The sequence below is a fragment of the Lissotriton helveticus genome, chromosome 9, assembly GCF_964261635.1.
Source record: "Lissotriton helveticus chromosome 9, aLisHel1.1, whole genome shotgun sequence".
Taxonomy (NCBI): domain Eukaryota; kingdom Metazoa; phylum Chordata; class Amphibia; order Caudata; family Salamandridae; genus Lissotriton; species Lissotriton helveticus.
The window spans coordinates 1,006,860,273-1,006,932,361 of record NC_136070.1 but is presented as its reverse complement, the minus strand read 5'-3'; positions in this window follow the sequence as shown (position 1 = coordinate 1,006,932,361).

The following is a 72,089-nucleotide window of genomic DNA, read 5'->3' as shown; positions in this document are numbered from 1 at the left end:
ATTTGCCTCACTCCACACCAGTCCCACCTCACAGAACACTGGGTACCAACAAAATGGCTGACTAGCATTCCGCCTTTTATAGGCTGACCCTCTGAGGTCCAGAAGGGGCCAGAAGGTTCTGGAATGCTCATATTCTGACATATGGGTCAGGTCTAGGCAGTGGCAGTTATGGCAGTTGTTAACCACCATTTTGTGGATCTGGATAAATTCCTGTCAGGAAAGGCACCTAGGCCTGAGGTGAAAAATCATGAGGGCAAAAGAGCATCCAACCCCCAGGCCAACATATAAAAATCTGGTGAGGTCAAAAGATATAAAGGTATGAGGGGCAAAAAGGGGACAAAATAAATAAATAATTGGAAGAGCCACGCAAAAGGCCAGACAGGTCTAACACATGTGTATACATTATAACATAATTACGTAATACTATCAAAACGTGATGCAATATGCAGCATAATTTGCCTTCTCATGCTACATAATTTAATCAACCCAGCCGCATAATTTTGTGCTCCCCTGCTGCATAATACCAGTGTCCCTGCTTATAGAGCAGATACTGATATAGTGATAAAGCACAAGCAATTTCAAACGTATCACTATTAGATGCTTAGAAGGCTCAAAGGACTGGAGCAGCAAGGAAGGCAAAACAAAAAAAGCCTTTTCACTTTTCTAGGGTGCCACAATAGTGGTATGTAAGGGCAGTGCCCTTAGGCAGAAGTCCTCTGTCTCTGATTGTGGGATCAGAATCAAATGGAAATATTCTGAGTTCAGTGCTGTCCCGGAGGCAATAGGAAATGTGCAGTGCTTAATTCGTATAATAATAAGTGACAGGGTCCTGACCAGGAGGTGAGTGCAACTTGCACCACCCATTGCCCCGTCATTGCTGCCAATTACAGTACCAAAACAACTACTAACCATCTCTCTCACCTGCAAATGTGACAGTTTAGATTATTCCAGATCCCCAAAGCTAAAGGAATGGGTGGGGAGGCAGGTATTAGTCATTTTAATGTATATTTTATCAATAAGCAACTGTTGTTTTGCTCATCTATAAATTAGATGAGCAGCGCCACCTTGTGGCAGAGTGTCATAAATGTGGTGTTGCCAATTAAGTGCCGGTGCTGAGGACCGAAAACCAATAAAGAGCCGGTGCCAAACACCCAAAACCACTGGCTCAAATTAAGCATTGGAAATGTCTCAGCTGGTAGCTAGACCAAGATAAAAATTGAAATGGTACAGTTGTAGCAGTTTTTATGGTTTACATATTGTTATTGAATGTATTCATTCTACTTACAAAATATAAGATAAAATTCACATGCCTGTGTGGAGAGACAGGGTCCACATGTTGCAACTGTTAAACTGAAAGGGCGGTGGTGCAGAATCATGTATAACAGGATTAAAAACGGGATTGATTTTGAAATTGTCAAACATTTACTCTGATAGAGTATTGTTTATATTTTAACCTTATTCTCCATTTGCAGATTTGACACTTAGGAAACGCAATCTGTTTTGGTATTTGGGGCCTGCCCACCATCTTTCCTACTAGTGTGCCTGTTACTGTTCATTATTTCATGCTACGTCTTTGAATCCAAGGAAAGCCTCATCCTGGTTACTGAAAACCTGGTTACCTGTAAGAACAGTTGTCTAAAATGAGTGACTTCCTCACGATATAACAATCTTGTAAATTCCACGAATGTTACTTTTACCCAATAGCTGTTTGTCAGATATTGTTGCTTGCCATTAATATAGTGCAGAATGTGAGGTTGCAATTGCATTACAACACATTCGTATGTATGTTCAGCAGGGCCTAATTTGAGCCAGTGGTTGCAGTGGTTCCCACTGGCACTCTTATTTGGGGACTTGTGCTAATCGTTGGAAAATAAAGGAGGAGGAGAAAGATAGAAAAATGTGAGAAAGGGAGAAGGTAAGAACAAGAGTGGGATAAAAGAGTAAGGAGTGTCTGGTACTGAATTAAAGAGGCATAAGGTGAAAAAAGATTACACTCCTTTGATATTTGGCAAGCTGACATATAATTGGACCTGCCACAGGATTCTGAGGAAAACCTTCGGCCCTGTCACTTATCCTTTTACAAATTAAGCACTGATCAGGGTTCTGCATATGTATTCTGGAAGAGTTTCAAGAAATGTGACTGTCATCAATTATATCATCAGTGATAACACTGACCGTGTCATGAGTGATGTAATATGTGATATCATAAGCATTGTATTGTGGGGGCAGGATTCCTATATGATGGCAGAAACTTTCACCCTTGAACAAGGCAAGGATCCCCATATGATGGTAGAAACTTTCACCTTTGAAGACCGCAATGAAAGGGCCTCTTGTTGTGGGGGCATAAATTATAGTTAGCTAAGGTAACTATAACTGCAGAATGTCAATGATTTTGTACAAGTGAAATCTGAGCCTAACTATAATGTCCCTGTAACCTTTGGTTTTTTTTCCAGTAAATTCCAATAGTTTTAAATGTTGTATTTCCTAACTGTAACCTTTGAGAGTGGCTCTGTGAGTGGCTGTATACATTGGTGAGTGGGTGTGTGAATGGCTGCATGGGTCTCTAAGTGGGTATGTGAGTGGCTGTATGGGTCTGTGAGTGACTATATGGGTGTGTACATAGCTGTGTAAGTGGGTGTAGGAGTGCTTGTGTACATCTGTGAGTATGTGTGTATGTGTCTGAGTGGGTCTGTGAGGGGTGCATGAGTCTGTGACTGGGTCTGTGAGTAGGTGCATAAGTGTCTTTGAAGGTCTGTGAGTGAATGGATGAGTCGGTGTGTGAGTGTCTCAGTGGGTCTGTTAGTGGTTGTGTGAGTCTCTGAGTGTGTCTGTGAGTGGGTGACTGAGTGTCTGAAAGGGTCAGTCAGTGGGTGTGTGAATCTCAGAGTAGATGTGCGAGTGGGTGCATTTGTCTCTGAGTGGGTCTGTGAATGGGGACATGAGTCTGAGTGGGTCTGGGAGTGGGCAAATGAGTGTCTGAGTGGGTCTGTAAGAGTTTGCAAGAGTCTCTGAGTAGGTCTGTGAGTGGGTAAGCGAGTGTCTAAGATGATCTGTGTGTGAATGTTTAAGTGGGTCTGTGAGTGGGAGTGGGAGTCTCTGAGTGAGTCTATGTGTGGGTGAATGAGTGCTTGAATGCGTCTGTTAGTGGGTGCATGAGTGTCTGAGTGTGTCTGTCAGTGGAGGAGTTAGTCTCTCAGTGGGTCTGAGTGGGTGCGTGAGGGTATGAGTGGGTCTATTAGTGGGTGTGCAGTAAAAAAAGTAGGGGGCACACGGAAGCAGGTATTTGTACCAGCTCCCCCTGTGATGGTCCTCCTGTCCAGCTTGATTGCAGTCCACTACCCTATGCTGCCTTTGGTTTTTGTACCTCCTCTGCTCGCTTTCTGCTAACTATTCTGCCACTTCTCTGCTTGCTCCTGCCATCTATCTTGCCTCTTTCTGCTTGCTTTCTGCTTGTTCTGCCCATTAATTCGCCTCTTTCTGATAGCTTCTGACCTTTATTTTGCTTCTTACTGCTCATTTCTGACCTTTATTCTCCCTCTTGCAGCTGGCTTCTGACCTCTATTTTGCCTCTTTCTGATTGTTTCTGAACTGTATTCTGCCTCTTTCTGCTCATTTCTCACATTTATACGGCCTCTTTCTGCTCATTTCTCACCTTTATCCTGTCTCTTTCCCCTCGTTGCTGACCTTTATTCTGCTTCTTTCTGGTTATGTCTCAACTTTAGTTTGCCTCTCTGGTCCTAACTATAACTACTTACTGGTGACCGCCAGTAGGTATTTTATATACATATATATATATATATATATATATATATATATATTCTTCAAAAAAGCTCCACCAATAATGGAAAGATGCAGGACACTCGTAGTTCAGTGGTATAAGATTTATTCCGCAGATGAAAAGTTACGACGCGTTTCGCCAATACGGCTTGATCACGCTCGTCTGCATGTAAACACAGCCATTTTTTATATACATCCAACACCCTAGTGCATGGTTACCAACTTGGAAAATAAGCAGCCATCTTAGAATGGTAAAATGTTAATGGAAAACATTTGATAACCCGTCCGGGTCGCAATTCCTGACATTGATATATTTCAAAAGCATGTAACATGAATTATGTACATATTAAATCCAAAAATATATTAGTTGCTGTCAGAAGAATTACGTTTGATCAAATCACATAATTTGAACTCCCAAAATGTTTTCAACATGTCAGAATCTACGTAAATGCATAATTATATCATCATTACACATGTACTTCCAAGTATCTTCCTCGGGAGAAAATAAATTACCAGCGTGAATGATAGTATTTCATTCGCTGCTCAATTATCGACCATGTGAGAAAAAATACATCACATTTGATGTGTATGTATTTTTTCTCACATGGTCGATCATTACGACTGTTGACAGCGCGTAGCTATGACAACGTGCAACCAATGGCACGGAAGATAATTGAGCAGCGAATGAAATACTATCATTCACGCTGGTAATTTATTTTCTCCCGAGGAAGATACTTGGAAGTACATGTGTAATGATGATATAATTATGCATTTACGTAGATTCTGACATGTTGAAAACATTTTGGGAGTTCAAATTATGTGATTTGATCAAACGTAATTCTTCTGACAGCAACTAATATATTTTTGGATTTAATATGTACATAATTCATGTTACATGCTTTTGAAATATATCAATGTCAGGAATTGCGACCCGGACGGGTTATCAAATGTTTTCCATTAACATTTTACCATTCTAAGATGGCTGCTTATTTTCCAAGTTGGTAACCATGCACTAGGGTGTTGGATGTATATAAAAAATGGCTGTGTTTACATGCAGACGAGCGTGATCAAGCCGTATTGGCGAAACGCGTCGTAACTTTTCATCTGCGGAATAAATCTTATACCACTGAACTACGAGTGTCCTGCATCTTTCCATTATTGGTGGAGCTTTTTTGAAGAATTTAATGTGGCTGGCTGGTAGCTTCATGCAGGACCGCCCGTGACAGCTGACCCCTTCTACCAGCAATAGTGGAGTTCATATATATATATATATATATATATATATATATATATTCAAAAAAGTTCGAAAAACCCAGGCAAGCCAAGGAAAAACGAAAGTTGAATAGAACCACCAACTCCGTGCTGATCTTTTCAGTGCCTTTATTCGTGCATAATCATAAGCCCACAAGTTGCCATGACGCGTTTCGCCTCAGCCGAGGCTTGATCACATGTCATGTCAAGGAGTTAGAAAACTGCATTTATAGTGCAGGTAACCAATAGCAAACTGGCATAATTAAAAATACGAAATCTAACAGACAGTCGTTTAGTAATATAGGACATAGTGTCCTTTATATACTGGGAAAAACATAGTGTGTCTAAAAATATAATAACACGAAGGGGAAAAGGAATATAAAAACTCCATATGGCTCCAATATTCAGGTACCATCATCATAAAGTGCAAAGTGTCATTTCTGTTATTTAAAAACAACAATTAATATATTTACACATAAAAAATATTTCCCAACTACATGCAAATTCCTGACAATCCTATTGTAGCCTATGTGATTCCCAAAAGTGCCTGTTGGATATCCGGTTTCCAATGATACCCCAATGGGTTATTCAAAAGTTGTGTACCAGCCTACCAATCTCATTGTCGTTACTCTCTACAGAAATGCCTCTCTATAAGGAAATATATAGTACAAAGCTTAAAGTGCAAGTGATAAAAAATTACATAATGTAAAAAAAATGTTTTATTAAAACCTATTGTCACAAGCTGCCAAATCTGTTTCATCAGGCCTCTAAGGCATAATTTTTATTTTGTATTGTTCATTTTTTTCTTTTCTTTTCTTTTATTTAATTGGTTGCTTCTATCATTCATGATCATTTCAGATGGTTAGAGGCAAGTATAAAGGTCCTCACTGATGTTAAGTCCCCCAGGCTGCTTACTGTTGAGCTCTAGAATATAGCGCGTTTCCAGAAGACGGAGTTTTCCGTCTCTGTCTCCTCCCCTTCTCAGGGGTAAGATAGAGTCTATCAGATAATACTGAAGCAAGCTTGGGTCACTTTTGTGGCAGCTTGCGAAATGTCTCGCGACTGGGTACGTCTGATCCTTTCCTGTGATAGCCCGTAAATGCTGCAGGATGCGTTTATGGGCGGGAAGTCGAGTACTTCCCACATACTGCAGTCCACAAGGGCACTGCAGTACGTATACCACAAATTCAGTTTTGCACCCTAGTTGCTTACTGATCACAATGGGTCTATCCTGGAATGGGCTACTATAGTGGGTTTTGTTGATGCCATGTTTACATGCCTTGCATGTTTGGCATTTCTTAAAACCCGTAATGCGATCCCACCATTTTTTGGGGGTGTCCATGTTGTTGCTGACTAACGCATTAGCCATTGAGGGAGATTTTCGGAAAGTTAAATCTGGCCTACCCTTAACCAGGCTGCCAATAATTGGATCCCCCTGCACTAAGTTCCAGTTTTTAGTGAAAATCTTACGGATATCTGCATGTTGTTGGCTGTAGGTAACTATTGCCCTGCATTGCACTTGTTCCTCTACCTTATCAGTCATCATAGATTTTTGGGAAGACTCTAGTGCTTGATCTCGTGTTAGTTTGGCAGTTTTTGTTATAGCATCCTCAATTATTTTGTTACTGTAACCCCTCGCCAAGAATCTCTTCTTACATAGATCTTGGGCATGTGCACACTCAGCCTCAGTACTGCAAATGCGCTTTAACCGCAACATCTCCCCATAGGGGATGCTGCGGATGAGGTGGCGGGGGTGATGACTGGATGCATGTAATAGCGTGTTACCTGCAGTACTTTTTCTGTGTAATCTGGTCTCTATACAGTTTTCATTAATATACACTTCTACATCCAGAAAGTTGACAGTACTCTTGCTGATATTCGAAGTGAGCTGCAGATTCATATCATTAACATTCAGTTGTTCAATAAAGTTCATGGCGTTCTCTTCAGAGCCTCTCCAAACAAAAAGAGATCGTCTATATATCGTAGATACATTATTAAATGTTGTTCCACAATCTCCCTGTGTTGACCCATGAGGACCCGCTCCTTCCACAGCCCCATGTGTAAACACGCGAAGCTGGGGGAGAAGCAGGACCCCATAGCAACACCCCTTAGTTGTTGGTATGCTAGACCATTGAATGTAAAGAAATTCTGTTCTAAACAAATTCGTAACATCCCCATAATCATTTTGTTGTGATGTACATTATGTTGGGGGCGTTTGTTCAGATAGAATTCTGCAGCTTTTAGTCCATCAATATGTCTAATGGATGTGTATAGAGAACAAATGTCCAGAGTAATGAGTAAGAAATCCTCACTCCAACTTAATTTAGACAATTTGCATAAAAAATCCGTAGTGTCCCTCACATATGAGTCTAGTTCTATATATATATATAACCTACTGGCGTTTGCCAGTAGGTAGTTATAGTTAGGACCTAGTTTCCATAGGAAATCCACAACATTCTTTTTGAATAACTTTGGCGCCGGTGGACAAATCTTTGCGAAATTCTCCAAGAAGATGGCCTGCTCCACTCCGCTCCTTCCCCGAAAGGTTGGGGTTGATCCGTCAAGTGGGGGCCGAGAAAAAAGGGGGGTCCCAAAACATGTTTTCCCCATGCAATTTTCCATAGGACCTTTAGCCAGGGCTACATGTAGCCCGAACGGCTGAATGGAATTACACCAAATTTGGCAAAAAGGTAGAGTTTGGTTCGCATAGCACCCTTTTTGTTAAATGGTGTAAATCCGTTCAGTAGTTCCTGAGAAAATCAAAAGTAAAATCATAGATATATCTTGAGGAGCTTACCGTAAGCTTACAGTACGCGTACCTTCCCGAGCACGAGCTGAATGCTAATTGGCTGTCAACACTTCAAAGCAGGAAGTGTTGGCAGTCATCTTGTGCCTCGATAGAACTGAGGCACAAGAAAGCAGAAAAACAAACATGCAGAACGCAGAAAGGGGGCAGGGTAGAAACACCCTGACCCCCTACGCCTGCTCAGGGGGTCCCACAAGGACCCCCAAGGCCCCCCCCAATTTATTTTATTTTTTAAATCGCGGGGTACGCGTAGGTACGCGTACCCCGTGAAAAAACAAACCTGTCTGCTTTTTTCAAATTAGCCCCCGGGGGAACAAATCCCGGGGGCAAAATGCAAAAATGTGTGTGGGGGGGCCCAATCCCCCCCACACTGCCCCGGGGACTGCCGGCAAAGTAATTATGATAGCGGTGATGTCATGAGTGATGTCACTGACCATGTCATGAGTGATGTAATATGTGACGTCATCAGCAGTGCATTGCGGGCGCGCGAGTTATAGTTAGCTGAACTAACTATAACGGGGGAATTTCAATGGTTTTGTATGAGTGAAATGTCCAGCTAACTATAACATGTATGAAACCTATGGTTTTTTCAGTGATTTTATATACATATATATATATATATATATATATATATATATATATATATTACAACAAGGCGGCTCCCTTTTCCTCCGTTAGGCGCTCCTTGATTCTGGTCGCGTTACTCCTGCGGTCGAGCCTGACCGCTATAAATTCAACAGGTTTCCCCAGCAAAGGGAAGGATGGAGTCGCAGAAAAAAACAGGCTGTGGGCGTTCTAGAGTGTATATTTTCTTTTAATCCTTTAATCCATCGGGGGTTGTAAAACAATATAGAAACCAACGCGTTTCGACAGCGTCCGCTGTCTTGCTCACGGTCAGTGTACTGTGCATCGCTAAGCAGTTTTAAGGAACCAACAAACAACATGATTACACCCGCCCCCTTGTCACATGGTACATGACCCACATGTTAAGGATTCTGGGACTTGTAGTTTGGTCCAATGATTTGGTGTAATACTTGTATGAGTAATTACATTTGAGGGATTGGAGTAAATTAGATGTTACTAATCCTCCCTTAGCCACTGTTGGTTCTGTAACCGCTATTTACTTGGGGAGTACTGCCCTCCAATGGGCAAAATTTACCATCAGACATGTTAATACATCACTAAACAAACTGAGTATAGCCCTCCAGTGGGCATTTCCACCTGTACATATAATTCTTGATTCAACATTTAGTTAATTAACTATTTGAGTATGGCCCTCTAGTGGGCATTTTGACATGTCATAATTTATGGCTAGTTTATAGGTACTTGCCCAAGTGAGCTTCAAACAAAGGTGAAAAACTGGTGGGGGAGTGAAAAATTAAAATTTGGGACAAATCTAAGTTAATTATTTAGTTCATGGCAGGCGGAAGTCTTTACGGAAGTCAATTATGTTCATTTAAAGGTGTATGTAAAGTTCCTCCGATTGATTTAACCCTAGTGGGGTCATGGTTCTGAAACCAAGGATATGTTTAGATTCCTTGCGGCGTAGTAATTTTTCATTATGTCCTCCTCTGGGTGATGGGTTCAGTGTCTCAATACCCCAGAAACGCAATTGCTTCCAGTCCCCATTATGCGCTGACTCCATATGTTTTGCAACCGCGTTGCTTCTGTCTTTATGCACAGTTGCACGTACGTGTTCTAGGATCCGTTTTTTTAGTTCGCAAATTGTGCTGCCAATATATCTTAATTTGCACGGGCATTCAATCATGTACACCGTGTATCTACTGTTGCAAGTTATACATTCATTGATTTTCCAGTTTTTTTTATCCGGCATGGTTATTTCTTGAGTTGGTTTAGCAATTTCACAGGCTTTGCAGTGGTAGCACTTCACGAATCCTTTTGTTTGTAGCCAATTTTTTCTTTTTGCTGGTGGCTGGAAATGGCTGTGAACCAATTGGTCCTGGAGGTTTTTAGCCCTTTTGTAAGTCACTGTCGGGTGTTTGCCCATCCTTTTTCCTATGATCGGGTCCAACTGTAGAATCTTCCAATTCTTCTTTAAGATTTGATTTAGTTGTTTTGTTTCTCTACTATATGTCGTGATCAACCTAATCGGCTCATCCTCCGTTTGAGTGGGGATTTCTTTAGGTTTCAGGCTGTCCGGTCTTGTGGTCTTATTTGCTCTTTCCCAGCAGTGTTTTATTGTATGTTGGTTATATTGTCTCTTTTGGAAACGCATCGCCGAATTTTGGCTCTGTTTTTGCCATTCATCTTCTTCGCTACAAATTCTCCTAAGTCGTAGGAATTCCCCGTAGGGGATGCTTGATATCAGGGACCGTTGGTGGAAACTAGTGGCTTCAAGCGTGGCATTCGTGGCTGTACTTTTCCGATGTAAAGTGGTCTCCATTTTGTTGTTTTTAATGTATACTTCGGTGTCCAGGAAGATGGCTTTATTAGAGCTGATGTTGTGAGTAAATCTTATGCCTGGCGTACTGGAATTCAGTATTTCAAAGTACTCAAGGAATTTTTCTTTTCCACCGTTCCATATCAAGAACAGATCATCAATAAATCTCTTCCAGATTATGATGTGTTGTGTAAATGGTTGTAATGTGGTATTCCAGGCCACTGTTTCCTCCCACCAACCCATGGCGGTGCAAGCGTAATTTGGGCTAAAGGAGAAGCCCATGGCTGCTCCATTCTTTTGCCTGTATATGGAGTCCCCAAACAAGAAAATGTTGTTGTTTAGTAAGTATTGTGTCATATCCATCAGCATGTTGTTATGATTTGCATAGTGTATATTGCGTTCCTGAAAGACATGTTTACAGGCGTTCAGACCCATCTCATTGTCGATATTTGTGTATAATGAAATCACATCCATTGTGATCATTATAAATTCCGGTTGCCAGGTGATGAGCTTCAAGTTGCATAGGAAATCAGTTGTATCCCTGATATATGATTTAAGTTGTTTCACATGAGGATTTAGAAAAAAGTCTATGAAGTTAGAGAGCGGTTCCAGCAAGGAACCGTTTGACGACACTATAGGTCTCCCTGGTGGCTTCGTGGCAAAACATGTTTTCCCCATGCAATTTTCCATAGGACCTTTAGCCAGGGCTACATGTAGCCCGAACGGCTGAATGGAATTACACCAAATTTGGCAAAAAGGTAGAGTTTGGTTCGCATAGCACCCTTTTTGTTAAATGGTGTAAATCCGTTCAGTAGTTCCTGAGAAAATCAAAAGTAAAATCATAGATATATCTTGAGGAGCTTACCGTAAGCTTACAGTACGCGTACCTTCCCGAGCACGAGCTGAATGCTAATTGGCTGTCAACACTTCAAAGCAGGAAGTGTTGGCAGTCATCTTGTGCCTCGATAGAACTGAGGCACAAGAAAGCAGAAAAACAAACATGCAGAACGCAGAAAGGGGGCAGGGTAGAAACACCCTGACCCCCTACGCCTGCTCAGGGGGTCCCACAAGGACCCCCAAGGCCCCCCCCAATTTATTTTATTTTTTAAATCGCGGGGTACGCGTAGGTACGCGTACCCCGTGAAAAAACAAACCTGTCTGCTTTTTTCAAATTAGCCCCCGGGGGAACAAATCCCGGGGGCAAAATGCAAAAATGTGTGTGGGGGGGCCCAATCCCCCCCACACTGCCCCGGGGACTGCCGGCAAAGTAATTATGATAGCGGTGATGTCATGAGTGATGTCACTGACCATGTCATGAGTGATGTAATATGTGACGTCATCAGCAGTGCATTGCGGGCGCGCGAGTTATAGTTAGCTGAACTAACTATAACGGGGGAATTTCAATGGTTTTGTATGAGTGAAATGTCCAGCTAACTATAACATGTATGAAACCTATGGTTTTTTCAGTGATTTTATATACATATATATATATATATATATATATATATATATATATATATATATATATATATATATATATATATATATATATATATATTCACTTAAAAACCCATAGGTTTCAGGCCTTATATAGTTAGGAATTAGCATTTAAAAACCATTGAAATTGCTCCTATATAGTTAGTTGTACTAACTATATTTCGCACACCCGCAATCCACTGTTGATGATGTCACATATTACATCATTCATGACATGGTCAGTGACATCACTGATGACATCACTGATGACATCTCAAATGACATCACTGATGACATCTCATTTGACATCACTGATGACATCATACAGTGACTGTGTGTTTCTGTAAAGTTTAAATATGTTTTACATATTGAAGAATGAGTGGATGTATAAGTGTCTGGATGAAGGATTTAGTAGGTGCGTGACTGACTGTATGAGTGAGTGATTAAATGTGTCTTACTAAATGCATGGGTTAGTGACTAAACTGTCTGAATGTGTGCATCAGTATGTCTGTTGTTGTGTAAGCTGCTGCATGTGTTGATCAGTAGCTATATGAGTGGCTATATGGGTTATTGATTGGTTGCCCAAGTATTTGAATAGGAGACTGAGTGTGTGTGTGGGTGGCTGGGAGGTGTGTGACTCTGTGCATAGATGTGTGAGCAGTTGATTCACTAGGTGTATGAGTTCAAGAGTGCATGTGGAAACAGCTATATGGGCGGTTGACTGTGTGCATGGGTGTGTTGGTGAGTGAATGGATATCTCAGTGCTACATGTCCAAGTAAGTACATATGTAAAACACAGTGCATGTGAGAGTTGGCATATATAAATGACTATACATGAGAGCAGTGAATGTGCGAGTGGCTGTATGGATCATTGTGTACTTGTATCAGTGATTGTATAAGAGAGTAAGTATGTGTTAGTATATGTTTGAATAAGTAAGGTGTTGTGTGTATAACTGTATAGTTGATGAAATGGAAGTGTGATTGATTCTTTGCATGACTGACTAGGTGTGTGAGTAACTCCATGGATGAGTGGCTTTGTGTGAGTATCTGTATAGGTGTATGAGTGCATATGATAGTGTTGTATTGATGAGTGACTGTATGTATGAGTGATTCTATGGGTGAATGAGTGAATGTGTGTGTAGACCTAGGAATCAGTGAGTGCGTATGTAGTAACTTGTATTGGTGTGTCAATGGTTTCAAGAATGGTAGTCTGTATTTAACACTGGGTGTATCAAAGGTTATATTAGAGTGTGAGGAGATGCATCGTATTATCACATGCATGATATCATCAGTGATGTGATCAGTGATGTCAAATGAGATGTCATCAGTGATGTCATTTGAGATGTCATCAGTGATGTCACTGACCATGTCATGAATGATGTAATATGTGACATCATCAGCAGTGGATTGCGGGTGCGCGAAATATAGTTAGTACAACTAACTATATAGGAGCAATTTCAATGGTTTTTAAAATGCTAATTCCTAACTATATAAGGCCTGAAACCTATGGTTTTTTAAGTGAATTTGCAAGGTTTTTTAAATGCTAATTCCTAACTATATAAGGCCTGAAACCTATGGTTTTTTAAGTGAATTTGCAAGGTTTTTTAAATGCTAATTCCTAACTATATAAGGCTTGAAACCTATGGTTTTTTCAGTGAATTTGCAAGGTTTTTTAAATGCTAATTCCTAACTATATCAGGCGTGAAACCTATATTTTTTTCAATAAATTTCAAAGGTTTTGTAAATGCTAATTCTATTAGCGGATAACGTTTATATATGTTATTATCCTTCTGGGACCACCTGAGCAGCCATCTTGTTTCTCAGGAGAAGTGAGGCACAAGAGAGCACAAAACAAGAGTGGAAAACACGAAAAGGGGGCAGGGTTGAGACCCCCTGACCCCCTAGCCCTTCTCAGGGGGTCCTAGAAGGACCACCAAGTGCAAATCGTGGGGTACGCGCACGGTACGCGTACCATACGCGTACGGTGCGCGTACTCCGCGATTATTTTGAATTTTCTTTTTTTTGTTTGTCCTTGGGGGTCCTTTTGGGACCCCCTGAGAAGGGCTAGAGGGTTGGGGGGTCTCTACCCTGCCCCCTTTTCGTGTTTTCCACTCTTGTTTTGGGCTCTCTCGTGCCTCAGTTCTCCTGAAAAACAAGATGGTGGCCAACACTTCCTGGTTTGGACAGTTTGGAATGTTGACAGTCGACTGCCAGCCAATCAGAAACTCGCTCGCGCACGTAAGTGTACGAGTACGGTGCGCGTACGGTGAGCACATATAGATATATAATTTGCTCAAATTCAATTTTCTCAAGAACTACTGGAGGGATTTTAACCAAACATAGCAAAGGCACATCTGCATACCAGGCCCTACCATTTTGCCAAGTTTGGTGTAGTTCCATTCAGCCGTTCGGGCTGTAGCCGTGTCTAAAGGTCCCTATGGAAATTAACATGGGGAAAACACGTTTTGGGACCCCCCTTTCAGGTCCCCGCTTGACGAATCCCCCCGAAACTTTCAGGGAAGGAGCGGAGCGGAGCTGGCCAAAATTCTGTAAAATTACACACAGATTCCTCAATCGGCGCCAAAGTTATTCCCAATAGAATGTTGAGCGCATATAGATATATAATTTGCTCAAATTCAAATTCTCAACAACTACTGGAGGGATTTTCACCAAATATAGAAAAGGCACTACTGCATACCTGTCCCTACCATTTTGCCAAGTTTGGTGTAATTCCGTTCAGCCGTTCGGGCTGTAGCCGTGTCTAGGTCCCATAGAAAATGCCATTTAAAAAATTTCAAATTCAATTTTCTCAAGAACTACTGGAGGGATTTACACCAAAAATACAAAAGGCACTGCTGCATACCAGTCCCTACCATTTTGCTAAATCTGGTGTAATTCCGTTCAGCCGTTCGAGCTGTAGCCTTGTCAGAATGTCCCAATGGAAATTAACATGGGGAAAACACGTTTTGAGACCCCCTTTTTTCTCGGCCCCCGCCTGACGAATCCCCCCAAAACATTCAGGGAAGGAGCGGAGTGGAGCGAGGCAAATTTAAGGAAAATTACAGGCAGATCCCTCAATCGTGCCAAAGTTATTCCCAATAGAATGTTCAGAATTTCCTATGGTAACTAGGTCCTAACTATATATACCTACTGGCGACCGCCAGTAGGTAATATATATATATATATATATATATATATATATATATATATATATATATATATATATATATATATATATATATATATATATATATATACATATATATGAAATCACCGAATTTTGTGAAATAATAGCAAAATCAGCTGTATAGTGCAACGACAGCAAAATTCATGTTTTTGGCCACAAAAAAAGTCTCCTGTAGACAGCCCAAAAAGTGGCGGCATTTTATTGGCTGTTCGCGTATACGTCACTATGTGGCGCTGTGCAGCCGTAATAGCTGGTGGCTTCCTCCAGCTGCATTACAACAGACAGTAGTGCTGCTAGTGCAGCTGTCAATGCTGCCTGCGGAGCAGAGCCCAGCTGTTACTGGATCAAGAAGAGGGCTACGCCAGGACGAAGTGACAGGGCTCTCCGCGCAAACACAAACTGGTACCCTCACACCTCACTTCCCTCACTGTGGGTGGAGGTGCATGGCAGTTCTAGTGCCTCCTGCACCCCTGGTCCCAGACAGATGCAGCAGAATGCTGCACCCGCTTCCCTCTCTCTTTATATTGTGGCAGGGGCTGCTCGGTGTGTGGCGTGACACAGTTCTCCATTCACCGCCTGTGAACGGTGTGTGCCTGCTAGCGTCAGTGGGGAGTGACAGCAGGTTGATGTGCATGGGAGCAGGCCGGTTTCAGGCTCTGGCGGTTTATGACACCGCAGGCATCTTCTAGCCTCATCATCAGCTCTGCCCAGCTCAACTCCCTCATGGAGAAGGAGCTGCTTCTTTTGTGTGCAGAGCGTGCTTCTGCACGGGCATTCCCAGAGCATGGGCAGTGCCTTAAGCAGCTACCGGTCCCCCATCATTCAGGCTCTGTTATTTAGCTAGCACCCTCTTCTTCCAGTTTCACGCAGCGCTTACACTTGCTAACTTAACTCAATATTCACAAAGGACATTTACGAGTAGTAAAGTTAGACTTTTGTCTCAGTTTTGGTCTCAGTTGAACTTAAGACCAAAACTTAAGTTTCACTGAGACAAAAGTCTAACTTTACTACTCGTATATGCCCTTTGTGAATACTGAAAGCCGTAAAGTTAGACTTTCCTCTCAGTTTAACTTTGTGAATCAGGCCCTGTGTCTTTTGATATCAGTTTAGCTGTTACACAATGGAAGTTACTGCTTGAACCTCCCACTTTCAAGAAGGAAAGATTGATGGCCCAATCCTTTTCAGGCAACGCAGTGAGAATCTGGAACTAACTTCCGCCTCAGCTCCGGACCACCACCTTCTCCCAGGCCTTCAAAACGGACCTCAAAGCTCTCCTCCTCCAAAGACACCTCCAAATTTAATTCACGCCCTCTCTATTATCTGAAGGAAGACCCTCCATTATAGGAAATCCTATTCTCCATGACTATGGAAGTGCCTTCCCAGTGTGTTCTTGTGGTTGGAGTGTTTGCCATTTATTGCAGTATTATCCCTGTACTTGTGTTTGGTACTCTTTCGTAACATGCACACGCCACTTTTCTCTTGTAACACACAGTTTCCTACCTCTTGTTTTTTGTTTGCTTTCGATACTTGCACAAGTGCCACCATTGCCTACGTAACGTTTGTTCTTGTGCTTAAGTGTCTGCCATATATTGCAGTATTATACCTCTAATTGTACTTTGTTTTCTCTTGTAACCTGCACACATGTCACTTTTTCCTCCTGTATTGAACCGTTTGCTACCTCGTGTATTTTGTTTGCTCACAATTGTCACTTTTGCTCATGTAACTTAACGTTTGCTTTTGTAATGTGCTCACTTGTAATTTTCCCCTCATGTATCATTATTGTTCCTATTGTGAAGCGCTCTGACGCCTTCGGGTAAAGTCCGCGCTATATAAAAACGCATAAAAAAAAAAATATATGCTGTTTCGTGGAAATCAAGTGTTCTCCAGAAGAAGTGTATCTACCAGCCGAACGTACTGCTCTTGGCCTCTGGAGGGCATCATAGGATCTTCGAATGTCCCAAGCCAAACCAGCTTGGCAGCACGAGAACTCGTGTAGCTTGAGAGGCTATGGGGGAGCTCAGAAGCCAGAGTCGTTATCAGCGCCAGACGACGGACTTTGCCACTAGCCGAAGCCCTCAGCATGAGAATGTTTGATAACACTCCTTGTTTACCATCATGCAGCGGAAAACGCGTAATTCTCTCTTTAACTGCACACTTCAGTGGAATGTTTTTTTTCTCTATTTTTACTCGCGGTAACATTATCTTGTTTACCGCCGAAAGATGTGCTTCAGGCTTGGAAAATCGGTCAGTCCACGTGCTCTCGTATCGCGCCCTCCATTCTCTCCCAGGAAGAGCTCACGTGCGCACCCCTCGCGTCACCATCCGCCTGTCACCCCGCAGACTTTGGTTTGTACACGTAACTAATTCTCCCTTCACCTAAAGACTAAAGTGCCAAGACTTTAGTATTGATTATGATGCAATTGCCATATGGAATTGTACCCTGCTTCATTATGAGAGTGTTCCCGCGCCTGTTATTTCTTGTGTTGGAACACCGGACCTGTTTTGCCGGCCAGTCATTTCACCCTATAAAATCGCATGAGGGTTTTGACTGCAGCAACAGTCATACTTGGTAGGGACTTTTTTTTCTAAAAGGCAGGAGCATTCAGTACTTCCCGTACCAGACCATCTGTACCCATCCCTCCCCAACTCCTGCCTCCCTCCACCCTCACCCCCCATAGATGCCCCGACATACATGTAAAATCTGATTAGAGCAGGTGGAAATATATGCATTAAACTTGGGAATTCTGTGTGGTTTTATGATCAGTTAGGTTTCCCATGGAAAGACTTCATTTTATGGGGTTCAATTTATAAGTGCAAGGTACTGACGCGGTGTTACCGCAAGGTAGGGTAACCAGGCATCCCGAATTTGCCGGAACAGTCCTGTTTTTTCGCCTGCTTTCCTGGTAAATTTTGAGAAATTTATATTATGTCCCTGTTTTTTAGAGAAGTTCGACTGAAAACATAACAGTTTTGTATGTGCTCAAATACAGGACGAGTTTGCAGCTCTTCTCAGAGCACAATTTAAATAACATTCATGCAGTTGGGTTTAAGAGTTGCTTTTAATTTACTTCCTTAGTGCCTCATTGGCTGTGTTTTTATGTTGATGCGTGCTGTCATTTAAGTAATTTTGAGCCATATGTATCCTTCCAAATTGCAATCACAAACCCCGAAATTCGCAGAATTTCGGCGTTTGCGATCGCAATTGGGCATACATGAAATTGCATTCTCAATTTGAGATTCTCTAATTGAGAATTGCAAATTGAGAATGTCTTCCCATTCATTCCTATGGGCCTCTAGGCCCATAAGAATAAATGGGGAGGTATTCCTTAATTGCGAAACGCAATTTGCGATTTGCAATCAAGGAATATGTAGGATTCGCAAAATTATTGGCAAATCCTACTTACATGGGCTTTGCGATTCTCGAATAGCGATTCACAAAAAATCGCTATTTGAGAATCGCAAAAGAACATTGTGATGCATATGGCCCTTAGTGCCCCTCAGCTCATGTAAAAGTGTAGTCCTTCTTCTATGTGTGCTAAATGTCCCGGTTTTTAGTTTTCAACATCTGGTCACCCGACCACAAGGTGATGTAAATTTTGTATGCTGATTTACCACCCAACAGTACAGTGCCGGGCCGGCTCTAGGGCGCTGCGACCGGTGCCACCACACGAGGTACTGACTACAGGGGAGGGGAGGCGCAAGTATATTATGGTTAAACCACCCTCTAGCGTGTTGCTTGCCTTCAGCAATTTTTAGGCAACAATAAAAATGTCAAGATAACTCTGGTGAGGAATGTTCTTCCTGGAGAGAGATCAGAGTTTTGCCTAGTGGAAGTTTTGACTGATCATAAAGTTGCACAGAGGGTTGATATGATTGCTGCCAAGAACGTCTACTAAGCAGGTCACAAAATGCATATCATATAAATAGGTCAGTGGGTTACTGCTTTTGTCATAGACACCCTTTTGTTACTTGCAGTTTATAAGTTAAATAATAACAGTGACTATCAATCTTCATCAAAGAACTGCATGCAAACGGCAAGTAATCGATTTGAGCAATATGATTTTCCCCCCAGTCTGTCATTATCCTAATGCTGCACAAAGGGTTCATTTGGCTAAAAATCGATTCTTGTTATTAAAGAGAACACCCAACCATGGTGTTCCGTTTTACATTCTGAGTTTGTGTTTCTTCAAACCAACCACTCTTAAACTATACTGCTTGCCAGTATGAATGACATGCCATTCCTGCACCTTGTAGTCCTCTGGCTTATGTAACATTTCCCATACACTGATTTACACATTCATGATTGTCTCTCGGTAATGTGTGTGTGATGTAAAGTGCTCCAATGTCCCACACTAGTATGAGTGGTGCTAAAAAATTAATTAAATGCATCTGAGAGAGAATTGTTATGGAGACTTGACCAGAACTGTTAGAGGATGGTAGTGAGGGAATCTGTGGTGGAGGTGGTCATTGGGGGAACCAACAAACATTGGCGCACTGGGCACCACAAGTGCTAGTAGTGGCCCTGGTACCGTGATACTCATTATCAAACCCTGTGTGTTCAATTAAACTTCTCTCATCCATAAAAGCACACACTGTCCATGTACCCTTAATTAGGCCTGAGTGAGATTCAATTACACTAGCGAAATTTGCATGACTGTTTTTTTAACAGAGTGCACTTATGTTTAAAAGGCTTTCGAGATACCAGCAGGAGGCTAGTTTGCACCAAAAATGTTTAATCAAGAGACATTTTCTGCTTTTCTGCTTGAATCAGTTTATTGTCTGCATTATGCAAGACTTCTTAAACGAGGTCAGAAAAAAACTAAATTTGAATCAAAAATCATTAACCAACATTTTTGCTATAAAAGCGTAATTTTCTGAATTTTTCTTAGAATACAGTGATATACCTCAAGAAACAAAATCTGTAATTTCATCCAACCCTCTTTTTAAATCACCCACAGGGTTTAAACAGTATGTGGGTACTGTTCATTCACCCACCTCAATGGCTCCAAACTGTGCTCTTGCACACTTTGTTCACCCAAGACCGACTGGACTAGATTCATGTATCCTTCACCTGCCCATAAGGCTCCAAACTGTGATTGGGTGTGTCTTCACATTACTTGGAAAGCTCCAGAATGTTTATGTGTACCTCAGTGGTATCTCTTAAAGTGACTTTTAAAGGTAGCATCCAAGGAGCAACATATAAAACTGGTGGAACCACCTACAACAATCATGAAGATTGTGCACACATGTCAATGCTTTTTTTGTGGCATAATACATTATAATAATGATTCATTCCCTGGAGTGTACAACTAACTGTTTGTTTGGTAAAAGAATTGTTTGTGAGTCAGCCCTCTCGAGCACAACGCTTGTAAGGCGCAGCATTGGTTGGAACTTTGGAAAAGCATATATATATGTGTGTGTGTGTGTGTATATATATATATACACACACACACACACACACACACACACACACACACACACACACACACACACACACATATATATATATATATATATATATATATATATATATATATATATATATATCCAAAGAAAACCCACTCCGTGAAGAACAGGGAGAGTCCACTCGGGTAAGTGTTGGTAGGTAGTGGCTGAATAAATTACCCCCCATAAGTATAGGGTTTAAGTACTGGAAAGGTGCGGAGTGTTCTAATTATGAGTCTTTGCATAAAATGATCGCCGATCTTCCTCCGGTCCCCTTTAACGTTCCAACCTCGCGGTACGTGTGCCGGCTGAACCACGAGACAGAGATACAGTGAACCCGTCTCCTTGTCAATCACAAGCTGCACCACGCAGTGGTCCAGGGTAAAGGCGTGCACCTCGGGGTGGGCTGGAGTCAATTCAATCCCTTGAAGTATTTTGTAGCTGCCCGCAGCGGATGCCAGTGAAGCTCCAGTCTCTTTTCGGAACGGGGCCTCCCACGCGCCTCTGGCTGATGTGAAAATATCCAAAGAAAACCCACTCCGTGAAGAACAGGGAGAGGCCACCCGGGGGAGAATGATGGAAGATCTTTATTCAGTTACAGCTTGTGCATAATGCATTTCAGCCCTACGGCCTTATATACATATATCCACAACAAAGGTTTAGCCCTATTGAGGGAAGACGACATGTAAGTGTAGAATCCTCGGTTTATTTTGAGGCAGCTAGCTGGCAAACAAAGGGACATGAAAGTTCATCAAGTACAAGACCACACCAGACGCGTTTCAGAAACAAAAGTTCCCTTCTTCAGTGGCATCTCAGCAAAACACCCAGCAGCGTCTTTTGCAATACTTTATTCAGAGGACCAGCCCCAGTGGGCGGGCCATTACTTCGGCCTTCTGGGCCTCACAGTGCAATTTAAAAACTCATGTGAGTCCGCTCTGTGTGAAGCGAATTTTGAAAGAAGAATACCCCAGTGGATTGATGGCTTTCAGGTTTCCAGTTTTGCTGTTTTTCAAGCTGTTACGCCGAACACACCTCCCGTTGTACAGCTGAAGCCGCCTTTGACTCCAGCACGGGCCCACTTCTTTATATATATCAAAAACGCACAAAAATAAAACCAACCCCCATGGGCGCACGATCATAGGTAGTTGCTTAGAGATAAACTTAGATCACTACGTATGTAGATCACTTTCTACATGAGTTTGTTCAAAGTCTCCCATCCTGTATTCAGGACACTGGGGGACTTTCTACAAAGGGTGTACGACCTCCAATGGGAGGAAGACTATATTCTGTTAACTTTTAAAAAGTTTTAATGGAGAAGTTTTTCAACAGAAATGTGGGACTATGATGGGGGCCTTCTTCACTCCAGTTATGCCAATTTTCATATGGGCTGGTGGGAAGAGCAGGTGGTCCGTGTGGAACATCAAGTAGACTGGGAAGATCATGTTATTTATTTGTGACGTTTCATAGACAACCTATTCATTGTCTGGAAGGGCATAGAGGAAAGTGCTAAGCGGTTTGAATGGAATGAATTAAACAACTTAAATCTACATTTTACCAGTAACATGAGCAGGTTCGAGGTAAATTTCCTTGATTTAACCATATATGTAGAGGGAGACTGGCTAAAAACAAAGCTGTTCAGAAAACCAACGGCCGGAAATACCGTATTACATGCCTCTAGTATTCATCCCCGTAATTTAAAAGAATGCATTCCATATGGGAATGCCTCAGAGTGAGGCAAAATTGCAGCAACAAGCTAGAGGAAGACAAAGCGCCCCACAACTTAAAAGAAAGGTTTAAGGATAGGGAGTATCCAGAAATGTGCCTGCAAACAGTTTTCTCTCAGGAAAAATCTAAATCTAGAGAAGAGATCTTGTTCAACAGAGAAAGTAGACAGCAGAAGAAGAACTTTGATCCCCATGTCAGACTCATTACCACTTATAATGCACAGGAAGTAGGCATCAGAACCATCATCAATAAATTCTGGTACCTTATAAAAATGATCCCATCCTAAGGGAGGCAGCCCCACGTAGGCCAGGAATCACCTACAGGAGAGCGAGGTCAATGTGACAAGATCTAGTGGCCTCCAAGTCCTCTCAGCAACCCCGCAGAGGGCCTGTTGGCCCCCAAAGACCCTCACTACTGAAGGGGACTTCATTTTCCAACCACCTCTGTGCCAGGAGGCGCATTTGCAGAATGGTGATGTGGGGATGTGGCTTCTGGCAACTTGCCGGAGCTTTTTTTTTAAACTAAATATTTTTTTAGGGAAGTGGGGCTGAGTAGCCTCCTTTCCCTGGGCCTATTTTGGCCATTGGGGCACATTCCCCAGGGACAGTCTTTTATGAAATGGGGAGGGGGACGGCGCGGCCTCCCTGCCCGAGCCGATTACCCCACTCCCCGGAGCCCGACCTTTTACTTTTTTTCCACATTTTAAAATAAAGTTTGGCCCTGGGGTTCCCATCCCTTGGGGCCTGCCCTATATTTGTATTTTTTTACATGGGAATGAGGCCAATTTTGGCCCCAGGCCCCTAAACCCGGAGCCAGGCCTTCATTTATGTCATCAAAAAACATAAGGGGGCCACGCGGCCTCCCTCCCCAGGACTTTTTGGCCCCTCGGACCCTATCCTCTGGGGCCAGGCCTTCATAATTTCTTTTTAAATAGGTAGGGTGGCCCGTGCAGTCTCCGTCCATGGGCCAATATTGCTCTGGAGTCCCCATTCCCCAGGGCATGACCACCTCGCTGGGGACCACGGAGGAGCCTGAAGGCCCCCACTGTCCCTGCCGGCACCTCGCCTCCTGCGGGAGCCGGCATTGCTCTTGGACAGAGGGAGCAGCAAACATGCGCAAAGCTCCCCCGCATATAATTACTTTACTGCCCCGGTGAGGTGGCGGTCCCTGGGGCTGTGGGGGAGGCCATAATGCCTCCCCGTAATAATTATATTAACATTTGTGCCCCGGTGAGGTGCCCTGGGGAAGTACCCCTCCCTCTTTTATTTTTACCATTCTTCCAGGATTTGGCCCACCTGGGGGTTAGTCTAAAGTAAGTGCAAGAGTCTGTGTTTGCATTTTAAAAAAATTGAAATGTTGCAGCGAATTCGCGATCTTTGCGTTTTTGCGGCAAAATAGTTATTTTTAACAAAAAAATGCTTTGAGGCTCAGGCGGTATCCCAGGGGGGCCCCAACACCATGGCTTGAGGGTCAGGGTATTCCTGCCCTGCCCCCTTTTCTTTATGTTCCCCTTTTTTGGGGGAGAACTCGTTGAAGCCAAGTCTCAAGATGGCTGCCAGCACTTCCTGGTTGAAGTGTTGACAGCCAATCTGTTCATCACCACCCCCTTTTCTGAATCGTTTTTGGCCACTATAGGTGTGTCAGGGTATACTCAGACATGAGTCCCTTGCTCACTGCTCCATCAGGATTCAAGCAAGCCGGGCCGACGAGGCTGAAATGCCAGAAACCGGTCCCCGGTAGCTTGTCTCCTTTCTGGTGAAGAATTGGCTTGGTAGTTTGGTCTGCCCTGTTCCCATGATGCACTGGGCCAGGGACAGACTAATTTGCATATAGCTAGGTTCTGAGCTGGGATGGGGCAGTGAGCTAAATAACGGTGATGGATCAAGCCCTGATCTTTGGACTGGGTAAGAGTGGTCTGCTTAATTCAGACACTCTGTTCATCACCACCCCCTTTTCTGAATCGTTTTTGGCCACTATAGGTGTGGCAGGGTATACTCAGACATGAGTCCCTTGCTCACTGCTCCATCAGGATTCAAGCAAGCCGGGCCGACGAGGCTGAAATGCCAGAAACCGGTCCCCGGTAGCTTGTCTCCTTTCTGGTGAAGAATTGGCTTGGTAGTTTGGTCTGCCCTGTTCCCATGATGCACTGGGCCAGGGACAGACTAATTAGCATATAGCCAGGTTCTGAGCTGGGATGGGGCAGTGAGCTAAATAACGGTGATGGATCAAGCCCTGATCTTTGGACTGGGTAAGAGTGGTCTGCTTAATTCAGACACTCTGTTCATCACCACCCCCTTTTCTGAATCGTTTTTGGCCACTATAGGTGTGGCAGGGTATACTCAGACATGAGTCCCTTGCTCACTGCTCCATCAGGATTCAAGCAAGCCGGGCCGACGAGGCTGAAATGCCAGAAACCGGTCCCCGGTAGCTTGTCTCCTTTCTGGTGAAGAATTGGCTTGGTAGTTTGGTCTGCCCTGTTCCCATGATGCACTGGGCCAGGGACAGACTAATTTGCATATAGCCAGGTTCTGAGCTGGGATGGGGCAGTGAGCTAAATAACGGTGATGGATCAAGCCCTGATCTTTGGACTGGGTAAGAGTGGTCTGCTTAATTCAGACACTCTGTTCATCACCACCCCCTTTTCTGAATCGTTTTTGGCCACTATAGGTGTGGCAGGGTATACTCAGACATGAGTCCCTTGCTCACTGCTCCATCAGGATTCAAGCAAGCCGGGCCGACGAGGCTGAAATGCCAGAAACCGGTCCCCGGTAGCTTGTCTCCTTTCTGGTGAAGAATTGGCTTGGTAGTTTGGTCTGCCCTGTTCCCATGATGCACTGGGCCAGGGACAGACTAATTTGCATATAGCCAGGTTCTGAGCTGGGATGGGGCAGTGAGCTAAATAACGGTGATGGATCAAGCCCTGATCTTTGGACTGGGTAAGAGTGGTCTGCTTAATTCAGACACTCTGTTCATCACCACCCCCTTTTCTGAATCGACAGCCAATCAGAGCCGAGCATTTCCCTGCACAAGCTTGTCTTTTTTTCGCACAGGCTTTGCGACCAGAGCTAGTACTATCATTTTTAACTTACATTTCTGAAAAACTACTGAACGGCTTTGCACCAAACAACAAAAAGCACAATCTGCTTAACAGCATCTACCTTTCTGCCAAATTTGGTGAAATTCCGTCCAGTGGTTCGGGCTGTAGGTTTGATAATGCATTCCAATGGGAATTAACAAGACAAATGCACCTTTATTTGGAACCCCTATTCCTTGGTCCCCACTGCACGTATCACCCCCAAACTTTCCATGACACACAGAGCCTACTTTGACACTTTTGGGGGAAAACTTCATGAAGATTGGTCAAACAATGCAAAAGTTATAGGCAAGTCAAAAAAGGATTTTCCTATGAAAATTAGGTCCTAACTATAACTACCTACTTGGTTACAAGTAGGTAGTTATAGTTAGGACATAGGGGACGAAGTGGCAGAGCGTGGCGTTAGCCTCTTTGGCTTAACGCTGTGCTCTGACACTTCTGAAATGCAGGGCTGCACCATATTTACAACAGTATGGTGCAGCCCTATGTTTCCCCCAGTGCTGGCGCTAAATTCAGCAGCCTAGCACCAATTTGCACGCATCCTTGGTGTCTGCGTTGAGGGGAACATTGTTTATGTGCCGGAAGGTGTCACTTCTGCACATAAACAATCATAAATGGCATTTTGAAACTTCTATGTGTGCTGCTTAATGCAGCACACATAGAAGTTGTAAAACGTCATTTTTTTTATTGATTGTTTATGTGCAGGAAGGTTCACCTTCCTGCACATAAATAATCAATGGCCTTTTGCTGTTTCTATATGTGCTGCAAAATGCAGCACACATAAAAACAGCAAAAACAAGGAGAAATGAAACATTTCTCCTTGTTGCGCCTGTTTAAGACCAGGGTTTCCCTGAGAACAAATTGTGGAAATCTGTTTTTTTAGCACACACAAGGATCTGCAGATCCACTGCAGCGCTCAGCACAGCCCCCTTTTGAATCCATAGCCAATCTTCAGATCCAGACCCCAATTAATAAAACACACTCACTCACAGAACCACTCACCCACTCTCTCACACCACAATTACTCAGATACCCACCCACACATCCATACACCCACTCACATACCCACTCACACACCCATAAAGTCACTCACAGCCCCTCCTCACATACTCATACAGTCTCTGATACATCCACTCAGGACCCAGAGAACCACTCACACACCCATCCACAGACACACACAGGCACTGACACACCTACTCATACAGCTATGTACACACCCATACATTTACATATTCACCCACTCACAGCCCCACACAGCCACTTAGACATGCACTCACCCATCCATACAGCAAAACCACTGACATACCCACTCACACACACATACAGCGACTCTCACACCACTCAGAGACCCATACAGACATTTACACACCCACTATACATCCACACAACCACTCAGACACCCCCTCACACATCCATACACCCACTCACACACCTATATAGTTACTCACACACCCAAACCGTAACTGATTCATCTACTCAGAAATCCAGAGAACCACTCACTCAAAGACCCACACACACCACGTACTCATCCATAAAGCCGATCACACACCACTCAGAGACCCACAAAGCCCCTTACACACCCACTCATACATCGACCCATCACACATTCACACACTCACCTACATACCCACACAACCACTCAAACCCACCCATACAGCCACTCACACACCCACTTATAGACCCAGAAAACTACTCACACACCCACTCACACACCCATACGTACACTCCCACCTAGTCACACATCTATACAGCCACTCATAAACCCTCTCACACACCCATACAGTCACTGATACATCCACTCAGAGATTAGAGAACCACTCACACACCCACTCACACACCCAGTCAGATACACAAAACACAACTCACACACCAATTTATACACTCATACATCCAATCACACACCCAGTCATACATCCATATAGCCAATCACACCCCCACTCAAACACTCATGCAAATACTGGTACACCAACTCAGAGAACCACCCACACACCTACTCACTGGCCCACACAGGCGCTCACACAGTCACTCATACACTCACACACCCAATTACACACCCTCAAAACCACTCACACACCAACTCACACACCCATATAAGCACTAACACACACACCCAGAGACCTAGAAAACCACTCACACACCCACTCAGACACTCATACAGCCATTCAAATACCCAGTTAGAGACCAATAAACTACTTGCACACCTATTTACACACTCATACAGACATTCACACAACCACTTAGAGGCCCAGAGAACCCCTAATGCCAGCTCCCAGACCCCCACAGATACTCACACACCCACTCAGACACTCACACACCCACATACACACTCATACAGCTAGTGACACATCCAGCACATAACAATAACACACACACGCACACAACCACTCAGACACTCACACACCCACATACACACTCACACAGCTAGTGACACATCCACTCACCCACCCAGCACATAACAATAACACACACACTCACACAACCACTCACACACCCATACATCCAGTCACACACCCATTCAAAGACTCAGCAAACTACTCACACACTCATACAGCCACATACCTACCAACGTACAGAATGAGAGAACTAGCAAAACATCCACTCACAGACCCACACAGGCACTCACACACCCTCTCACATGCCTCTCACATGTCCACACACCCACAGACACACTTATACAGCCAGTCAAAAACCCACTCACACACCCATACAACCACTCACGCACCCACTCAGAGACCCACAAAACACTTTCACATCCATTCACACACCCACACCCACAGTCACTGACACACCCACTTATAGACCACCAAATTCACTCACAAACCCACACAGGTACTCATATGCCTACACAACCACTTAAACACCCACACAGCCACTCACGTGCCCAAACAATCACTGATACATCCATCCAGAGACCAAAAGAACATCTCACATATCCACTCACAGACCCACACAGGTACTAACATACCTACTCACACACTCACACTCTTACAACCACTCTTACACCCACTCACAAACCCATACAAACCCATACAGCTACTCACACACCCACTCAGAGAATCAGAAACCTGGTCACACACCCATACAACAGCTCACACACCCACTAATAGACATAGAGAACCACTCATACATCTACTCCTAGACGCACACAGGTACTAACACTCCAACTCAGGCACTCCCACATACATACTCATACAGCTAGTGACACATCGCACTCACTCACTCACCCACTCTCTCACACAACTACTCAGATACCCACTCACACACCCATAAAGTCACTCACACCTCCTCTCACACACCCATACAGTCACTGACACATCCACTCATAGACCCAGAGAATCACTCACATATCCACTCATAGACCCACACAGGTACTAACACACCAACTCACACACTGACACTCTCACAACCACTCACACACTCAATCACAGACCCATACAGCCCCTCACACACCCATTCAGAGACTCAGAAAACCAGTCACACGCCCATACAGCAGCTCACACACCCACTTACATACCCAGAGGGCCAGTCCTACATCTACTCACAGTCCCACAGGTACTCACACACCCTCTCAGACACTCCCACTCCCACATCCACACTCATACAGCTAATGACACACCTATTCACAGACCCACACAGCCACTTACACAGCCATTCACACACCCAGCATATACTCACACACACTCACAAACACTCACACACCCATACAACCAGTCACACCCCTACACAGAGACCAAGAACACCACTTGCACACCCATTCATACACCCATACGGCCACTCACACACATGAATTACGGCGAAGGGGTTAAAAATGTAGAAATTCACTGAAACAAATAAGGGTACAGGGACGTATGAGCGGCTGTGTGAAAATAGCAATGCATTTTCCATAGACGTCTTTAAGAAGAACTACCGCAAAAACTGCTGAACGGAATTACACCGAAGCTAGATCGTGGCACACAAATTGTGCTTTTTGTGATTTGGTGTAAATCCGTTCAGTAGTTTAAGTTTATTAAATTTGCTAGGTTACTTAAAACCCTTGCAAAGTTTGTACAAAGAATATAGCAAGGAGTACTCGTAAATGTTAAAAAAATATGGCACCTTATATCAGGTAAAAAAAAACTGTTGTATACAGATTAAAATAAAATGGCCAAACCTTTATAAGCAGCTAAAGTGCAAACAATGCTATTGATTTAAGGCTATATGCCCTGATATGTTTGTCCAGTCTTATCTGCAATATATTTTTAGAGGCAGAGAGTGCGCGTAAAGCGAATACTATACAGATCTAAAGTTATAACGCAGCCTTTTCATTAAAAGACCATAAGACGGTGTAGATGCCCATTAAAACACCATGCGCACAGAAGCTGTTGCTAACTGGCAATAATTGTAGTCCTTGCGGAGACTGTTACAGTGTGAGTGCCTCTACACATTTATTTAAAGAGGTTTAATGTTTGCCTTGAATTAAAAACCAGCTGTGGGCAAAAAAGAAATTCAATAAAACCATTGTCAACAACTAGAGTGCAAACAGTTCTTCAATGTGCAATCTGTGCATGCTGACTTATATAGCCCTCGTAGCTTCAATTAGGATCCTTAATAAGACCCTACTCAGTTCAGACGCCCTTAAAGCAGCATGCAACCAAGAGCGGTGGTTAACCAGAAGCGTTTACAGTTCTTACGAGGTCCATTTCCAGTAAGGGCTCGACTACTCATTGGCACAAGAAGTGTTTATCGCTTGTCTATCCATCATTATCATTTTGATGTCCACCTTTACGAGGAACTTTAATAGCCTGTCGTTCAACTGCAGGTCGTCTGGAACACACTTCGTTAATTGAATATAGCAATTAACAACTGTCTCAGTTCCCCCATTAGCTCTTCTCAGGAGCATATCGGATGTGGCATATCTTCTATGCCATTGCTGCATAGATGGCAGATATTCTGCCAGGGAGGTAAATGAAGTAGGGAAGAACTTCTCCTTAACTGTGTTTGCATATACTTTATTGAAATATTGTTGAGGACCCGTTGCGCTGTAAGGGGCATATTTACCATAACTAGCGCATCCCTGCAAATCACCAGGGATGCGGCAGTTATTGTGCGCCACAGCTCCGCCATCATGGATGCGCCGCATTTATTATTATTATTATTATTTATTTTTGTAGAGCGCGTTCCAGTTTGAGACACTCCGAGTGATTGAATCCTACTGACAAAGCCGCGGCTCATTTACATACCAGCCCTGAAGTGATTTTTGACATCAAACGCTACACGTCTCACAAGCTACCTATTCAGCTTGCACAACGAAACATAGTCAATATGTAAGCAGTTCCACTCATGTGTTTGTACCGCGCGGCGGACAACCGAATCTTAAAGAATCCGAACCGGCTAACCACAGAATCGACCCCTTCCCCGGCGATTTACCGACACCAAGGCACATTCTTTGCCACGTGCAGACTCATTGTTCCCAGTCCCCGTCCTGAAGAGAACCGTCAATAATCCGGTTCGAAACGCGTCGACATTCTCACCCTGTGGTCATTCAAAAGGGTGCACCTAGGAAGAGAAAGTATATACCACCTGGGACCCTAGTGGTGCAACCCAATACAAATATTGAACCACAGTGTTGTCAGGCAGGCAGGCGTACTACTCCATCTGTCCCCGCCTGTCCCTTGGTTTCACATCCCCATGGACTGGTTGTACCCTTGCTCTTTGCATGAATTTTCTCATTGTATATAAATGCAATTAATGTTTGAATATTGAATAACGTTATTGCTTTTTTGGTGTGTCATTTACAACTGTCTTTATTTAATTGTGTTTCTTTCACCTTGTAAATAATGTACATTGGTATGTGTGTATAAATGTAAATACTGTATTCATGTATTCACTGTCGTGACAGTCTTTGGTTTGCCCATGCGTTTTGAAAAATCTGAAAAAACAGATAAAAAATTTAATAAATTTGTTTTGGTACAGAAGACCTGGGTTACGTAGTACATATTGACTGCGTGACTGATACTCACGATACTAACTTTTCCTATCCAGCCATTCTGTTCTGTTTACTTTGTTGTGGAGATCCGGGCTGGGTAGATGTAGGATCCAAAACCTTTTTTGTTCTACAGTATTGCTGCATAGATGGCAGATATTCTGCCAGGGAGGTAAATGAAGTAGGGAAGAACTTCTCCTTAACTGTGTTTGCATATACTTTATTGAAATATTGTTGAGGACCCGTTGCGCTGTAAGGGGCATATTTACCATAACTAGCGCATCCCTGCAAATCACCAGGGATGCGGCAGTTATTGTGCGCCACAGCTCCGCCATCATGGATGCGCCGCATTTATTATTATTATTATTATTATTATTTATTTTTGTAGAGCGCGTAGTCACCCGGAGGTATCCCAGCGCTAAAAGATCCTATCTCCTAAGTTGGGAGGAACAAGGGAGAAGAAGAGGAAGGGGAGGGGGGGCAAAGAAGATCAGGGTTAGGGACATGCCAGATTCACTGAGGAAAAAGGTGAGTTTTGAGCCGCTTCCTGAAGCGGAGATAATGTGGTTCGAGTCGCAGGTCGCGGGGGAGTGAGTTCCAGAGTCGTGCAGTATGGACTGAGAAACGTCTTCCTCCTGACTGGGCTTTCTTGAATCTGGGGATAGTGATGAAGTTTTCCGTGTCCGATCGGAGGGTTCTTGAGGATTTGTAGGATGTGATGAGTTTCCTAAGAACAGGGGGGCCTTGATTTTGTAGTAATTTGTGAGCTAGACACAGGGCCTTGAATTTGACCCGCTCCCTTATGGGAAGCCAGTGGAGGAGTTTAAGGGCCGGTTTGGCCGAAGCTCTGGCAGGGGTCTTTGTGAGAATCCGGGCCGCAGTGTTCTGGATTCTCTGGAGCTTGTTCAGCGTCGCTTCGGGGGCGCCCAGGTAGATCACATTGCTGTAATCAAGCCTCGAAAGTATTAGGCCTTGAATTAGCAGCCTTTGGGAGTTGGTGGGCAAGAGGGGCAGAACTTTCCTTAACGATTTCAGGAGCCCGAAACAAGTCCCGGCTACTTTCTTTGCCTGCACGGTGAACGAGAGGTCTGTGTCGAGCCACACACCCAGACTTTTTACTTCTTCTTTAGGTTCAGGGGGAGGGCCCAGACAAGCTGGCCAGATATTCGAGGAGAGTGTGAGTCCTTTCGGGCCGAAGAGCAAAACCTCCGTTTTCGAACCATTTAATTTTAGGGCTGAGGTGTTCATCCAGCATTGGACCTGCGACAGACAGTTATATAAGTCTGCTGGTTGTTGTCTGGGGTGAGATAATGATACAACTAATTGTGTATCGTCAGCGTAACTGACGACGCTCACTCCGAATGGGATGATGACCTCCTCCAATGTGGACATATAGATATTAAATAATGTGGGGCTCAGGGAGGAGCCCTGGGGCACGCCACATTGGAGGGGAATTTCGGAGGAGCAGGCGTTATTCTCCCAGATCTGGTAGGTCCGTTGAGCCAGGAAAGATGAAAGCCAGGCTAGGGCAGAGCCCTCTACACCAGCTCCCTTGAGTCTTTTAATGAGGAGTTGGTGGTTGACGGTATCAAAGGCCGCACTTAGGTCGAGGAGGATCACTGCCACTGATCCTCCTCCGTCCAATAGTGCTCTGGCCTCCTCTACCGCTGCTAGGAGGGCGATGTCCGTGCCCTGCCCTGGACGAAAGCCCGTCTGGGAATTTTTTAGTATGTTGTTGGCCTCCAGGAACTGGGAGAGTTTTTTATTAACCAGTTTTTCAGCAATCTTGCTGATTCCTGGGAGTAGGGAAATGGGCCTATAGTTAGCCAAGTTTCCGGGATCGAGGGAGGGTTTCTTTAGCAGAGCTTTCACGACTGCCGCCTTCCAGCTCGGGGGTACAACTCCCTGTTGAAGTGAGGTGTTGATCAGATGAGTCAAGGGGGGAATAATCGTGGGGGCTACCTCCTTAAGGATTCGAAGCGGGGCGGAATCCCTGGGAGAGCCGCTTTTTATGGATTTTAGCGTGTTTCCCACTTCTTCGGTCGTAACTTGACCCCAGGAGGAGAGACAACTGGTTGTAGGGGGGTGCGGGAGGTCGTTTTCTTCACACAGAATCAAGGAAGGAATTGAGTCGAGAATTTTTCGAATTTTTTCATGGAAAAAGTCCGCCAGTTGTTGGCATTTTATCTGGTCAGCTTTGGGGTCTGTGTGGTGTCTCGGTCCATGTACTGGGGTTTTCAGAAGATCTTTTAAGATGGCGTAGGATTCCTTGCTGGAGCATACTGCTTTCTCTATTCTTTCCTGGAAGAAAGCGCTTTTAGTTTTTCGAATGGCAGTTTTGTAATTTGAGAGAGAGGTAGAATAAACGTCTTTGTTTATTTCTGATTTGTCTTTCCTCCAGGAGCGTTCCGTTCTCTTGCACTCTTGGCGCAGGGCTTTAAGCTCAGGAGTATACCATGGAGCCGAGGATACTCTTTTAGGATGTTTGAGGGAGGAAGTTTTGGGGATGAGTGCATCCAGAGAAGAGGTGATCCATTCGTTAAACTGCTTATCGGCTGTGGCAGGATCGGTGGAGAGCTCAGGGGAGGAGTCTGCAAGGGCGGCGGCCCATTCGCCAGATGCGAGTTTGTGCCACCGTCTATCAGTGACCTGAGTTTTAGTGGTGTGAGGGTTCATGGTGGGTATTTCCCAGGAGATAGGGACAAGAGAGTGGTCCGTCCATGGAAGGGTCACAGGTGGCCTGGTGGTGATGGTTGTCACATTAGTGAGGACCGGATCCAGTAGGTGTCCTTTCTCATGGGTGGGCTCATTATTAACTAGTCGGATATTGAGTGACGATAGGTCTTGAAGGAGGTCGGCGGCTATCCGGTCCGTGGGGTCGTTGAAGTGTAAGTTCAGGTCGCCTAGGATGAGAAAGTTGGAGGCGGAAAATGCTAATTGTGAGACTGATTCAGTAACGGCATTAAGGAATTTCCCAGGGGTACCCGGTGGGCGGTAGATCAATAGTCCTGACAGGGAATGAGCTGGGGAGGATTGAATAGAAAATTGGCAGCTTTCGCAGTCCTCGATATGGGCGTTGGAAGTTCTACAAATAAGTTGATCCTTAAAGATTATGGCTACCCCCCTCCCCTCCCTTTGGGTCTGTGTAGAGCTTGACAGAGGTACCCTGGAGGAAGGGCCGTGACAATGTCCGAGTCGGTGCTGTCTGATAGCCACGTTTCCGTGAGAAAGAGCAGATCAAAGTCATGATCTTGGATTAGCAGATTAGTTTCGAGCGCATGTTTTGGAAGGGAGCGGCAATTCAGAAGTCCAATCTTGAGTCCGGGTTTTGTTGGGCTAATGGGAGTCGGAGTGCAGCGCCTACAGTTAAAGAAGGGTTTACCTTCGGTGTGCGTGTGGTAACAGGCCAAGATAGTCTTTGGCTGGAGTGCGCGGAGCATGTCTCCAGTATACACCACGCGGTCATACGGGATATCCGACAGAGTCTCTGGTCCTGGGTCCGTCTGGGCCCGGACGGGCCCAGACGGGCTTGCCTTTGGCGTGCCTTCGGCGCGCATACGGCGCTCCCGCTGCGCTCGTCCGCTGCGCTTGCGTGGAAGGCACATTTGGGGAGAGGGATTGTGGGCGTGGCCTGTCGGGTGGGCGTGGCCTCGCTTCTGCTGCGATGGCGATCGTGAGCACAACAGTATCCCTAAACAGCGCTAGTTCCGCTGAATGAGAGTGCCTGAGTGGCGAATTAGCCCAGAAGAGAGCTCTGGTTAGGGTAGAAAGTTTTAAAAGATGCAAGACAACATAAACAACATTTTTAAAATAGCGAGTGTGTCCTCCGGCTTCCGCCTCAGAGGTGCAGTTTCTAAGTGGGCGCGCTTTTAGTCAGCGCTGGTTTTATTGGCGGGGATTGTGGGCGTGGCCTGTCGGGTGGGCGTGGCCTCGCTTCTGCTGCGATGGCGATCGTGAGCACAACAGTATCCCTAAACAGCGCTAGTTCCGCTGAATGAGAGTGCCTGAGTGGCGAATTAGCCCAGAAGAGAGCTCTGGTTAGGGTAGAAAGTTTTAAAAGATGCAAGACAACATAAACAAAATTTTTAAAATAGCGAGTGTGTCCTCCGGCTTCCGCCTCAGAGGTGCAGTTTCTAAGTGGGCGCGCTTTTAGTCAGCGCTGGTTTTATTGGCGGGGATTGTGGGCGTGGCCTGTCGGGTGGGCGTGGCCTCGCTTCTGCTGCGATGGCGATCGTGAGCACAACAGTATCCCTAAACAGCGCTAGTTCCGCTGAATGAGAGTGCCTGAGTGGCGAATTAGCCCAGAAGAGAGCTCTGGTTAGGGTAGAAAGTTTTAAAAGATGCAAGACAACATAAACACAATTTTTAAAATAGCGAGTGTGTCCTCCGGCTTCCGCCTCAGAGGTGCAGTTTCTAAGTTACAATGCGGCGCACCATGGTGCAAAAACGGCACAGATGCGTGACGCATCTGTGACTAAAAGTGACGCATTGCTGGAGTTGCGTCGCAAGCACAACACAGCTCCAGCAATACTCTGGGGGCCCTATCTAGTTAATGCTGCGTCAATCCTCACACCTGCTTCAGGCAGGGGCAGTGTTTTGACGCAGCATGGGCCTAAAAGTGACTGAGTGAAATCTTGTAGATTTCACCCAGCCACTTTTTGGAGGCGTTCCTGTGCCGGAACGCCCCCCCCCCAGCACAGGAACGCCTACACGTGGCGCAGGGCATTACAACGTGCTGCATCTCCCAGATGCATCACGTTGTAAGTACCCCCGCACCATGGAGCAGGATTTGCGCCGCCGCATCACAAAAGTGACGCAACGGCGGCGTAAATGAGGCGTAAGGGGCTTGTAAATCTGCCCCCAATTGTTTAAAGTCATCCAGGCATGGGCTGTGCTGGCTAGGGCCACCTTATCTTCAATTAATGAGAGTGATTGTATTGTTTTCCTGGCCAGTTTTTTAAAGCCCAAGTGGCTGGTGGAAGTTTCCATGAGTAGGGTTAAGCCGATAGTGGATAATCATTTGTGAAGATAAGCTCTTACAGCTGATGTGTCCCTGTTCTACAGCTCCTGCCACAGTTGATAGTTCGATGAGTTGGAATCGGCCTTTTGGATTTTGTTCCAACAGTTTAAAAAGGAACCCCAGTCTAGCCAGGGTCTGCCTTTGCAAGCCAAACTCAAGTCTGGTCTGAGCCGGAGATGTATAATTAGGAAGGTTTAGGATTATTCTACATGCTCTTGTTGTTGTACTGTCGAGTATGTTGGCAACCCTTCCTCTCAGTGGTTGACTCCCATAAGTTATTGTCGGTAGCAGCTTGTCTTGCTCTACTCGAAGAAGAGGTGACAATGTTGGTCCTGTTAGTTGTTTTTTATGGTTTTTAACCGTTATTTCCTGCACCTGGCCTTTCCGATTTCCAAAGGACGAATGATCTTCTTTTATTGATGATTATATCCAAGTATTTGTATCATCAGCGTGAGTCAAAAACGCAGCTTGGATCAGCACCAGGTCAGTTGTCTTCTCTTGGTATTGTTGATTGGCATTGTCTTAGTTTTCTCTAAGTTGATGGACAAATTATTTGCAGTTGAATACTCTTTACAACCCACCTCTGTATGGATCACCAGGACCCAATCATCCACATATAGGAAACTGGAGAGTGTTATGCCACCTCATTTTGGGCAATGGAAGTTATAGGCAAAGAGCTTTGGGGTCAGGTCAGCCAGAAAGAGGTTAAACAAGGTAGGGGTGAGGACGCACCCGTGTTTTGCCCTTAGGTTGTATTTGTCTTGAGAGGTGCGTTCCTGCACCCATCTTGACCGGAACCCATGTGTTGGTTTGGAGGCAGGATAAGCATATTCAGAAGGGCCTGAGGGATATCCCAGAGAGCCAATTTGTGCCAGAGCTTTCCCCTATCAACATGATCTAAAGCCGCCCTGTAGTCGATGAAGCAGAGGAGCGAACACGGATTCCTTTGTTGCATCGACCAAAAGAGCTAGCGCCAATATGTTTGTTGTGGTGCCCGTAGAGCTAGCGCCAATATGTTTGTTGTGGTGCCCGTCAGCTTGGAGAACCCTGTATGGTTAAGCAGAATTTTGGAGTTGTCGGAGTACCAAATGACTAATTCTTCCAGTACAGTCCTGGTGAAATATTTGACCTAACTCTTGTAAATGGGTGAAATTATAGATCCTCTCATGAAGCTTGTGGAACACCCTCAATCCTCTCATGAAGCTTGTGGAACGCCCTCAAGCCTGATTTGTGAAAAGACTGGGTCGAGCACTGCTGTCCAGTATTCTGCTTTGTGCTTGAAGAGAGTAGGAGGGATGCCAATTGGGCCCAGGGCCCCCTCTTGCTCTTTGGTGGCTGATTATTGTGCTGTGTAGGGATGTCGGGCATTTGCTCTCTTGCTATTTGGTGGCAGATTATTTTGCTGTGTAGCGATTTCGGGCATTTGATAGGGTTGCTGTTGATTCTGATGGAGCTGGTACTTGGCAGGCCGCCTTCTGGTCAGTGTTATATAAGCTTGCCTGCAGAGATCATAGGGACTGTGAGAGGCACCTCTGGCCAGCTGCTGTATGAAATGGTTGGAAATTAAATGTACCCATCTATGCTCTGATATATGTGAGGAAATGCCTCGATGGGATGGGCGCAGAAGTTTGTTAGTTGTTTTTCAACTTTTTTCCAACATTTGTTTCTTTGGAAATGCAAACTGCACTGTCTCCACGGAAATGTGCAAATCCCTGCTCATGAGAATGGACTCCACGAGGCAGCTACGGTCACGACAGAGGAGAATGGCAGGATACTGCCAGAGGTGGCACAGTCTACCACACCAGGCAGGGGTCCTCCCGCGTCACTTCAATCAAGGAGGTCATAGAGCAGGCTTCCAATCTCAGTCTACTTGAGGTAAGGACCCTCAATATCTCCGTACCTTTGGGGGGGTTGGGTCCGCTATTTTCTTCCCAAGTGGAGGTCCATTACTCAAGATGCATGGATCCTACAGACGAGTCAGGGTTTCCAGATAGAGCTCTATCAGACTCCATATTAGGAGTCCCCTCCCCATCAGCTGCATTTTTCTCAACAAGACACTTCTTTATAGACGCAGAAATAGGTGACTTGCTGCAGAAAAACACAGTAGCATGCTGCGACGACAGCTCCATGGGTTTCCACAGCAATGTCTTTCTAGCACAGAAGAGACACAAATTGGTCTTGAACCAGTTTGTCACTTACAAACATTTCAAGATGGAGGGTATCCATATGTTGGCAGATTTACAGAGGAAAGGGGACTGGATGGTTCATTTAGACCTACAAGATGCTTACCTAACCATTCCTATCTATCCTCCACACCAGCATTTTCTGCAATTCAGATTAAAGTACAGGTGGCTGGAATATTTGCTGCTTCCTTTTGGACTTCTGTCGGCTCCATGGTATTTCACCAAACTGATGAAGCCAGTGGTGGCCCATCTGAGGGAGCAGGGTGTCGTGTAGTTCCTAAAAGTACATAGGATCTGCGCGTTTAGACAACATAAACAAGGGATGGGTTAGCCTATAGACCAGCTAGCTCACAGTGCCACCATAAGCCCCCTAACTTTACCAAGGAGCGAATAGTTCTGGAAACTATTGAACATGACAACCCTTGATCCTTCAGGGATCGTGGAAAGAGTACAGTACTTTTTGTTCAGTCAATCATACTTACTTAGTCACAGAGCGGTACACAGAATAAACGATGGGTACGTTTTCAACATTTATTGAACCTGCGTCATTCTAGTATAAAACATGTTTGCTGCAACAACCATTAGACTGAAACAGTTGTATAAGATTACAAGCACCAGCGGAGTAAATAAAAGGTAGAATCCTACCAGGGTGCTAAAACCGTGAATTTATGCAGGCATATAGATACACAACAGCAATCAAGCGTACTCCTACGGAGCAAATCATACTTAAGTGTACCTAACTGTACCTATCATGTATGTGGGTGTAAAGCCAAGAATCCTCTAGGAAAAAGCCAACCCCAATACCTGATGGGAGAGAAAACGAAGGACCCCGTCTTGGTCTCGAGTTAGACACCTCGCAAGGGATGTCAGATTGCTGCGTGTTGTAGCTTCTGCAGGCCGGGACCTCAGCGTCTAGTGTCACCGTGGAAGCTTCTCCTCTGCCTATCTAGTGTTGGCATGGTTTTTTTATACCATAAAGATAGCCTTGGGGTTCCTTACACAATCGATATGCTGTGAGTACGATTATGTAAATGAGCCTAGATCAATACCTGCGATTATGCAAAGTAGTTCTTTCCCCCTAGGATGAAGATGACCATGACTTTTATACAAGTATGTTAATCCTGCTATGTGTGTCATGTGTAGGCACTTCTCTGAGAATCCTCATGCATAATAAATGAGGTTAGTTTCAAGGAAACTGATCGACAGTTATTTAGCACATAATTGGGTAAAAAGGTTAGTGCTAGAATTGTTATGCAGAGCAAGGTAGAACAAATGTAGGTAAACGGTTGTGTAGCTACCTAGGCCTAGATTGAGGTACATTGGGATACATAACAAGGGAATACGCCTGATACTTTACCTAGATGACATTCTTATCATGGCTCTGTCGTTGTCTCTAGCCTCCTGTAGTGAAGACCAATATCTGCCTGCACACATGGCTATGTTAGCATAACCGCATTAGATGTGTAAACACCATTTTGCAACTTTTCCGCTTTTGCACACAACACTACATGTATCTGTTATTGTAAGTTAACTTGCTTGATTTTCTTCACATGAGAAAGGTCTGCGTTCCACATCCCTAGATTTTCACAGCAGCCTCTGTCTGTACAGCTTGTGCTCACAGCGTCAAGGTCAAAGAACAATGTATGCTGTTGATTCAATGTGATCGGCCCACTCTCTAGACATAACATGCATCCAGCTGCAAGTAGCTGAAATGTGAGTGCCTTTAATATTACACTGCATGCAGGTTTTCAGGCACTTGGAGAAACACCTTTCCATCTACAGAGAGCTGGCTGATCCTTTGATGTAATTAACCTAAGCTGATCTTTGAGGTATGGGGTTCCCCCTTTGATACCTAGAGACCTTCTATTATTATAAAACTTAGCTTCGAGCAAGGGGACGGTGGCACGCTAGGCGCTTTATGACCTGTTTCACTATCAGTGTAATATGATTTCTCCCTTTGTGTTTTATGGAATTGTAACAATGCTGATTGTTTTATTTCTAATCATATGCCTGCCTATGTTAGCCAAAATACTGCATCATAGAGCACGTGGTTGAAATACATATTTTACACTTTACAGTGTCTCTGATTACTCACGTTCTGGACTTGTATGAGAAATACAAAAGAAAGAGTGTTCTTGACTGCCACCATTCCTGAGAGTATTCTAAGCCGCTTTTTCTAGGTTGTCTAATCATTGGTTGCTTCGCGGTAGGACGGAGAGCGAATGAGACACTGATGCTAGTCGGATAGGGATTCTGGGTACTGAGGTGAGTTTCTGGTACACTACAAGTCACTGAGGTCCTGGTTTCCTACGCACAGTTCTGTTCACACACAGAATCCCCGCAACACTCCCTTCATTTACAAGTGATGATCTCCCTCCTGAAGAAGCTGGGCTTTGTCATCAACATGTCCAAATCAGTTCTCTGCCCCTCCCAGTCAATAGAATTTCTGGGGTTCGTGATCGACTCCCAAGTGGCACAGCTGAAACTCCCAAAATCCAAGTTGCGTGACTTAAAGAAGGAATTACAGTCAACCCTCTCCAAACAAATGGTATCCTTGTGGGCTATCGCCCGCCTAATCGGCCTTCTTGGATCGTCGATCCTGGCCATATTTACGGGTCCTCTTCACTATAGGGCCCTCCATCTCCTGACGATTCATCATCTCCAGAAAGGTTTGTCCTACACAGACCAGGTTATGCTGACAGAAGAAGTGAGGGACGAACTCCGTTGGTGGTTGGGACACGTGGATGCCTGGAATGGCAGGGCGATCTTCGGATCCCTTCCGCAAATAGTGATAGAATTCTATACCAGCCGTTGGGGCTGGAGGGCTCGTTGTCTAGAGGTATCCAAAGGATGCAGATGGTGTCTTCAAGAATTCTCCCTTCACATCAATTGCCTGCAATTTTTGGTGGGCTCCTTTGCGATTTGGACTTTTTCCCCAAGTCAGTGTCTTGTTGTATCATCCTTCCGATGGACAACATCTCGGCAGTGAGATACATCAACAAGCTGGGGGGCATGAGGTCCCCGCTGTTGGTGGAGATTGCCAGAGATTTCTGGCACTATTGTCTAATTCATCACATCTCTGTGATAGCGGAGTACATTCCGGGCCAATCCAACACAGTGACGGACTGGAACTCCAGTCACCTAAAGGATTAAGCAACTGTCAGCTCCATTGCCCCTTTTTCAAACGATTTAGTCAATTTGGGGCCCATTTGCAACAGACCTTTTTGCTTCCAGATTGAATCGCCAGTTACAGTTTTCTTCAACTGGAGGCCGGATACTCTAGCGAGAGCCACGGATGCTTTCTCTCAGGACTGGTCGGTGACTTTAAATTACACGTTTTCTCCATTTATCCTTATCCCCAGGGTGGCGACTCAATTCCATCAATTGGCGGAAGTGGCTTTGGTCTCCCATGTGGAAGACTCAACCCTGATTCCCGATGATGTTGGTACTAGTGTGCGATTGCCATCTTCTTCTCCCTTGGTCTCAGACGATGCTCCATGGCCATGAGGGGGAATTGCACCCTCTGATAATGTCGGGGCAGTTGTCCCTGATGGCCTGGAGGCTTTCAGGCAACAGTGGGTTATAACTAGAACTTTTTAATTTCTAACGTTTGTGTAGTTTAATTTGTTTTTATATAAAAATCATAAATAAAGCAATATAGCTTTCCTAACTATAACGTTTCGCAAACCTTTTGTTTTTCATTGACTATAAAAATACACACATATATCTGTGCTACTTTTGTCCACCAACAGACCACTGCACCTACCAGCAGGCCCTAGTTATATGTAAGAATGGAACTCACGTCTTAATTAGGATTGCTGCAAACTCCACAACTAAGGAAACTGCACTTGGGAGAGAAAGAAAACTCTGTTGGTTCACAGAGACTCAACAGGATGTGTTTCGGCTGGCACTTTCTCTGTTCACGATCGATGTACAAAAAAAGGAAAAGTCGGTCCTTCAAAGATGAATTAGTACAAAGTCATCTTTTAACAGAAATGACTGATACAAGAATTTCTGACTTTTAAAAAGACAAAACAAGGGAACCCAATCAGTTTGCTTTATACCGTGGATATCAATCTATTCGTTAAGAACAATGGTCCTTGGCATTTAGAAGATCAAATCAAGAATAAAATATAGGCCATAATAGGAAGCTATATTTCTCTGTATCCAGCCGGACACAGGTGTTTATTTTGTAGTAAATCACAAAATTTAAAGAACAATAACAGTAGGGCACAATCCTGTACCGTACCAAGAAAGAACGTGTATGAGAGAGAGGTAAAGAGTGTAGGGGTAACAGGCAAAGACTGAGCAAAATTGGCCACTTTTTAAATCAGTGAATTATACCCAAGTGTTGCCAACCTGTTTACACACAAAACTGACATATATAATATTCAATTGTGAAAACAGTAAAAAGTAGTCGACGTTTCGATCTCTAAGCTCTAAAATAAATTAGAACATCATCAGGACTGAGAATAATGACATTTGCCTGGCATTTCACAGTTTAAACCACCTGTCATTTAAGGGGAAAAAGAGGAAAAAAGGAAAAAACAACCAATATTGAAATTAATACAGGATAAAGGTTAACTGACATGAAGGCTCATGTTTGTACATTGGTTATCCATTATACTCGGATTCGGCATACCATGCATTGGCATTCTGTGTTCTCATCCAATCCTATAGTTTAATGGTGAGCCCGCGTGTGTTCGGGTAACTTGCTGCCCGTGATCAAAAGTAAATAAATGGTGCAATCACTCATGCCTATGTGACTTCTGTGTTGAGTCATCATGCTCGATTGAATTGTCAAACGGTAGTGGTATTGATTACATGCTTGTGAGGGGACTTGTTGGTACCTAACGGTGTATGGGGTGGTATTGGACTCTATACGGTCAGTCGTTGGCATTTCAGCGTGATTGCTGGAAATTGTATGGGGTCGGCGTCTGTTGGGGAAAGGAAAGATTAAAGTAATATTTTGGTGCCGCATTGCTAGGGTGAGTGGGGCGTTTACAGGTGGGTTCTAGAATGTACCTGTGCCGATTTTTTCAAGAGAGTGAATGCCTCCAGGGATTTGACAATTGAATTGCCGGTTTGGTAGAATCCTGGCGCTCCGTGTATCCAGAGTCGCTGTGGATGCAGTCAGAAAGGGAACCAGAATTAGGGTTAAGCCATTAAGTTCCCGTCGGGTCTGAATCCGAACGTGCGAAGTGCATACGGGATTCTTACCTTGATGGGGAGTTGGCAGGGGCAACGATGTGCGGCGGCGGCCTACAGTGCTCTGCTGGGTCGCGAGCTGATTTGCGGGTGCAGTCATCGGGCTTAAGAGTCTGACGCCGTGGATTTGGACGCCATCTTGGAGTGGTGTTTCAATTTTAAACCACAATAGTGAGAAAGGAATTGTGTTGCCATCTTGGCGTGGTGGCATTTAACATAGTCATAAAACTTAGTAGAGAGCGATGATGGTCGTATCACCATCTTGGAGTGGTGAAAGTTTCATTATAAGGCCAGTTGTTAATAACATTTTACTGGTCCCATATCAAGGGGAAGGGTATGATATCTGGAGGGTAGTGTAAATTAACAGTGTGGTGGTGATTTATTTACAGTGCAGTCAACGCAGCATAATTTTAAAGTGACATCAATTACATTATACTTAAAATTGAGTGGTTTAGAACAATACAGCGAGAAACTCCGGCGCCGTGTGGGATTATCTGGAAACTTGTTTCCTCGAGAGACCTCTAAATTAATTTAGTCCAATCCTCTGCTCGATTGAGGCCACTTTTGATAGTGTCAAATTGTATTATAGTCTTAAGTTCCTCCCGGTTCAGCATTTGGGCAACATTTCCTCCTCTCTGTGGTAGTTTGAGAACTTTCAGGATGGTCCACTTCAGATCGTTTTCATTGTGTCCTGCCTCTGTAAAATGTTCCACCAAATGGTGCATTTGGAGTTTTGCATCTTATGCGGCTTCCTATGTTGGCAGATGCATGTTTTCGCCTTCTGTGTCGTCTGTCCAACATACATCTTTGGGCATGGGCATAGTATTGTGTAGATAACATTACTTGTATTACAATTCGAAAGGGAACGCCTTTCAACCGTGGTGTTATTGTGAATGTATGTGGTGCCCTCCACCGTGTACTCACAAACATTGCAACTTCCGCATTTAACATGACCCCTGACAGGTGGTAAGCCCCAAACTGATTCAATGGTAGAGTGTGTTGCTGTTGTCGGGAGGGCAGCGCGAACCAAATGATCCTTCAAGTTTTTACTTTTACGAAATGCAAAGACTGGTCTGTCAAGGTGTATGTTGCCTGCATTCAATGTGGGCCAGTGTTTGATGATCGATCTCCTTATTTTGTTGGAAACCGGAGAGAACGTTGTGACACAGGCTATTCTATCATTCTCACTTTTTGTTTTGGGAGTTAATAGAATGTCGCGGGGGCAGTACCATGCTCGTTTGGAAGTAATTTTCACAATTCTACGAGGGTAGTCGCGATCCTTCAGTTTGTTAGCCAAGATTGCTGCCTCTTTAAAATAGTCCTCTTTGGATGAGCAATTTCGTCTCAGTCTGAGAAATTGTGAGTAGGGAAGAGAGTCCCTCAGTGCTCTCGGGTGGTTACTGCCATAACTGAGGAGCGTATTGCGCTCTGTTGGCTTCCTGTATAGTCGTGTTAATAACTCTCCATCGCTGTGATAGATTGTTAAATCGAGGAAAGCGATAGAAGCTTTATCTTGGGCTAGTGTAAATGATAGACCACATCAATTATTATTGAGCCAATGTAGAAGTTGGGGAAGTATCACAACATCTTGTTTCCAAATTAGAAAAATATCGTCAATGTATCTTCTCCAGAGTTTAATCCCTGGGAAGAAAGGATTGGTATTTGTCAGGATGGACCCCGTTTGTAGGTGGTCCATAAAAAGGATTGCCAGATTGGGGGCAAAAATAGCCCCCATGGATGTGCCCTTGATTTGTTGGTAGTAGGTATTATCAAAGGAAAAGAAGTTCCTGATTAAGCATAATTCCAGTAACTGGAGTATGAACAGTGTGGGAACCCTGTGTGGACGTGGCCGCCTCTCCAGGACTTTTTGAATGACTAGTAATGCTGCTGTCTGTGGAATATTCGTGTATAACGATTTCACGTCCATGGTGCAGAGAGTGTCTTGATTGGGGTCATAGGGAAGATGTTCGACCAAGTTAATCATTGACATACTGTCCCTTACGTAGCAGGCAGTTTCAGGGACAAACCCTTTGATGAAGTAGTCTACATATGCCCGAGTGGCTCAAAAATGGAACCACATGCAGAGACAATGGGGCGACCAGGGGGATTGATAGAGTTTTTGTGAATTTTCGGAAGTGTATAAATCACAGGTAGTCTTGGGGATTTTACATTGAGATAATTGTATTCCTTTTTGCTGAGATAACCATCCGCACAAGCTTGAGATGTTAGCTGTGTGATGATCTCTTGAATTTGTTTAGTTGGATTACCAGGGAGTCTCTGGTAGTGATCCTTATTGCTTAGTAGTCGTAGGACCTCATTTTTATAGGCCTCAGTTTCTTGGATCACGATGCCGCCGCCCTTATCGGCGCTTTTAATGATACCCTCAGAAATAGTTACATTTGAGAAATTGGTACTCAAAGATCTTGCCAACCATGAGCATACGAAGATGTTTATTCCCTACAACATCTCACTTTCAGAGAAAGGTGCAATTGAAACACTTAAATCAAACAATTCTCTAGTAATTAAAAGCGCCGATAAGGGCGGCGGCATCGTGATCCAAGAAACTGAGGCCTATAAAAATGAGGTCCTACGACAACTAAGCAATAAGGATCACTACCAGAGAATCCCTGGTAATCCAACTAAACAAATTCAAGAGATCATCACACAGCTAACATCTCAAGCTTGTGCGGATGGTTATCTCAGCAAAAAGGAATACAATTATCTCAATGTAAAATCCCCAAGACTACCTCTGATTTATACACTTCCGAAAAATCACTAAACCCTATCAATCCCCCTGGTCGCCCCATTGTCTCTGCATGTAGTTCCATTCTTGAGCCACTTGGGGCATATGTAGACTACTTCGCTGCCTCGGTTTGTTAAACGCCACCGTGCTATTCCTCCCAAATTTCAACTGCTGTTACCTGACCCTCCTCTCTGGTCTCAGGTGCAAATCATCACGTGTTCTGCCATACCCCGCCCATCACATCTCCTCAAAAGCTTTCGATACTTCCAATGCTCACAAAGTGTTTAAACCCCATGAAAAACCAATCTATTATTTAAAACAATATGTAAAACATTACAGAAAATCATGAATAATGTGTCCAATTCTGAACAAATATACAGTAAGGAGTCCGTGTTAGTGGTTTCCCAGTAATCCGACGCATGAAGCATATCTTTTGACGTGAATCGTGATTATCTCTTTTTCTCTTTTTTTATCTTCCTCTTGACAGGGTGCTAACAGGTAGTGAAACGGTTAATGTTACAACATGGAAAAGAGTGTCCTGAAGCACCAGGTACGCCAAGGGGATGGTAAAGGTGTTCAAACCGGGTATCGGAAAGGAATGGAGAAGGGAAGTTTGGTAAACGGGCACGGAAGGCTTGAGGTCAATGAGGGAATGCTTTCAATGGGAGGTTGATTAAGTGGGTTAAAAAGCACTTGGTTTTCTAGCACACGATTACGGGGAGAATGTGGGGACTAACACAGCAGGTTGTATGCAGTGGACTGCGCACTTTTTTAATTGAAGTTTGAGACTATTGTGGGGATTAGGTAATTTGTTTGCAATGGAGATGGATAGTTTGAACTACATATTTCTTGTGTGGGGTTCACATGTTATGTGAAGGTAACACATATATTTTTATAATTCATAGATACTCCTGAGGAAGGTTACTAAAACCGAAATGCATTGAGTGAAGAAATTGTACCGAATCTGGTGGATGTTTGCGAATTCGAGATATATTCATGTATAGGCCTGGATGGGCAATACATCGAGTGAAAAAAACAAAAATACTACGAATTTCATCTTTTGACGTGATGTCTCAATAAAATGGATAAAACATGTTTAAAAGGAAGGAAATAAATATGATATAAATTGGATTACGATGGTGGAGGTGCATTAATTTGGATAAACCAATGGATATACGCTGTGCAACCCGTGCGTGACCTGCTAACACAGCAGGCCACTACTTTCCATAGCTTTATGCCTGGGTGTGAAAGGAACGGCGCACTATTCACGGGTGCTGCACGCAAAATTGAAAAAAGTGGACATTCTAAGAGTAAAGCGATATACACTAGGTGTGCTTCAGGACACTCTTTTCCATGTTGTAACATTCTAGAACCCACCTGTAAACGCCCCACTCACCCTAGCAATGCGGCACCAAAATATTACTTTAATCTTTCCTTTCCCCAACAGACGCCGCCCCCATACAAATTCCAGCAATCACGCTGAAACGCCGACTGACCGTATAGAGTCCAATACCACCCCATACACCGTAAGGTACCAACAAGTCCCCTCACAAGCATGTAATCAATGCCACTACCGTTTGACAATTCACTCGAGCATGATGACTCAACACAGAAGTCACATAGGCATGAGTGATTGCACCATTTATTTACTTTTGATCACGGGCAGCAAGTTACCCGAACACACGCGGGCTCACCATTAAACTATAGGATTGGATGAGAACATAGAATGCCAATGCATGGTATGCCGAATCCGAGTATAATGGATAACCAATGTACGAACTCGAGCATTCATGTCAGTTAACCTTTATCCTGTAATAATTTCAATATTGGTTGTTTTTTCCTTTTTTCCTCATTTTCCCCTTAAATAACAGGTTGTTTAAACTGTGAAATGCCAGGCAAATGTCATTATTCTCAGTCCTGATGATGATCTCATTTATTTTAGAGCTTAGAGATCGAAACGTCGACTACTTTTTACTGTTTCCACAATTGAATATTATATATGTCAGTTTTGTGTGTAAACAGGTTGGCAACACTTGGGTATAATTCACTAATTTAAAAAGTGGCCAATTTTGCTCAGTCTTTGCCTGTTACCCCTACACTCTTTACCTCTCTCTCATACATGTTCTTTCTTGGTACGGTACAGGATTGTGCCCTACTGTTATTGTTCTTTAAATATTGTGATTTACTACAAAATAAACACCTGTGTCCGGCTGGATACAGAGAAATATAGCTTCCTATTATGGCCTATATTTTATTCTTGATTTGATCTTCTAAGTGCCCAGGACCATTGTTCTTAACGAATACAAGAATTTCTGACATCACAGGGTTTTTTCCTTGCATAAAATGTAATGCATGCAAGAATAGCCCCCCCCAAAACTTCCCTACTCAGTACCAGGGTGTGACAAACCAAGAAGTATCAATAGATGTATGAATTGTAACACACCCTTTATGATTTACTGTCTACAATGCTCATGCCATCTAAATTATATTGGCAGCAGTATCCACCCAACCAAACGGCGGATTCTGGAACATGCACAAGCCATCATGAACAAAGATCAGTCATATTCTGTTGCAAGGCATTTTGAAATCCACCACAACTATGATAGAGATTTACTTAGATACTATTGCCTTGATCATGTGCCCATTCATGAATAGGGAGGTAACAGAGTAGCCAAGTTGAATTTTTTTTTATCCAGATGCATTTTGGACCTTTAAACAAAGGTACCTCTGGGTTTAAGTACAGAGGAGGAATTGGCAGTACATCTAGGATATTAAAGATCCAAACACCACAAAGAGAGGGCTCTTTAGACATTAGCCAACAGCACACAACCCAGAAATACCCATTACCTCTGCTGACATCTGATTTAATCGACTTCTTGAAATTTTGGGAATTTATCACAAATTAGATCATGACAGACCTGAAGCCAACACAGCTGATACAGCAGCCTCTCACCCATCCTCCAGATCCCTGCAGCATCCCATCTTCCCGGGTACCCGAAGCCCACCATCCCACCAGGCTTCTGCAGCACTGACTGCTTTAATTCAGGTTCATGCAGCATTCACTCATCGTACTGCAGACCTCCCTCCGTTTAGGCTCCAGCAGAAGGACTCTCTCTAGTCGCAATAGGACCCTGCAGGGGTATTCACTTCCAAACATGCAACTACAAGAGTGTTCTGTCCTTTCCTCCCTCCATGATCCTCCTTCAGGCTCCTACAGCCCGAACTCACTGCCCCCAGGTTCCTCCATGCTCCTGCAGTACACCCACTCTTTTATCAGTCTACGTTGCACTCCCCTATTCTCAGGATGTAGCAACACTCCCAGCTGGGTTCCTGTAGCATTCCCTCCACCAGTAGTGGTGCAGACTCCCCCCATCCCACGGGTCTGCAGCACTCCCTTTCTTCATTAAAGCGGTCAATCGACCCAATTTAATGGGGACTTTCAGCCAGAGCTGTTTTAGTCAATCGCTGTGACATATGTGGTTAAACGACAAATCGCAGGATACTTGGGGCCCCATTAGCCCGCCCGCCACCCTTGCGGAAAACGGGACCGCCCGCCTTAAGGGCGGAGGTCCTGATGTCTGCATTAGGAGGCGCCCGCCACAGTGGCGGGCGCATCCCCCATTTTTAACATTGTGGCGGGCGGTGCTCACTGCACCGCCCGCCACAATGTTAAAAATGAATGCGCGCATTTGCATAAACAAAGCGGCAGGCACCGCACGGTGCCTGTCGCTTTGTTTATGCAAATGCTGGGGGGTACCACAGGTACCCCCGTGTGCACCCCCACCCCTCCTTCAATCTGGGGGCCCGCATGGGGCCCCCAGAGTGAAGACCGCATGCCTTTCCGTGGCGGCATCTCCGCCACAGAAAGGCATCCGATTTGGCCCACAGTAATATGGCTGGCGGTGTCGACGAGACACCGCCACCATATTAATCCTTTTCCGCCCCGGCCGCAAGGCGACCGGGGCGGAAAAGCGACGGACGGTTCCGCCCGCCCAGGTCCCCCCCGCCATACTAATATGGCGGGGGGCATTCGGGAGGGATGTATGTCGTTACAACGCATGCTTTTTCCACGCATGCCTTTACAACACAGGTTTTACAACGCAAGTCGTTATAACGACTTGCGTGGGGGGGCGCTGGATAGTGAATAGTTTAATTTACTATTCCAACTCCAGTCCCCGTGGATAGTAGGGAAGGTTTTGGAAAGTAATTAAACTATTCCCTATCCTACAGCGCCCTCCAGCGCAAGTTGTTGTAACGACTTGCGTTATAATTCCTGCGTTGTAAAGGTACTGCGTGGAAAAAGTTTCATTGTAAAGGATGTTTACCTCATTCCTAGCGTCCACACATAGGTCATGCGTGACCTATTTGCCTGTAAGGGGGGAAGGGGTAGGGTTAGAGAGGGAGGGTTCTGGGGAGGGGGGAGGGGGAGGGGGGAGTAACGGGGGTTGTTTGGTATTTGCAGCACAAAAGGAGAAGTTACACAGACACATTTTCGTTTTGGTAAATGCACTAGATGCACTAGTAGAGGGGAGGACTAACTGGGAAACCACCAAGGAAACTTTCAGCAAATATAGATGGCGTTAAGGATTGCCTCTATAAATATTTGTGGTCTAAATGATGGAGGGAAAAGGCAGAAGGTGGCTGCTATGCTAAGAATGCTGAAACTAGATGTAATCTGCCTCCAGGAGACACACATTGAGGGGGATAATAAATTTCTGCTGGATCAAATGGGCTTCGAGGTGCTCGCACATACAAAGCAAGCAACTAAGAGAAGAGGGGTCGCCATATTAGCTAGGAAGGGTGTGCTGAAAGTCATAAGGAAAAAAGAGGATCAGTGGGGGAGATGGGCAATGATTGAAGGGGAATCCGCGGCTGGCTGTTGTACAATTGTCTGTTTATGGCTCCACTGATGACGAACCAGATGTTTTCGAATTTTTAGACTTGGAACTACCTCTGTGGTCAGAACCTGTAATTTGTTGCGGGGACTTTAACATCAACGGTCTGACGGGCTTGGGTATAACGGGAGGGGGTGCTTATGGGGGTCGGAAAAAGAGAACATGCAAGGCCATATGTAATCTAGCGCGACATAATGCATTGGTGGATATGTGGGCCCAGAACAATCCCTCAGGGACAGGTAGTACCTTTTACTCGGCGCCACATAGGATGGTGGCCAGGTTAGACTACTTTTTCATCTCAAGCTCTTTACTAGGTGGTAGCCAGCTGGAAAGGCTCCCAAGGATACTATCGGATCATAATCCACTCGTGTTAACCCTGCCACTGGGCATTAGGGGGAAAGAAGTGTGGCTCAATGGTTAGAGCGGCAGACCCTGATGCAGAGGTCTGGCCCGGGACCAGGGTTCAATTCCCTGCCTCGGCGGGTCTTGGGCTCAAAAATTCCACGGACCTGATAATTCTCGCCTCGGTGCCTATTCCAATCATGGAGTCCCACTCTGCAACTCTGGGCAATAGCTTGCTTAATCTCCACAACGGCACCTACAACGCTAAGGATGCCTGGCCTCCACCTTGGGGGTGCCCAGGAGTGGACACCTCACAGGGAAAGCCAGGATGGGTTCCACAGCGGTATTCGTACAAGCGCCTTGAGACCCTTGCGGGTGAGTAGTGCGCTATACAAGTATCAATTTACATTTACAAGTATCAATTTTTTAAAGAAAGGCCTATACATGGACTTTTGAGATTGGGCTTTTAAGGGTAGAAGGCTATATTAATCGGATGCAGGTTTGGATTGGGCAGTTCTGGGAGATTAATAGGGGAACAGCTTCCGCTGGTATGGTCTGGGACGCGTTCAAGGCCGGAATTAGGGGGGAAACTCTGAGCTACACGCTCCGGAGGGCTAAGAAGGAGAAAACTGGGATGGATAAAAGGTTCAGTGACCTGGCAGAGCTAGAAGATCGCTTAATCATAGCCATTTCCAACCAAGATCCAATAGAAGAGATATTGCTAAAACTAGAATTAAATAGAGCAGAGGCTAGTGAAAGTATGGCAAGGAAGGCGGCAGGTAACTACCTTGCTACAAAAGAAAAATTTTATGAGTACAATGAGAGGGTAGGTCACCTTTTAGCAATCCGTACCAGACAAAATTTGGCGGCAGGGAAAAAAAGGAAATTAATGACGGGGTGGGTGGTGTTGTAAATAAGGTAGAAGATGTTCGGGAGGTTTTTAGAAAATTCTATGCAGTCCTATATGATCAGAGCCTCCGCAACACAGATTCAGAAATTATGGAATACTTGGCAGACATACCACATGTAGCGCTAAATGAAGAGGAGAAAAAGAAGCTAGATCTTCCGCTGACTCTGCAGGAAGTACAGGATGCGGTGGTTAATCTCCCTTCTGGGAAAGCCACAGGGCCGGACCAAATTCGGCAGAGTTTTATAAAACCTTCTGGGGTACACTGGGGAAGGACATGCTCGAGACTCTTATGCAGGCACAGTTAGGGAGCTCAGTTCCACATTCCTGGGCAGGGGCAGATATTATAGTGATACTCAAGAAGAATAAACCTCCGTTAGAGCCAGGGTCCTACAGGCCAATTAGGCTCATGAACGCGGACACTAAAATCTTTTCTAAAACACTGGCACAAAGGTTAAGCAGGGTTATTGAAAGCTTAGTTAGTACTTCACAGCACAGGTTTATTCCTGGGAAAGGGACCACCCACCAGCACACAAGGCAAATGATCACTATTCTTGATGATGCAGGGGTTGCAGGAGACCCTGTCGCGGCTGTATTCCTTGATGCGGAGAAGGCCTTCGACAGGGTCTCCTGGAACTACCTGTGGAAGGCTCTGGAGTGGTTTGGCATTGGCCGGGGTTATATTAAAGCAATCCAGGCCTTATATGTAGACCCGACTGCGAGAGTAAGGATTAATAAAGGCTATACAGAGGCAGTACAGATAAGGCGCGGGACAAGACAGGGCTGTCCGGCCTCGCCTCTCCTGTTCGCTTTGTACATGGACCCTATTTTACGAAAGCTCGAGGGGAATAATAACATCGTTCCTGTCAAGCTGCATGGGAAGGAACATAAAATATTCGCGTATGCGGACGATGTAGCTATTATTACACCAAACCCAGGGAGAGCTATAGTAGAGATTGAGCAGGAGGCAACAAACTCTGGGGCATTGTCAGGATATTTGATAAACAAGGGGAAGACGCAGATTGTTCAAAACAGATTCACAATATATCACGATACCAGAGTGGTGGCGGAAGCAGTATATCTAGGGATAAAGGTTACCGCTGATTTAGATAGACTGGTGGAGTTAAATATGGGGCCCTTACTAGTAAAAGTTAAGGAAAATACTGAAAGGATTCACAATTTACATCTGACTCTATTGGGCCGCATAAATGTGATTAGGATGATTACATTTCCGAAATTCCTTTATATTTTCAGAGCCATTCCGCTGTTTTTTTTACCACTTATGGTTTAATAAACTAGAAGCAATACTTAATAGGCTTATCTGGGCGCAGGGGATGACTAGGAGAGATTATCGATATCTCACACTACCTAGGGAAAAGGGGGGTTGGGGGCCCCAGACTTCAGGCTTTATTACTGGGCAGCGGCCTTGCAGTACTTTCAGGTACTGATAGGGGACGGAGGTATCGAGCAAGTGGATGGCAGACCTGGTTTCACTAATGTATATACTTCACTGTTGGGTGGCGAGGCTGAGAACAGTTTTTTGAACACAATTGATTTCAGTTACTTTAAACATACAAGATTCAAGACATTAAGAGCTGCATATAACATCTGGAAGGCGGTCTCAAAAAAATTGGGCTTAGGCAGGTATAATAGCTATACACTGCTGTACACGAATCACTCACTACCAGGGGATATTTTTAGGGACACGGTTATGAGGGACTGGGATAACAAGGGGATCAGGAAGGTTGGGAATCTTAGGGATTACCAGGGGGGTATCCTACAGTTTCATGAACTACAAACAAAATTTAAGTTAACAGGCAGTAGCTTCTTTAAGTACCTGCAGGTAAGAAGTTACTTTGCAAACAAACAGGGTGGCCCACTAGGATTTGGCCAATGTCGAATAATGGATTATATAGAGCGATGTACTCATTGCACAATTCGGCAGCTTTATTTAGAACTCTATGCATTTAAATGTGATGACAGGGTAAAGTGGGCAGAGAAAGTGGGTTCACAGCCGGAGGGGCTACAGTCATCTCTAGATCTGGGACGTACTGTTTTATGTTCAGCGACATTACAATCGCAGTATTATAAGACTCTGTACTCGCTTTACCACACTCCTGCCAGAATTGCACAATGGGGTGGCGTTTCGGGAACAACCTGTCCGCGATGTGACTCTAGCAATGCAGACATTGTCCATATGTTTGCACAATGCCCACAACTGTATTCTTTAGAGGTTGCCATTGAGAACTTTATGGAGGGTTCATTGGGAATTGAGGTCAAACTCTCAGATGAACTAATAATGTTGGGGGTGTTGGAAGGGGTAGAGGGCCTCCCCACGGAGTTTCTGTTTATGGCAGCCGCAGTTTACCGAATTTGTATAGCAAGGGCATGGCTTGATAGGGCTCCGCCAACTTTTCAAATCTGGATTGCAAGGTTATTCTCTACTTATAATTTGGAGAAAGCAATATACGACAGAAAGGGACGAAGAGCTATAACAATGGGGGGGAAGATATGGCGACCTATAGTTAATTGGAAAAACGCGATGGACACTGGAGGTATGCCGGGTGCTGCGTCTGGGGACGCATCTTTTAGCTACTGCTTAAAAATGCAAATGTATATGTTTTATTATTTCTCCCCTTTGTGTACTGTATTGCTTGGAAATATTTGTGTCATGGTATGATTTGGTATAATTTGATTGAGTGTGCTGTAACATTTACTGGAGTTTTTGGAAAAATACAAACTTTTTAATACATTTTTTTTTTTTTAAATAAAAAAAAAAAAGTCAAGGATGTTTACCTTCAGAAGTGGATGTCGGGCGGATTGCCCCCGCCAGGCCGGCGGTGGCTACAGGCAGCCTGACGGGGCAATCCGCCCGACATCGTAATGGGCCCCTTGGTCTTATCAACTAAAATGGTCTTTGCTGAAAGTTTCCCTTATTAGTCAGCTAATAGCTGTGTTGGGTACTCTTTTAGCACACCCATCCTTCTGGCTCCCATGTGTCCTGAATGAGAGCACTTTTTCCCTCCAGGCTATAGCTGAACGTCACTGCCACCCTTGTAATGGGGGTGTGTAGCCTTTGAAGCTTTTGGTGCTTTAGTAACACAGTGAATCAAACAGCACTGATGCTAAACATGATGACAGGATGAATTTAAGTTGAACTTATTTTCCCTTTACTGTCAAGCTTTTGCATAGTCTCAGACATCCATCCTTCCACACACAGGCCTGCACTTTGTAGCATTAGACGCCTGTAAGTTGTTGTGTATAACTTATGATGGCCGCTTTAGCTCTCTTCTTCTGGGTTCACTAGCTTGTGCCATTTCTGAAAGTTAATCAAGCTGAAGGCAGAGACTAATCTGTTAATCCAGTGTAGACTCCCAAGACACAGTTTATCAGCCAGACACAATTAGAGTGAAATAGATATCTCGCAGCCTAGGGCCCGGGTGCCGCTGCACCTACTGCATCATTCGTAGCTACACTCATGAACAGACCCAATGCTGCCACAAAGCAGTTCACCTGTGTCTGTCCTGACTTGAACATTTAATGAAGCAGCTTCCACTCATCCTTGTAAAATAAGCTGCAAAGTGCACTATTATCTGTCCGACCGAGCTGGAACTGCAAATGACACGTGCTGTGCTGGTCAGAAGATGTTGTGCCATCCGTGTGGGTGAGGCATTTCAAGAACCTGCTGCAGAGATAGGATCACAACTTCGTGGTAATACTCATGCACAACTAATCAAACTGTGTCCTAGGACAGAACAAAGACATCTCAGCTCCGGGAGCAGGAAAGGCAAACTGTTAATGATTGTGCTTCTATCATAGATCTATTCCTAAGCATGACAAATTTGTGACCCTGCAGTAAGGAGGGTGACACTATAATGCGTCACATTAACCAGTGGTGCGTGGCACTTGCAGGGCTACAGGACCGTTAAACACTGGTCATGCTGGTACAAATTCGACCAGGTAACAACCTTATTTGCAACATGCAGACCCGGATTTGTATTGTATATAGAGCGCTCAGTGGGTTACTGCATTTGTTACAGAGATCCTTTAGTTACTAGCAGTTAATAAGTTAACATCCTTCTAATATAGCACAGTGAGCAGTGAAGGCATCAAGGAGCTGTATGCAAACTGTAAAGCATAGTCCTTTTTAGGTCTCGCCTGGCGAAAGCAGCGCATGCGCTGCCCTCGCCATGGAGTGCACCTTTTGGAATCAATTCAGCCGAGGGCTTGCATGCGCGCCTCTGCGTGGACAAACATGGCTGCTCTTGCCATGTGTCCATAGCTAACAACAGCATGCGCGTGTCCCTAGTCCGTAGGGACTCTGGACAGCCCAACGCCATTATGCATTTTGGTGTCCTAGTAACGGAAATGCATGATATCCTCCGCCCCCTCCCGTTGGCCGTGTTCTCCATCCCCCCGCCTCTTCCCGTTGTCCGTGTACGTTTTTTCAATAGCCATATTAAAGCAATGCACAATCTACTACTGGGTTACAAACGTATACAACCCTGGCAGCAAACACAAAACGTGTAAAAAACACCATCATACTTTAGCGGCACCCCTACCCCATAAATTGCGTTATCTGGCACCTCAGGATGATTGACGTGATGCATTGTTCAATCGCAAACCAATTCGCTCATGAGCCAGCTGTAGTGCTACATGCAGCGCGCATGCATAGCAGAGATGGCTGCTTCCTGGGCATTTGGAATTTGTGAGGCCGCGGGGACATAAAAAGATGGACCAAGGATACATGGGTGAGTGTCTCCTGGCTGAAATCTGGCACAGGTCTTGTTGTGATTGGACACCCGCCCCCGTTGCTTTCCCATGCATTGGCTTGCAGTTGGTCCGTCTGTCTGTCACATGGTGTGTGGCTTTCTGTTGGGACGCGTTTACCCAAAGCTCTCCTACTGTCACTTAGCGAATCTTTACAATCAACGTCCTCGTGTTTTTCATTCTTGGCGGAAATGGTGGAGCTGGCGGTTACTCTTTCCGAGATTGGTTGATTGAATATTTAAGAATGGATTGTTATTACTCTATTAAATCTTCCAGAGAGTGATTTGTATTTTGTAACATGGAATAGTGTCCACTCACTGACTGCTGAGTTTCTTGCCTGTGTATGGTCCTTCTCCCTGCCTGCTGAATGCCCACCTCAGCGCTGCTTGCTGAACGGCCACTCTGCCTCCTAAGCATCCATGTACTACACTCTCTGCCTGATAAGCGCGAGCTCGCTGCTTCTTTAGCTCCCGCTCACTACCTGATCGCCTACTCACTGCATTCTGAATGGCCACTCACTATCTGATGAGCTCGTGCGCACTGTATGTTGAGCCTTCTCTCCCTGCCTGCTGTGCTGAACTCACTACCACTTCTAATTGGTTCCTGAACATCCAGTCTCCTTTACTGTCCTTTCTCTCCTTTCCTACCTCGGTTTCTTTCCTCGGGGGCAAACACCAGCCCAATTATGATGATGTGCGCCAAGATCATGATTACTTAGCGACGCCTGTGCAAACCACAATTACGCTCTTAGAGAGGAAGTTTGTAACCCATCAGGAGCTCAATGTGACCAATATTGTCCCCACGCTACCTCTATGTATACCTGTACACTGTACTCTGTATATAAATTCTCTTTCTAATAAAATCATTTGAAATAAAAAAAAGACCCCCAGGAGAGCCCTCTCGGCGCTTCACTCTATGTGCGAGGAGAGCTCATAGTCTCCGCCAGTCAGGGTATGCGCCTCTGGCCATGGGCTCTCAGCTGTGACCCAGGAGCAGCTCTCCTCACTGGGCTCCGCATCAGGGTGTGGTTCATGGATTTACTCGTCTGGCACTGCTGTGGTAGAGGGCCCAGTTGGCTGGTGGTGCCTCATCTGTGCTTGGAAGCAAATTCACAACACTACTCCGGGTTGTGCCTCACTAGTTTGCCGTGGCTGCCAATAGTGGGGTAGGGTAGGTCAGTGCATTTGCGTTCGCCTCATATAGCTGCACATCACAGGTCCGGATCAGTGCTTCATCTTTTCGAAGCCGATTAACAGAATACCATTGAGGTAGCATAATCTACTAATGGGTTACAAAGAATACAACTCTGGCAGCAAGCGCCACGTGGAATGCAAGCCAGGCATATTCTGAAAACAGGTCTACCGAACACAAAACGTGTAAAAAAACACTATCATACTTCAATGGATGACGAGGCAGCTTCGCTGGTTAATGCCTCTGCTACACAGCCCTGCTTGTAGCCTGTTTGTCACTGGTTACGGTTCCAGTGGAATTGGCTCTGCCCTTCACCTATCTGAGGTTGATAAAATGAGTACCATTGAGATGAGGAACGGTGTACAGCAGGGTCAGACTGATACAAAAAATAGGACTGAGCACCAGTTAGCGAACCACATAGCTGAAAAAAGTAGCCCACATTTTCAAATCAAGCCTGTTTTGAGCTTGTTAAGTCACGCTGTATGAGTATCTTGCAAGGCGTGTGAGACTTCATGTATTTTTGTTTACAGTCTTTTGTTACTTTTTAAAAAAAATTATTTTATTTTGCATAGTTTATCAACAAACATAAAAACAATTACCGTTACCATAAAACATGATTACATTGTAGGAAGGTGCATCAGTACAAGAAATCACATCAGTACAGTTAGCTGCAGGCAATGGTTATGGTAATATCAGGTCTTGAAATCAAGGTGCTGTACAAAGAACCAAAAAACACAGTGAAAAGAGGGTCAAGAGGGCCTATATTTACCGACCCCGATATCCCAAGGCCTTATATTGGAACTATAAACTACAAAGGGGAATATCTGGGTCATAAAAACAAACAGGTGTGTCCTGAAACAGAGTTATAGGCAAACTAAAAGACTAGTAGCTAACCAAGAAGAGTAGCCAGAGGCTGAGAACTTCTCATCAGACCACCCAAATGGCGGAGTGTCATCACATGAGATTAGATAGTGGATCCAGACAACACCCAGACCATCATGTGACGGTATAGTTGTGGATACCTATTGTTATCTCCAGCCAGGGGTTATCTCGGTTGGCTGCTGATGAAGTGCAGTGCGTGAAAGTGAGTGAAGTTTAAAATTGATTATCAGAACAAAAAATTTGTTTAATGGGTATTGTTCTGGTATCAATCATAAAAACCACGCCTGGTAGTCTGACAATATGACTACCCAGTGGCGCTGTGCAAGACGGTCGACATGTTTCAGCCAGGAGGAAGTATTATCCTGCTTTCTTCAGGACCAGATCAAAGATATAATGCTACTGCAGGACACACATAGAGAAACATTATCTCCATTTTATCCCATAGAAAAAAATAGACTACGGGTTTTGATACTCACCCATTGTCTTACATATGGGAAAGAAAAACTCTATTGAGGTATGGTTAATACTCACCCAGCTTTGTGTGGGTGGTAGACCTCACCTCACCCGGCATCCGCTCGGGAAAACTGAGGCACCGCTCTGTTGTGCAAGGTTGGAAATAAAGATTGACGCAATGAGAAAACCATCGTGCCTACTTCTATTCACAACATACTGGTTCGCACAATCTGACTAAAACCTTCCCCCTTTTCTGAATCGTTTTTGGCCACTATAGGTGTGGCAGGGTATACTCAGACATGAGTCCCTTGCTCACTGCTCCATCAGGATTCAAGCAAGCCGGGCCGACGAGGCTGAAATGCCAGAAACCGGTCCCCGGTAGCTTGTCTCCTTTCTGGTGAAGAATTGGCTTGGTAGTTTGGTCTGCCCTGTTCCCATGATGCACTGGGCCAGGGACAGACTAATTTGCATATAGCCAGGTTCTGAGCTGGGATGGGGCAGTGAGCTAAATAACGGTGATGGATCACGCCCTGATCTTTGGACTGGGTAAGAGTGGTCTGCTTAATTCAGACACTCTGTTCATCACCACCCCTTTTCTGAATCGTTTTTGGCCACTATAGGTGTGGCAGGGTATACTCAGACATGAGTCCCTTGCTCACTGCTCCATCAGGATTCAAGCAAGCCGGGCCGACGAGGCTGAAATGCCAGAAACCGGTCCCCGGTAGCTTGTCTCCTTTCTGGTGAAGAATTGGCTTGGTAGTTTGGTCTGCCCTGTTCCCATGATGCACTGGGCCAGGGACAGACTAATTTGCATATAGCCAGGTTCTGAGCTGGGATGGGGCAGTGAGCTAAATAACGGTGATGGATCACGCCCTGATCTTTGGACTGGGTAAGAGTGGTCTGCTTAATTCAGACACTCTGTTCACCACCACCCCCTTTTCTGAATCGTTTTTGGCCACTATAGGTGTGGCAGGGTATACTCAGACATGAGTCCCTTGCTCACTGCTCCATCAGGATTCAAGCAAGCCGGGCCGACGAGGCTGAAATGCCAGAAACCGGTCCCCGGTAGCTTGTCTCCTTTCTGGTGAAGAATTGGCTTGGTAGTTTGGTCTGCCCTGTTCCCATGATGCACTGGGCCAGGGACAGACTAATTTGCATATAGCCAGGTTCTGAGCTGGGATGGGGCAGTGAGCTAAATAACGGTGATGGATCACACCCTGATCTTTGGACTGGGTAAGAGTGGTCTGCTTAATTCAGACACTCTGTTCATCACCACCCCCTTTTCTGAATCGTTTTTGGCCACTATAGGTGTGGCAGGGTATACTCAGACATGAGTCCCTTGCTCACTGCTCCATCAGGATTCAAGCAAGCCGGGCCGACGAGGCTGAAATGCCAGAAACCGGTCCCCGGTAGCTTGTCTCCTTTCTGGTGAAGAATTGGCTTGGTAGTTTGGTCTGCCCTGTTCCCATGATGCACTGGGCCAGGGACAGACTAATTTGCATATAGCCAGGTTCTGAGCTGGGATGGGGCAGTGAGCTAAATAACGGTGATGGATCACGCCCTGATCTTTGGACTGGGTAAGAGTGGTCTGCTTAATTCAGACACTCTGTTCATCACCCCCCCCTTTTCTGAATCGTTTTTGGCCACTATAGGTGTGGCAGGGTATACTCAGACATGAGTCCCTTGCTCACTGCTCCATCAGGATTCAAGCAAGCCGGGCCGACGAGGCTGAAATGCCAGAAACCGGTCCCCGGTAGCTTGTCTCCTTTCTGGTGAAGAATTGGCTTGGTAGTTTGGTCTGCCCTGTTCCCATGATGCACTGGGCCAGGGACAGACTAATTTGCATATAGCCAGGTTCTGAGCTGGGATGGGGCAGTGAGCTAAATAACGGTGATGGATCACGCCCTGATCTTTGGACTGGGTAAGAGTGGTCTGCTTAATTCAGACACTCTGTTCATCACCACCCCCTTTTCTGAATCGTTTTTGGCCACTATAGGTGTGGCAGGGTATACTCAGACATGAGTCCCTTGCTCACTGCTCCATCAGGATTCAAGCAAGCCGGGCCGACGAGGCTGAAATGCCAGAAACCGGTCCCCGGTAGCTTGTCTCCTTTCTGGTGAAGAATTGGCTTGGTAGTTTGGTCTGCCCTGTTCCCATGATGCACTGGGCCAGGGACAGACTAATTTGCATATAGCCAGGTTCTGAGCTGGGATGGGGCAGTGAGCTAAATAACGGTGATGGATCACGCCCTGATCTTTGGACTGGGTAAGAGTGGTCTGCTTAATTCAGACACTCTGTTCATCACCACCCCCTTTTCTGAATCGTTTTTGGCCACTATAGGTGTGGCAGGGTATACTCAGACATGAGTCCCTTGCTCACTGCTCCATCAGGATTCAAGCAAGCCGGGCCGACGAGGCTGAAATGCCAGAAACCGGTCCCCGGTAGCTTGTCTCCTTTCTGGTGAAGAATTGGCTTGGTAGTTTGGTCTGCCCTGTTCCCATGATGCACTGGGCCAGGGACAGACTAATTTGCATATAGCCAGGTTCTGAGCTGGGATGGGGCAGTGAGCTAAATAACGGTGATGGATCACGCCCTGATCTTTGGACTGGGTAAGAGTGGTCTGCTTAATTCAGACACTCTGTTCATCACCACCCCCTTTTCTGAATCGTTTTTGGCCACTATAGGTGTGGCAGGGTATACTCAGACATGAGTCCCTTGCTCACTGCTCCATCAGGATTCAAGCAAGCCGGGCAGACGAGGCTGAAATGCCAGAAACCGGTCCCCGGTAGCTTGTCTCCTTTCTGGTGAAGAATTGGCTTGGTAGTTTGGTCTGCCCTGTTCCCATGATGCACTGGGCCAGGGACAGACTAATTTGCATATAGCCAGGTTCTGAGCTGGGATGGGGCAGTGAGCTAAATAACGGTGATGGATCACGCCCTGATCTTTGGTCTGGGTAAGAGTGGTCTGCTTAATTCAGACACTCTGTTCATTACCACCCCCTTTTCTGAATCGTTTTTGGCCACTATAGGTGTGGCAGGGTATACTCAGACATGAGTCCCTTGCTCACTGCTCCATCAGGATTCAAGCAAGCCGGGCCGACGAGGCTGAAATGCCAGAAACCGGTCCCCGGTAGCTTGTCTCCTTTCTGGTGAAGAATTGGCTTGGTAGTTTGGTCTGCCCTGTTCCCATGATGCACTGGGCCAGGGACAGACTAATTTGCATATAGCCAGGTTCTGAGCTGGGATGGGGCAGTGAGCTAAATAACGGTGATGGATCACGCCCTGATCTTTGGACTGGGTAAGAGTGGTCTGCTTAATTCAGACACTCTGTTCATCACCACCCCCTTTTCTGAATCGTTTTTGGCCACTATAGGTGTGGCAGGGTATACTCAGACATGAGTCCCTTGCTCACTGCTCCATCAGGATTCAAGCAAGCCGGGCCGACGAGGCTGAAATGCCAGAAACCGGTCCCCGGTAGCTTGTCTCCTTTCTGGTGAAGAATTGGCTTGGTAGTTTGGTCTGCCCTGTTCCCATGATGCACTGGGCCAGGGACAGACTAATTTGCATATAGCCAGGTTCTGAGCTGGGATGGGGCAGTGAGCTAAATAACGGTGATGGATCACGCCCTGATCTTTGGACTGGGTAAGAGTGGTCTGCTTAATTCAGACACTCTGTTCATCACCACCCCCTTTTCTGAATTGTTTTTGGCCACTATAGGTGTGGCAGGGTATACTCAGACATGAGTCCCTTGCTCACTGCTCCATCAGGATTCAAGCAAGCCGGGCCGACGAGGCTGAAATGCCTGAAACCGGTCCCCGGTAGCTTGTCTCCTTTCTGGTGAAGAATTGGCTTGGTAGTTTGGTCTGCCCTGTTCCCATGATGCACTGGGCCAGGGACAGACTAATTTGCATATAGCCAGGTTCTGAGCTGGGATGGGGCAGTGAGCTAAATAACGGTGATGGATCACGCCCTGATCTTTGGACTGGGTAAGAGTGGTCTGCTTAATTCAGACACTCTGTTCATCACCACCCCCTTTTCTGAATCGTTTTTGGCCACTATAGGTGTGGCAGGGTATACTCAGACATGAGTCCCTTGCTCACTGCTCCATCAGGATTCAAGCAAGCCGGGCCGACGAGGCTGAAATGCCACAAACCGGTCCCCGGTAGCTTGTCTCCTTTCTGGTGAAGAATTGGCTTTGGTAGTTTGGTCTGCCCTGTTCCCATGATGCACTGGGCCAGGGACAGACTAATTTGCATATAGCCAGGTTCTGAGCTGGGATGGGGCAGTGAGCTAAATAACGGTGATGGATCACGCCCTGATCTTTGGACTGGGTAAGAGTGGTCTGCTTAATTCAGACACTCTGTTCATCACCACCCCCTTTTCTGAATCGTTTTTGGCCACTATAGGTGTGGCAGGGTATACTCAGACATGAGTCCCTTGCTCACTGCTCCATCAGGATTCAAGCAAGCCGGGCCGACGAGGCTGAAATGCCAGAAACCGGTCCCCGGTAGCTTGTCTCCTTTCTGGTGAAGAATTGGCTTGGTAGTTTGGTCTGCCCTGTTCCCATGATGCACTGGGCCAGGGACAGACTAATTTGCATATAGCCAGGTTCTGAGCTGGGATGGGGCAGTGAGCTAAATAACGGTGATGGATCACGCCCTGATCTTTGGACTGGGTAAGAGTGGTCTGCTTAATTCAGACACTCTGTTCATCACCACCCCCTTTTCTGAATCGTTTTTGGCCACTATAGGTGTGGCAGGGTATACTCAGACATGAGTCCCTTGCTCACTGCTCCATCAGGATTCAAGCAAGCCGGGCCGACGAGGCTGAAATGCCAGAAACCGGTCCCCGGTAGCTTGTCTCCTTTCTGGTGATGAATTGGCTTGGTAGTTTGGTCTGCCCTGTTCCCATGATGCACTGGGCCAGGGACAGACTAATTTGCATATAGCCAGGTTCTGAGCTGGGATGGGGCAGTGAGCTAAATAACGGTGATGGATCACGCCCTGATCTTTGGACTGGGTAAGAGTGGTCTGCTTAATTCAGACACTCTGTTCATCACCACCCCCTTTTCTGAATCGTTTTTGGCCACTATAGGTGTGGCAGGGTATACTCAGACATGAGTCCCTTGCTCACTGCTCCATCAGGATTCAAGCAAGCCGGGCCGACGAGGCTGAAATGCCAGAAACCGGTCCCCGGTAGCTTGTCTCCTTTCTGGTGAGGAATTGGCTTGGTAGTTTCGTCTGCCCTGTTCCCATGATGCACTGGGCCAGGGACAGACTAATTTGCATATACCCAGGTTCTGAGCTGGGATGGGGCAGTGAGCTAAATAACGGTGATGGATCACGCCCTGATCTTTGGACTGGGTAAGAGTGGTCTGCTTAATTCAGACACTCTGTTCATCACCAGCCCCTTTTCTGAATCGTGCTTTATAAAAAAGCATAAATGAGTACATGTTGCTTTATATTAGACCGGACCCTGCAACTGATCACTGAGCATTGCAGAAAGCCGCACCAGGAACTGGTTTTTTGGGGGGCGGGGGGGTTCCGCGTTGTGCCCCTTTTACACTTTTCGCTTGCCTGAACCTGTGAGTGTAGGGGGGGGGCACTTGCATTGAGAACTGTATAAAGATAGTTGCGAGGTTGACAACAGCTGTCAAGGAACTAGATATATTTGGAGCCTTGCGGGAAGGGGCTCTTTGTATCCTAGTTGTGGGTGGGTGGATGTATAAGCATATGGACACCCAAGGGGAACAGATGGGGTAATTCCAGACGAAGGGAATCTCGAAATGACACTGAGGCGGAAACTCCGGGTGACAGACATGGGCTCTTAGCAGCAAGCAGCAAGCTGGTGGTTGGACACTGCCTAATAGTAGTGGGCGCGGTGGGGGCAGAGTCTGGCAGAGTTCCTATAACTTGACAGGTTTTCGTTATGTGTTCATTGACTCTTCAGCTCAATACACAATAACTTCTGTTATGACTCTTAAGTACAAATATGGGGTCGATTCCGATCCAGTAAAATCCCCGTCCGTACGAATCGTATCCGGAGCCGTTTCCGTACGACTCGTACGTACGCCGTACCACCGGACGATTCCGATCGGCCGACCGGGACGCGATTCGTACGGTACACGTCGATTCGTACCGAGAAGCGCACGATCACCTACACACCGTACGGCGCGTACCCCCCATGATCGCAGGGGTACACGCCGTACCCCTGTGATCATGCGGGGTACGTGCCGTACACCCAGCGTACATGGGGGGTACGTGCCGTACACCCAGCGTACATGGGGTACGGCACGTACCCCATGTACGCTGGGTGTACGGCATGTACCCTCATGATCGCAGGGGTACGCCACGTACCCCTGTGATCATGGGGGGTACGCGCCGTACCCGGGGGGGCCGTTCCGTACCTGTTTCGGGGCGAACTCTGACTGTACGACAGTTTCCAGCTCCCGTAGAAAAAGGGTCGTACGGAGCGTACACAACACGGATCGTACTTGCCGGGTCGTAAAAAGCAGCCACGAAACGTATGAACGTCGCGTACAGCGACTTCCGAGGGCGATTCGTACGGGAATTTCATTCGTACGGTCCCTGGTACGATTCGTACGGATAGCTGCATCAGGTGTGGATCGTACTACGTCGTTCGTACGGAGACGGTTACGGGTACGATTCGTACGGAAAAAAATGCTCCGTACGACGATTCGGAGCGCTTTTTACCGGATCGGAATCGACCCCTATGTGTCACAAAACAGTTGCATATGACTGTAATATGTAAAACTGCAATAAAAAGATTCTAAACAAACATTTGCAATGCAATAGGTCTCGCATTAACGCAAGGTTAAGCTATTGGCATTGTAACTGACAATGTGTTTTATTTATGTTTCAAAAACCAAAACATAAACAAAAGGCATTGTCATTTACAATGCCAATAGCTCAAACCTGTATAAATGCGAGACCTGTTGCATTGCAAATGTTTGTTTCTTCAAGCTTGCATTATTCCAAGGTTGCTAAAAAAAGGGTTCATTTGGGAAGTAATAAAGTCTTATCAGCACAGTCAATCTCTGCATTATGTTTTAAAACCAGACTTTGCGTTTCTCCAGACCTCGTACTCTTAACATATAATATCTACCAGTATGCATGACATGTGACTCCTACACCTTGTAATACTGATACTTTATGGAGAACCCTCATGTACATTGATTTACACACTTGTATGATTCATTGTCTGTGTATAATATGTTTGTGGGTAGTAAAGTAGTTTGACACCCTACATTAGGTTTAATAGCGCTATAAAAGAAATTGAATTAGAAGGGGCGTGGCATGGGCGCTGATGGGAATGACGGCGGACTAGCCTTGCACCGCACCGAAATCTCCCCGCAGACGAAGGGCGGCTTACGGCTTCAATTCACGGCGGGTTTTGACGCCGGGCGCGGATGTCGGAGTGTCCGCTGATCAAAAGGAGACCCTTTTCATGCTGTTTGGATCCCGCTATTGCCTGCATTTCACTTCAATTATGCAGCTGCCATTTTGGGCATTTTATGAGGCTCTGCTCCAGCTCACGAGCGAGCCCCCGGCAGGTATGTTGCTTGTTATGTTTTTATTGTGCAGGAGAGCAGCTAATTAATTTTCAAATGCCTCCATCTCTAAACAGCCTGTCATTCAATTTAATATGAGGTAAATTTCTTCAAATAGCATTGCGACCGCCATTTTGAGAGCCTTAAACCCTCTTACTGTAGTCTGGCTTTCTAACAGTGTTTGGTTGTACCTTCTGAGGAGTTTTCTTTCCACTTCAGCAACACTTTTCAACTGGTTATCAATGTCCCACACTTACAGTACCAACTGAAATGGTGAATATTGCTCTGGTTTCTCACTTTTCTGACTGAGGTATTTTTTTATTTGGCGAAGGACCCTCTTGCAGTCTGTGTAATGGTAGAATTTCTCGTTCTAATATACTACTTGCCATAGCTGGATAGTGGAAGGTACAGAAATTCAAACGCTGTTGTAGGTCACACGATTTATCTTTTGTGCTGCATATTTATGAAGGTCCTACAGTTTCAATAATTTTTATATATGGAGCCTTTTCCTTCGCCTAGTCAGAAATTAAATTCAGCAAACATGTCTTCATCTCGCAAAGATTCTAACCTGGCCGCTCCTCCCAAAAGACATGAGAAAAACCTAACTCACCCACTAAGTCCCCATTACCCATTACTATGGAAGACCTTATGGAGGAGATTAAGGTGTTGAAGCCATTTGTCATTGACACTGATGCTACCCTTCAGAGGCTAGATGAGAAGTGGTCTAATTTGGATTCACGAGTGTCTGTGATGGAACAGAGAATTAGTGATGCGCAGGATTTGATACCTCAAGTAGCGGCCATGTTCAAAGAGATTGCTTCTCTCAAGACACAAACAGAAGATTTAGAAAATCGCGATAGGCGCAATAACCTTCAAATTTATGGTATTCCTGGGGGCGAAGAAGGGTCTGACATGCTGCCATTTCTAAAATTGCACATTCAAAAGATTGTTGGTCTCAAGGATGGCACACTCTCAATTTACAACGTGCTCATCGCATCGGGTCCAAATCTGTGGATTCTTCCTCGTCATTGTCTGTACATCGTCCTCGAGGGATAATTGTCTTATTTTTGGAACCCACTGAATTGTTAATGGTCTTCTTACAGCTGCAAAATCGAGAAAGCAGATGCTGTGGTCTGGTCAAAAAATCTTCTTCTCCCAGGATATGGCCCGCGCCACTGCTGCTCGACGTAAAGACTTCCTTTCTCTTTGTCCTGCTCTGTGATCCATGAATGCTATGGAGTGGTTCATCCCTGTTTTTTCAAAGTTACCTATAAGGATAGATCTTATTCTTTTGATTGCCCTGAAGATCTGCGAAATTCATATCTCGCCACAAAGGGGATGATATGGAATTTGGAGGGGCTGGAATCAAACTGTTGTCATGTTCTATGTTTGTTTTCTCTGTGATTAATTTATTCATTCAAATGTTCTGTTCATTCTCCTCATTTATATTGTTGTAGTTTAGGATCTGTAGTTGTTATCTTCTCTTGTTTTTTATGGTCTGGCGGCCATTCTTCAATTGTTAATTCGTATTGGGCCAGATGTAGGTAATTCATATTTACCGACTCTTAAATACCGAATTTTACCGATTCGGTATTTAAGAGTCGGTAAATATGAAGGGGGGAGATGTAGGTATTACAGATTCTGTAAATACCGAATCGTTAAGATTCGGTATTTACCGAATCTGTAAATACCGAATCGGTATTGCCCATTGATTCCTATGGGCCTTGAAGCCCATAGGAATCAATGGGCAATACCGATTCTGTAATTACAGAATCGGTAAATACCGAATTTGGCAAGGGTGCAGGGGGTGTCACTTTGACACCCTCTGGCAGCCCAAAAATAGGCATGTGCGCCATGTGGCACACAGACATGCCCTAAGGGCATGTCTGTCTATCACATGGCTAGGTGTGCATGCACACATGTGCATGCACACCTGAATTCGGCATTTTAACACCCAATTGGATTGGGTGGTAAAATACCGAATTTGTAGGGCCTTTGGGACTCAGAAGAGTCCCACCTACATCTGGAAGGTACCGAATCGGTAAAAATACCAATTCGGTATTTTACAGATTCTGTAAATTTACCGATTCGGTAAATTTACAGAATCTGTAAAATCTGGCCCCCTACATCTCAAGATGCCAAATACCGGTCGGAAACGGCCAAATTCGTCCGTTTCCGACAGGTATTTGCCACCTACATCGGGCCCATTGTGTTTTAATTCATTTTATCTCTTCGTAGCTGCTCCTCTTCGTGTTTAGATTCCTCTTCCAGATGTCTCCCTCCTCCCTGCCCCTTCAACCTGCCCCTTAGGTTTACAGATGTTCCTTATGTCTGGTAAGTGTAGATTATATTATTGTTATCTCGGTAGTTGTTATCCACTAAATTTATTTCATTCCATCCTATGTCTATTGGTCTCCCTTATCTTTTCATTCATGTCATATTTCCTTTTTCCTTTCTCACTTTTCTTATTTAATAGTCTTGATGGATCTCGGTGTTGGTGTCGGCTGTGTCGTCTGTCTTCTCTTGCGGCTCCCCGTCCCTACATGTTAATTTTCTCAGTATGGATATCTATTCCGTCTTTCTTGACTGAAGTTCCTCGACTTCTAGTCAACTTCTTTTTCTTTATCACTTGCTTTTGGTACTTTCTTTTTTTCCTCTTCTCTTTCTTCTCCTTCTTTTTCTTTTCTTTTCTCTCCCTCATTCTCGATTATGCCTCTTCATTTTCGTGCATTCTTCTCTTATCCCCTTTTTACCTCTTTTTCATTTTTCTCCTGACTCTTCTCTTCTATCACCTCTTTCTCATAATTCCTATTGCGTCATTAAGTTGTAATTATTTATATCTCCATGTCCAATTACTTATTATCAAATGCTTTCATGATTTTGTTATTGGTTTCCTCTTTAATGAATATATAATTTGGATGAATTGTTTTTTATTATCAATACTGTAACTAAATTATTTGAATGGTAATGGCTGACAATGTGCGAATCATCTCTGGAATGTTAAGGGTTTGCGCAATCCGGTTAAAAAGCAATGTGTACTTTCCCATTAATCTAGACTCCAATGCAAAATTGCTATGTTAAAGGAAACCCACCTTAATGAGAGTGATGTTAATTCTCTTAAGAAGCAATGGGTTGGTCATGTTTATTGTTCCCCATCTAAAGACAGGAAAAATTGTGTTGTAATACTTTTTCACAAATCCTTATCCCTCGTTATAGAAAAAGAAGAAAAAGATGAGGAAGGTCGCTGGCTCCTTCTTCATACTACTATTAACGATTCCCAGGTTTCCCTACTTAACATTTATGGCTCCACAGGCATTGACTCACTATTTTGGCAATCCATGCCTCACACTTTACATACCTGTACGAGTCCTAACCTCATAGTGGGTGGTGATTGTAATCAAGTCATGGACCCCTTCACAGATAGGAAATCCTCCACCAAATATATCCCCAATAAAATGCAAAAATCTTTCGTTAAGGCCATTTCTGCAAGGGGTATGGTAGATGCATGGAGAATATTCAACCATGATAATTTAGAATATACATTCTACTCTCCCACTCATACTTCTACATCTAGAATTGATTATATATTTTTAAGCCCACACCTTCTTTCACACCTCACACATGCAGAGATTGGCCCCATTCTTATCTCAGATCATGCTCCGGTCTTAATTAGCTTAGATCTTCCCTCTTCGTCTCCTAAATCTCGCAGTTGGCGGTTTAATAACTATCTTCTTAAAGACCCCATCTTTCTTAGCCTATTGATTTTGTATCTGAATTCTTTCATCTCAATTCCACTCCTGATATGTCTTTTCATATTGTCTGGGTTTCCTTCAAAGCTACAGCTAGAGGATTTAACATAGAGTATGTAGCTACAAAAAGGAAATTGTTTCGTAAAGAATCAGTCTCCTTGCTTTCTTCTACTAAAAAAATAGAACATGTCTATTACTCATCTAAGAACACTGATTCCGTTAAATCTTTGATTCAAGCCAAACTAGATTTTAATAGGAAATCCACAGAAGAGGATTCGGGGTCACTGCTAAAAATAAATTCTAAATTCTATGGAGGTCGTAACCGAGCTGGTAAGCTGTTGGCGAACTATTTGAAAGTGAAATCTCAACGATCTAGAATTGTTAAGATTATTGACGAACACAATACCCCTGATTTCAAAGATGAAGAGATATTAACTTGTTTCACGGATTTCTATAAGACCCTTTATACTCCTGAATCTTCCTATTTAGACACCAATTTGGACTCCTTCTTTGATTCATTACCTTCTCGCTCTTCCCCTCTTCCTGATTGTTCTATGTTAGAAGGTGATATCTCTATTTCTGAGATTAAATCTGCCTTGTCCATGCTACCTAAAGATAAGGCTCCCGGTCCTGATGGTCTTAATGCTGAGTTTTATTCCTGTTTCTCGTCAGTTCTCCAGCCCCATATTTTATCTCTTTTACAATACTTTGCTCTAAATGGAGAGGCTAGAGGCTCTTTTCTTGAAGCTATGATCTGCCTCATCCCCAAAAAAGATAAAGATCCCTTCCGATGTGCTAACTACGTCCCATATCTCTGATTAAACTTGATTGTAAGCTATTTGCCAAGATATTAGCCCTCCGCATCAATCAAGTCCTTCTGGACTTAGTTGGTTATGAACAGACAGGGTTTGCTAAAGGACGGATTATTTCTGATAACTCCAGAACCTTCCTTAATATTCATTCATCATGCATCTAAAAGTACCTCTCCTATTGCCGCAATAACCCTAGATGCAGAAAAAGCCTTTGACCGTGTCAACTGGCTTTTCATGATGC